This window comes from Aegilops tauschii, chromosome 1 (assembly GCF_002575655.3).
Source record: "Aegilops tauschii subsp. strangulata cultivar AL8/78 chromosome 1, Aet v6.0, whole genome shotgun sequence".
Lineage (NCBI taxonomy): Eukaryota > Viridiplantae > Streptophyta > Magnoliopsida > Poales > Poaceae > Aegilops > Aegilops tauschii.
Window position 1 is genome coordinate 361,262,508 of NC_053035.3, and position 72,089 is coordinate 361,334,596.

Genomic DNA, 72,089 nt, shown 5'->3' on the forward strand with positions numbered 1-72,089 from the left:
TGCTAGTTGAGTAGTTGTGAATTTGAGAAATACTTGTGTTAAAGTTTGTGATTCCCGTAGCATGTACGTATGGTGAACCGTTATGTGATGAAGTCGGAGCATAATTTATTTATTGACTGTCTTCCTTATGAGTGGCGGTCAGGGACGAGCGATGGTCTTTCCCACCGATCTATCCCCCTAGGAGCATGCGCGTAATACTTTGCTTTGATAACTTGTAGATTTTTGCAATAAGTATATGAGTTCTTTATGACTAATGTTGAGTCCATGGATTATACGCACTTTCTTCCTCCCACCATTGCTAGCCTCCCTAATACCGCGCACTTTTCGCCGGTATCATACACCCACCATATACCTTCCTCAAAACAGCCACCATACCTACCTATCATGGCATTTCCATAGCCATTCCGAGATATATTGCCATGCAACTTTCCGCCGTTCCGTTCATTATGACACACTCCATCATTGTCATATTGCTTAGTATGATCATGTAGTTGACATTGTATTTGTGGCAAAGCCACCGTTCATAATTCTTTCATACATGTCACTCTTGATTCATTGCATATCCCGGTACACCGCCGGAGGCATTCATATAGAGTCATATTTTGTTCTAAGTATCGAGTTGTAATTGTTTATTTGTAAGAAAATAAAAGTGTGATGATCTTTATTTTTAAAGCATTGTCCCAAGTGAGGAAAGGATGATGGAGACTATGATTCCCCCACAAGTCAGGATGAGACTCCGGACGAAAAATAAAAAAAGGAGAAAAGAATCCATAAAAATGAGAAAGGCCCAATAAAAAAATGAGAGAAAAAGAGAGAAGGGACAATGTCACTATCCTTTTACCACACTTGTGCTTGAAAGTAGCACCATGATCTTCATTATAGAGAGTCTCTCATTTTGTCACTTTCATATACTAGTGGGAATCTTTCATTATAGAACTTGGCTTGTATATTCCAATGATGGGCTTCCTCAAAATGCCCTAGGTCTTCGTGAGCAAGCGAGTTGGATGCACACCCACTTAGTTTCTTTTGTTGAGCTTTCATATACTTATAGCTCTAGTGCATCCGTTGCATGGCAATCCCTACTCACTCACATTGATATCTATTGATGGGCATCTCCATAGCCCGTTGATACGCCTAGTTTATGTGAGACTATCTTCTCCCTTTTTGTCTTCTCCACTACCACCATTCTATTCCACATATAGTGCTATATCCATGGCTCACGCTCATGTATTGCGTGAAGATTGAAAAAGTTTGAGAATGTTAAAAGTACGAAACTTGGCTTGTCACCGGGGTTGTGCATGATTTAAATTCTTTGTGTGGTGAAGATAGAGCATAGCCAGACTATATGATTTTGTAGGGATAACTTTCTTTTGGCCATGTTATTTTGAGAAGACATGATTGCTTTGTTAGTATGCTTGAAGTATTATTATTTTTATGTCAATACTAAACTTTTGTCTTGAATCTTTCGGATCTGAATATTCATACCACAATTGAGAAGAATTACATTGAAATTATGCCAAGTAGCACTCCGCATCAAAAATTCTATTTTTATCATTTACCTACTCGAGGACGAGCAGGAATTAAGCTTGGGGATGCCTGATACGTCTCCAACGTATCTATAATTTTTGATTGCTCCATGCTATATTATCTACTGTTTTGGACATTATTGGGCTTTATTATTCACTTTTATATTATTTTTGGAACTAACCTATTAACCGGAGGCCCAGCCCAGAATTGTTGTTTTTTGCCTATTTCAGAGTTTCGCAGAAAAGGAATATCAAACGGAGTCCAAACGGAATGAAACCTTCGGGAACGTGATTTTTAGGAAGATTATGATCCAGGAGACTTGGGCCCTACATCAAGAAACAAAGGAGGAGGCCACGAGGTAGGGGGCGCGCCCACCCCCCAGGGCGCACCCTCCATCCTCGTGGGCCCCCTGGTGCTCCACCGACGTATTCCTTCCTCCTATATATACCTACGTACCCCCAAACGATCAGATACGGAGCCAAGAACCTAATTCCACCGCCGCAACCTTCTGTACCCATGAGATCCCATCTTGGGGCCTGTTCCGGAGCTCTGCCGGAGGGGGCATCCATCACGGAGGGCTTCTACATCAACACCATAGCCTCTCCGATGAAGTGTGAGTAGTTTACCTCAGACCTTCGGGTCCATAGTTAGTAGCTAGATGGCTTCTTCTCTCTTTTTGGATATCAATACAATGTTCTCCCCCTCTCTCGTGGAGATCTATTCGATGTAATCTTCTTTTTGCAGTGTGTTTGTTGAGACCGATGAATTGTGGGTTTATGATCAAGATTATCTATGAACAATATTTGAATCTTCTCTAAATTCTTTTATGTATGATTGGTTATCTTTGCAAGTCTCTTCAAATTATCAGTTTGGTTTGGCCTACTAGATTGATCTTTCTTGCAATGGGAGAAGTGCTTAGCTTTGGGTTCAATCTTGCGGTGTCCTTTCCCAGTGACAGTAGGGGCAGCAAGGCATGTATTGTATTGTTGCCATCGAGGATAACAAGATGGTTTTTTTATCATATTGCATGAATTTATCCCTCTACATCATGTCATCTTGCTTAAGGCGTTACTCTGTTTTCACGAACTTAATACTCTAGATGCATGCTGGATAGCGGTCGATGAGTGGAGTAATAGTAGTAGATGCACGCAGGAGTCGGTCTACTTGTCTCGGACGTGATGCCTACATACATGATCATACCTAGATATTCTCATAACTAAGCTCAATTCTATCAATTGCTCAACAGTAATTCGTTCACCCACCGTAAAAAATGTAAAATACTTATGCTCTTGAGAGAAGCCACTAGTGAAACCTATGGCCCCCGGGTCTATCTTCATCATATTAATCTTCCAACACTTAGTTATTTCCTTTGCTTTTTTACTTTGCTTTTATTTTACTTTGCATCTGTATCACAAAAATACCAAAAATATTATCCTATCATATGTATCAGATCTCACTCTCGTAAGTGACCGTGAAGGGATTGACAAACCCTTATCGCGTTGGTTGCGATGAGTTATTTGTTTTGTGTAGGTACGAGGGACTCGCGCGTAGCCTCCTACTGGATGATACCTTGGTTCTCAAAAACTGAGGGAAATACTTACGCTACTTTGCTGCATCACCCTTTCCTCTTCAAGGGAAAACCAACGCAGTGCTCAAGAGGTAGCATCCGTCAGCACGAAGGCGTGATGACGGTGATGATGATGCTACTGACGCAGGGCTTCGCATAAGCACTGCTACGATATGATCGAGGTGGATTATGGTGGAGGGGGGCACCGCACACGGCTATGAGATCAAGAGATCAATTGTTGTTTTTAGAGGTGCCCCCCTGCCCCTGTATATAAAGGAGGGAGGGAGAGGCCGGCCCTAGAGGGGGCGCGCCAAGTGTGGGGAGTCCTACTAGGACTCCCAAGTCCTAGTAGGATTCCCCTTTCCTTTCCGGAGTAGGAGAGAAGGAAAGAGGGGGAGAGGGAGAAGGAAAAGGGGGCTGCACCCCTTGTCCAATTCGGACCAGGGGGGCGCGCGCCTCCTTCCTTTTGGCCTCTCTCCTCTATTCCCGTATGGCCCAATAAGGCCCAATACTTCTCCCGGTGAATTCTCGTAACTCCCCGTTACTCCGAAAATATCCGAATCACTCGGAACCTTTCCGATGTCCGAATATAGTCGTCCAATATATCGATCTTTAAGTCTCGACCATTTCGAGACTCCTCGTCATGTCCCCGATCTCATCCGGGACTCCGAACTACCTTCGATACATCAAAACACATAAACTCATAATACAAATCGTCACAGAACGTTAAGCGTGCGGACCCTACGGGTTCTAGAACTATGTAGACATGACCGAGACACGTCTCCGGTCAATAACCAATAGCGGAACCTGGATGCTCATATTGGCTCCTACATATTCTACGAAGATCTTTGTCGGTCAAATCGCATAACAACATACGTTGTTCCCTTTGTCATCGGTATGTTACTTGCCCGAGATTTGATCGTCAGTATCTCAATACCTAGTTCAATCTTGTTACCGGCAAGTCTCTTTACTCGTTCCGTAATACATCATCTCGCAACTAACTCATTAGTCACAATGCTTGCAAGGCTTATAGTGATGTGCATTGCCGAGAGGGCCCAGAGATACCTCTCCGACAATCGGAGTGACAAATCCTAATCTGAAAATACGCCAACCCAACAAGTACCTTCGAAGACACCTGTAGAGCACCTTTATAATCACCCAGTTACGTTGTGACGTTTGGTAGCACACAAAGTGTTCCTCCGGTAAACGGGAGTTGCATAATCTCATAGTCATAGGAACATGTATAAGTCTTGAAGAAAGCAATAGCAACATACTAAACGATCAAGTGCTAAGCTAACGGAATGGGTCAAGTCAATCACATCATTCTCCTAATGATGTGACCCCGTTAATCAAATGACAACTCATGTCTATGGCTAGGAAACATAACCATCTTTGATCAACGAGCTAGTCAAGTAGAGGCATACTAGTGACTCTGTTTGTCTATGTACTCACACATGTATTATGTTTCCGGTTAATACAATTCTAGCATTAATAATAAACATTTATCATGAAATAAGGAAATAAATAATAACTTTATTATTGCATCTAGGGCATATTTCCTTCACTTGATGCTTGCTATGCTTGTGGCCAAGATGCCAATATGAATTATACTTATGGAGATGAACTTTCTATAGTTCCTTATATTAAGAATGAAATTGTTGCTATTACACCCACACATGATAGTCCTATTATCTTTTTGAATTCTCCCAACTACACTATATCGGAGAAGTTTGCTCTTGTTAAGGATTATATTGGTGGGTTGCCTTTTACCGTTGCACATGATGATTTTGATGAATATAATATGCATGTGCTTGCTTCTCCTACTTGCAATTATTATGAGAGAGGAACTATATCTCCACCTCTCTATGTTTCCAACACGGTAAAATTGCAAGAAACCGCTTATGCTATGTATTGGCCTTTACCTGATGTGCATGAATTGTTCTTGTATGACATGCCAATGCATAGGAAGAGAGTTAGACTTCGTCATTGCTTGATATATGTTTCTTTGTGCTCACTACTAAATTCCAAATCATTGTTAATTCAAATTGGCTTTGATATACCTTGGGATCCGGGTGGGTCCATTACTTGAGCACTTTATGCCTAGCTTAATGGCTTTAAAGAAATCGCTGCCAGGGAGACAACCCGTAAGTTTTAGAGAGTTATTTATTTATGTTGAGTTCTTTTATATAGTTTAAAAACAAAAAATATAGAGAGGAACTTAAACTTCACAAAAAGAAAAGTGAAAGTGAGAAGGATGAGCACCGTGGAAGCGGGAGCATGCCTTGAACTTTGTTCATGCCCATGGAAAATTTGTGAATCTTGAATTGCATAAAAATTTCAACAAAAATAATTATTCCCTTGTACAAATCCATTGTATTATAAAAATAATGTGCCAAGGTTTGCCTTTAGGATGTTTAAACTGCTTCTTGGTTTGTGCAGTGCAAAACAGAAACTTTGGCTGTAGTGCGCGATTTTACATTTTTTACAGGAACGTCAAATGGTACTGAAACTTTTTGCACTGTCTTTCTATACAAATTTTTTATTTTTTCTAATTGTTTCATAATTGTTGGAGTACCAGAAGTATGGTGAATGTTCATATTACTACAGACTGTCCTGTTTAAGACAGATTCTGTTTTTGATGCATTGTTTTGCTCGTTTTGATGAAACTATCGATTTTTATCGGTGGTATAAGCCATGGAAAAGTTATATTACGGTAGATACAATGCAAAAACAAAATATGAATTGGTTTGCAACAGTACTTAGAGTAGTGATTTGCTTTATTATACTAACGGATCTTACCGAACTTTCTGTTGAGTTTTGTGTGGATGAAGTGATCAAAGATCGAGGAGGTTTCGATATGAGGAGAAGGAGGAGAGGCAAGAGCTCAAGCTTGTCGAAGCCCAAGGCACCCCAAGTAAATATTCAAGGAGACTCAAGCGTCTAAGCTTGGGGATGCCCCGGAAGGCATCCCATCTTTCTTCAACAAGTATCGGTATGTTTTCGGTTTCATTTCGTTCACATGATATGTGCAAATCTTGGAGCGTCTTTTGCATTTAGTGTTCAATTTTTTTCTCTTTTGTGCACCATGCTGGTATGAGATAGGCCATGTTTGATTTATAGAATGCTCATTGCACTTCACTTATACCTTTTGAGTATGTTTTTATAGAATGCTTCATGTGCTTCACTTATATCATTTGAAGTTTGGATTGCCTGTTTCTCTTCACATAGAAAACCGTTGTTTGAAGAATAATCTTTTGCTTCACTTATATTTGTTAGAGCATGATATTTTAGAAATAATTATACTCTCATGTTTCACTTATATCTATTTAGAGAGTTAAAAGGAATTGGTGAATTGCATGGTTAGTCATAAAATCCTACATAAAACTTATGGATCACTGAATATGATATGTTTGATTCCTTGCAATAGTTTTGCGATATAGAGATGGTAATATGTGGAAGGTACTAGTGAATGGTTGTGTTTAGTAGGAATATTGGTGTTAAGGTTTGTGATTCCCGAAGCATGCACGTATAGTCTCTCGTTATGCTATGATGTTGGAGCATGATTTATTATTGATTGTCTTCCTTATGAGTGGCGGTCGGGGACGAGCGATGGTCTTTTCCTACCAATCTATCCCCCTAGGGGCATGCGTAGTAGTACTTTGCTTCGAGGGCTAATAAACTTTTGCAATAAGTATATGAGTTCTTTATGACTAATGTGAGTCCACGGATTATACACACTCTTAGCTTTTCGCAATTTGCTAGCCTCTACGGTACCGTGCATTGCCCTTTCTCACATCGAGACATGGTGCAAACTTCGCAGGTGCATCCAAACCCCGTGATATGATACGCTCTATCACACATAAGCCTTATTATATCTTCCTCGAAACAGCCACCATACCTACCTATTATGGGTTTTCCATGGCCATTCCGAGATATATTGCCATGCAACTTCCATCGCTTCCGTTTGATGACTTGAGCATTCATTGTCATATTGCTTTGCATGATCATATAGCTGACATACTAGTTGTGGCTCAGGCATGGTTCATCATTTTTTTCATACATGTTACGCTAGATCATTGCACATCCTGGTACATGCCAGAGGCATTCATATAGAGTCATATTTTGTCATAGGTATCGAGTTGTAATTTTTGTTTCTTTTGAGTTATAAGTAAATAGAAGTGTGATGATCATCATTATTCATTTTAGAGCAGCGCCCCAGTGAGGAAAGGATGATGGAGACTATGAGTCCTCCACAAGTCGGGATGAGACTCCGGACAATGAGAGAGAAAATATAAAAAAAAGAAAAAGGAAAAAAAGAAAGAGAAAAAGAAAAAAGGAAAAAAGGAAAAACAAAATAAATAAATAAACAACGAGAGAAGGGGCATTGTTAGTATCCTTTACCACACTTGTGCTTCAAAGTAGCACCATGTTTTTTATATGGAGAGTCTCCTATGTTGTCACTTTCATATACTAGTGGGAATTTTTCATTATAGGACACACCCACTTAGTTTTCATATTGAGCTTTCATACATTTATAGCTCTTAGTGCATTCGTTGCATGGCAATCCCTACTCCTCACGTTGATATCGATTGATGGGCATCTCCATAGCCCGTTGGTTAGCCGCGTCGATGTGAGACTTTCTTACCTTTTTCTCTTCTCTATATTTACCCATATCATCATACTCTATTCCACCTATAGTGCTATATCCATGGCTTGTGCTTATGTATTGCGTGAGGGTTGAAAAAGCTGAAGTGCGTTAAAAAGTATGAACCAATCGCTCGGCGTCATCGGGGTTGTGCATGATAAATACTTTGTGTTAAGAAGACAGAGCATGACAAGACTATATGATTTTGTAGGGCTAGCTTTCTTTAGCGTTGATATTTTGAAAGACATGATTGTTTATTGGGATGCCTGAGTATTGATGTCTTTATGTCAAATTATAGACTATTGCTTTGAATCACTTATGTCCTAATATTGATGCCATGATTAGATATATGATCAAGTTTATGTTAGGTAGCATTCCACATCAATTTTTTAATCATTTACCTGCTCGAGGACGAGCAGGAATTAATCTTGGGGATGTTGATACGTCTCCATCGTATCTATAATTTTTGATTGTTTCATGCCAATATTATACAACTTTCACATGTTTTTGGCAAAAATTTATATGATTTATTGGACTAATCTATAGATCCAGTGCCTAGTGCCAGTTCCTGTTTTTTTGCATGTTTTTGTATCGCAGAAAATCCCTATCAAACGAAGTCCAAATGCAATAAAATTTCACGGAGAATTATTTTGGAATATATGGGATTTTTGGGAGTGGGAATCACCACAAACGGAGGCCCGTGGTGGGCACAACCCACCAGGGCGCAGTCCTAGAGCCAGGGGTGGCGTGGTGGGTTGTGCCCTCCTCGAACGTCGGTTGGAGCTCTACTTCGGGAGCAAGGAAGCTTATATCCGAAAAAAAATCGTGTTAAAATCTCGGTGCAATCGGAGTTACGGATCTCCGGGAATATAAGAAACGGTTTTCGGCCAGATCTGGGGAATGCGAAACAGAAGAGAACAGAGAGGGAGATCCCATCTCGGAGGGGATCCCGCCCCTCCGCGGCCATGGAGGCCATGGACCAGAGGGGGACTCTCCTCCCATCTAGGGGGAAGGCCAAGGAAGAAGAAGAAGGAAGGGGGCTCTCTCCCCCTCTCTGCTGGTGGCGCCGGAGTGCCGCCGGGGCAACGATCGGGACGGCGATCTACATCAACAATCTTGCTAACGTCAACACCAACTCTCTCCCCCTCTATGCAGTAGTGTAACACCTCTTCACCCCGTTGTAATCTCTACTTAAACATGGTGCTCAACTCCATATATTATTTTCCAATGATCTATGGTTATCTTATGATGTTTGAGTAGATCCGTTTTGTCCTGTGGGTTAATCGTGATCTTGGTTGGTATGATTGTATATTTTATTTATGGTGTTGTCCTACGGTGCCCTCCGTCTCGCGCAAACATGAGGGGGCCTGCTGTAGGGTGTTGCAATATGTTCATGGTTTGCTTATTGTCAGTGTTGAGGGGGATGACAGCAGCCCAAACGCGGATAGGTGGGTTATGGCGTATGGGAGTAAAGAGGACTTGATACTTAATGCTATGGTTGGGTTTCACGACCTTAATGATCTTTAGTAGTTGCGGATGCTTGCTAGGGCTCCAATCATAAGTGCGTATGATCCAAGTAGAGAAAGTATGTTAGCTCATGCCTCTCCCTCATATTAAATTACAAGAATGATTACCGGTACTTGTTATCGATTGCCTAGGAACAAATAACTTTCTTGTTTACAAAGGCTCTCTACTAAAACTAACTTAGTTGTGTATTTATCTAAACAGCCCCTAGATTTTATTTACGTGCTCTTTATTATCATGCAAACCTATCCTATCACACCTACAAAGTACTTCTAGTTTCATAGTTGTTCTAGGTAAAGCGAACGTCAAGCGTGCGTAGAGTTGTATCGGTGGTCGATTGAACTTGAGGGAATATTTGTTCTACCTTTAGCTCCTCGTTGGGTTCGACACTCTTACTTGTCGAAAGAGGCTACAATTGATCCCCTATACTTGTGGGTTATCAGCAGTAGAGAGGGACGGGGTTTGCATTCAGCTACTGTGTAATAAATATTTACATTCTAAAACACTAGCTCATGTGACGGCAGAACCGTCTGACTCTCCTTTTTGGAAGGGGCTTATGAGGACAAAGGTTGCCTTCTTTAATAGGAGCAAATTCATTCTAGGGAATGGTAAGGATACTAGGTTTTGGGAGAACACCTGGTTGGGTGAGATTCCATTAGCCTCCCTTCCTATATAACATTGTACAACGGAAAAAGGTCTTTTCTGTGGGATTCGTTCCTCTGAACATTATGTTTCGATGGTCTTTACTGGGTGATCGATGGGATAGATGGTTCCATCTCGTGCGTAGGTTAATGGAGGTTAACCTTTCTGATGAAGCAGACTCCATACATTGGAAGTTGTCCGCGTTAGGAGTATTCCCGGTTAAATCTATGTATATGGATTTTATTAACACCGGGCTGTCCCAAGGACGATAAACATTTGGAAAGTTAAAGTGCCTTTGAAAATCAAGCTGTTTATGTGGTTTGTGCATAGGGAGTAATTTTGACAAAAGATAACTTGGCCAAGCGTAGTTGGGAAGGAAGCAAAAGATGCTGCTTTTATGATCAGGATGAAACAATAGAACATCTTTTTCTCCAATGCTCACTTGCCTACTTACTGTGAAGAACTATTCACGTTGCTTTTAACATTGTTCCGCCAGTCTCGATCTCGCATTTATTTGGGACCTGGTTAACTGGGATAGAGCCTAAGACTGCGGCGCATATTCGAGTTGGAGTATGTGCATTACTTTGGACCATATGAAATTGTTGAAATGATGTCGCCTTTAACAAACAACCATCACTATTTTTTTGCAGGTTATCTTCAAGGCGTCTACTTGGATCCTATGTGGTCGTTACTCAGCCATGTGGACCACAAGGACCTTACGAATATTGGGTGCAAACGAGGAGAGATGGTTGCACGGGATACTTACTACCGGTTCGGATGGCGGTCCAATAATATGATAGGTGTTTAGTCATCTTTCCCTATTTTTCGCCGGTCATGGCAAATTTATTTTTTGGACTGGTAGTACTACTGTTTAAGACTTTGTTTTGGACCTGGTTTATTCAATAAGATGGTTGTGTGCATCAAGAGAAGCAGAGGCCATGGGTAATCCTCCTTTTCAAATATAAAATAAATGCATAGGTAAAACACTCACTCCGTGTAGTGGTAACCAGAATGTGCTCGTGGTAGATGGAGTATGTGGCATGCGTACTGAATAAGATCAAGCAAGTGACTCTGTAGGTGAGCAGCCATCTGGGAGGACGGTCCGAAGGCAGGGCTTCCAAGCCTCGTCGATGTAGACCAAGCCGGCGAGCCTGTTGTTTCCTTCGGCCGCAGGTGTTGCCTAAGAGGCCCGAGATTCACATTACACCTACATACAAGACCTTGTTAGTGATTGGCATTCACATTAAACGAACATACAAGACCTTGTTAGAGATCATCTTTTCTCCCAATCGTAGAGCTATGTATAGTTCATAGGGGGGCATCGCCCCCCTCCCCAATTTGAAAAAATCCATTCCTATTTTCTGTTTTGCCCCTATGCCATCCTTGGCTACCTCCGTCGCTGGTTTCCCCAAAAGTGTCACTTCTGTTTGGTTGGTAAGTATGTGTCATGGGTAACTTATCTCTTTTCATATGTTCATACAAATACACCGCGAAAGTAATCTCCCATTTTATTTCTTCTGAGGTTGCTATCCTTGTTAGATTTTTACACCATACTCCAATAGAGGTAGTGTTTGCTACGACGAGGTTGATCATCAAGTAATCCCGATTGAACAACATCCGTAATTCTTTGGGAAAATAACATTGAATATACAGATGTTTTGACAACCTCAGTTCTCTAATCATTGAAGCAACACAAAGGATTATGGTCAGTGTCATGTTAGTGTGTCCTAGTTAGTTTCAGAAACTGTGTGCTGGAAGTCTTAGGCAGAAGATTAATTAGTTTCCTAACTAGTATAGTACCCATGCGTTGCGACGGGATCAAAGTACATAGGGACACACTATAAGAAAGATGCATAAGATTGGTCACATAGTTGAGACACTATGAAACAAATTCTTCTTAAATGTGAGACAACTGCGTGAACGCCAATCTATTGTAAGTTGGACATTATGAACGCCAATCGGATTCTATTGGCATCCACCCAACGTGGTTCGACATAGATCAGCATGCAGGATTTGGTGTGCTTGTTAAAAGTGCTCTATGTTTATCTGTACTTTTTGAATGAAATGCTTCTCGTATGCACCGTGTGTGCGGGGAATTACGTGACACGGATTGCACATTCTGTTGTTTACTGAATGTGAGCGTCATGATTTTTACTAAAGTGGGTACGAATTGCGTGACACAGATTGTGCATTGTGTTGTTCAGCCTACCCAGACTACTTTCATGCCGGGACGCCACATTCTCGAGGGAGTGGTCCTCCTACATGAAACCTTGCACGAAATCCATTCAAAGAAACTCGATGGAGTGGTCTTCAAAGTGGACTTTGAAAAGTCTTATGATAAAGTGAAATGGCCATTCTTACAGCAGGCTTTTCGTATGAAAGGTTTCGATCCGAATTGGAGGAAGCAGATTGAACCATTTGTACGGGAAGGCAGCGTTTGAATCAAGGTTAATGACGATATCGGTCATTTCTTCCAGACACAAAAAGGTCTAAGATAGGGAGATCCGACGTCTCTGACCTTATTTAATATTGTTGTTGATATGTTGTGTTCTAAACAACAATGCGAAAGAGGACGGCCAGGTAGGTGGTCTCATCCCACATTTGGTGGATGGGGGGGTATTCATTCTACAATATGCAGGCAACACCATTATTTTCATGGAACATGATCTATCAAAGGAAAGGAACATGAAACTAGTTCTATGCTATTTGAGCAACTGTCCGGACTGAAGATCAACTTTAATAAGAGTGGATTGTTCTGTTTTGGACGCGCCAAAGAAGAACATGATCATTATAAACAATTGTTCAACTATGAACTAGGTTCTTTACCCTTTACTTACTTGGGGATCCCAATTCATCATCACAAACTCACCAATAAAGAGTGAAAGTGTATCAAAGATCAATTTGAAAAGAAATTGAGTTGCTGGAAGGGCAAACTCTTATCTTATGGAGGGAGACTGGCTTAGATAAACTCGGTACGAGTATGCCGATGTTCATCCTTTCCTTCTTTGAAGTACTAGTAGTAGTACGGAAAAGATTGGATTTTTATCGATCTCGCTTCTTTTGGCAAATCGATGAAAACAAAGCTAAATATACGTTGGCCAAAAGGGACATTATCTATAGACCAAAGGTCCAAGGTGGCTTGGGTATTGAAAATCTAGAGGTGAAGAATAAGTGCTTACTTAGCAAATGGCTTTACCGGTTTGTAGTAGAGAGGGACGGGGTTTGGATTCAGCTACTGCGTAATAAATATTTACATTCTAAAAAACTGGCTCATGTGACGGCACAACCGTCCGACTCTCCTTTTTTGAAGGGGCTTATGAGGACAAATGTTGCCTTCTTTAACAGGAGCAAATTCATTGTAGGGAATGGTAAGGGTACTAGGTTTCGGAAGAACACCTGGTTGGGTGAGATTCCATTAGCCTCCCTTCCTATATAACATTGTACAACGAAAAGAGTTTTTTTGTACAATGTTGGGATCCGTTCCTCTAAACATTCAGTTCCGATGGTCTTTACTGGGTGATCGATGGGATAGATGGTTGCATCTCGTGCGTAGGTTAATGGAGGTTAACCTTTCTGATGCAGCAGACTGCATACATTGGAAGTTGTCCGCGCCAGGAGTATTCCCGGTTAAATCTATGTATATGGATTTGATTAACATCGGGCTGTCCCAAGGACGATAAACATTTGGGAAGTTAAAGTGCCTTTGAAAATCAAGGTGTTTATGTGGTTTGTGAATAGGTAGTAATTTTGACAAAAGATAACTTGGCCAAGCGTAGTTGGGAAGGAAGCAAAAGATGTTGCTTTTATGATCAGGATGAAACAGTAGAACATCTTTTTCTCCAATGCTCACTTGCCTAGTTACTGTGAAGAACTATTCATGTTTCTTTTAACATTGTTCCGCCAATCTCGATCTCGCATTTATTTGGGACCTGGTTAACTGGGATAGAGCCTAAGACTGCGGCGCATATTCGAGTTGGAGTATGTGCATTACTTTGGGCCATATGAAATTGGTGAAATGATGTCGCCTTTAACAGACAACCATCACTATTTTTTTGGAGGTTATCTTCAGGGCGTCTACTTGGATCCTATGTGGTCGTCACTCAGCCATGTGGACCACAGGGACCTTATGAATATGGGGTGCAACCGAGGAGAGATGGTTGCTCGGGATACTTACAACCGGTTCGGATGGCGGTCCAATAATTGGATAGGTGTTTAGTCATCTTTCCCTATTTTTCGCCGGTCGTGGCAAATTTATTTTTTGGAGTGCAGTACTACTGTTTAAGACTTTGTTTTGGACTTCGTTTATTCAATAAGATGGCTTTGTGCATCAAGAGAAGCAGAGGCCGGGGGTACTCCTCCTTTTCAAAAATAAAATAAATGCATACGTAAAACACTCACTCCGTGTAGTGGTAACCAGAATGTGCTTGTGGTAGATGGAGTATGTGGCGTGCATACTGAATAAGATCAAGCAAGTGACTCTGTAGGTGAGCAGCCATTTGGGGGGACGGTCCGAAGGCAGGGCCTCCAAGCCTCGTCGGCGTAGACCAAGCCGGTGAGCCTCTTGTTTCCTTCGGCCGCAGGTGTTGCCTAAGAGGCCCGAGATTCACATTACACCAACATGAAAGACCTTGTTAGAGATTGGGATTCACATTACATGAACATACAAGACCTTGTTAGAGATCATCTTTTCTCCCAATCGTAGAGCTATCTGTAGTTCACAGAGGGGCATCGCCCCCCCTCCCCAATTTGAAAAAACCCATTCCTATTTTCTGTTTTGCCCCTATGCCATCTTTGGCTACCTCCGTCGCTGGTTTACCCAAAAGTCTCACTTTAGTTTACTTGGTAACTATGTGTCATGGGTAACTTATCTCTTTTCATGTGTTCATACAAATACATCGCGAAAGTAATCTCCCATTTTATTTCTTTGGAGGTTGCTATCCTTGTTAGCTTGTTACACCATAGTCCAATAGAGGTGGTGTTTGCTATGACGAGGTTGATCATCAAGTAATCCCGATTGAACAACATCCGTTATTCTTTGGGAAAATAACATTGAATATACAGATGTTTGACAACCTCAATTCTCTAATCATTGAAGCAACACAAAGGATTATGGTCAGTGTCATGTTAGTGTGTCCTAGTTAGTTTAAGAAATCCGTGTGCTGGAAGTCTTAGGCAGAAGATTAATTACTTTCCTAACTAGTATAGTACCCATGCGTTGCGACGGGATCAAAGTACATAGCGACACACTATAAGAAAAGATGCATAATATTGGTCACATAGTTGAGACACTATGAAACAAATTCTTCTTAAATGTTGGACAACTGCGTGAAACGCCAATCTATTGTAAGTTGGACATTATCAACATCATATATTTTTAAAGTGAACATTTTTTAAATAAAATTGGATTTTTTATTTATTTTTGAGAACATTTTATGGAAAACACGATTATTTTAAAAATGCTATTAAAAATCATTCGTATTTTATATTTTTGTGAATATTTTGGAAAATGTTCTATATTTTTTTACAAACTTTCAAATGGAAGAAAAAATAAAAATGAGGAAAAAGATAAAGTTAAAAATGCTGAACGAAATATCTAATCAGTAACATTCTAGAAGGTTCCCAAAACCGGGTTCTCTAGTATGAGCTAGCCCAATACATATAGCAACGTAAGTGTTCTATATATGATCTTTTGCAAAAATTTGACGCGGCAAGCGTCAAATAGGAAACGCCAATCTAGACAGACACCACTCCAGGCTCTTGTGCGTATGTGCAACCAAAAAAAAGCCCGGTCGATTTGATGGGCTGGTATTAAAAAAGAAAATATTGGATGGGCTGGTCGAGGAGGCGCTATCGCACGACGCGAAACCGACGTGTAGCGCGCAGGAGCAGTACGCACCGGGTTCCGCCGCTTTAGCCACAAACAAGACCTGTCCGGTCGGCGGATCACCTATTTGTCCTGGTCACATGTTTTGCACGAGCTATAATTATTGGATAGAGATCAGGTCGACCTACAATTGGATTCTACTGCCATCCCCTACGTGGTCTGACAAGGATCAGCATGCATGATTTTGTGTACTGAATAATGCTATGTTTATCTAAAATTTTGTGAATTTTTTTCTAATTTTTTTAAATATGAAATTTTTGAGATTATATATATTTGAAATAAATTGAAATTTTAAAAATGATTTAAAAAAGGAAATGTAATAAAATTTAAATAGTAAAATGAAAAATCTGGTCAGTTCTAGATGGTTCCCATGACCGAGTTCTCTAGTATGGGCTGGCCCAATACATATAGCTACGTAGGTGTTATATATATATCTGAGCTTTTGCGACAATTTGACACGGCAAGCGTCAAATAGGAAATGCCATGCTATACACACACCCACTCCAGGCTCCTATGTGTATGCGCAACCAAGAAAAAGCCCAGTCGATTTGATAGGCGGGTATAAAAAATAAAATATTGGATGGGCTGGTCGAGGAGGCGCTATTGCATGGCGCGACGCCGACGTGTAGCGCGCAGGAGCAGTACGCACCGGGTTCCGACGCTTTCGCCACAAACAAGGCCTGTCCGTCCTGGTCACGTGTTTTGCACGAGCTATAATTATTGGAATGCGGTCAAGAACATCCTGAAATACCTGAAAAGGACTAAGGATATGTTTCTCTTTTATGGAGGTGACAAAGAGCTCATCGTAAATGGTTACGTTGATGATAGCTTTGACACTGATCCGGATGACTCTAAGTCGCAAACCGGATACTTATTTATATTGAATGGTGGAGCTGTCAGTTGGTGCAGTTCCAAACAGAGCAGCGTGGCAGGATCTACGTGTGAAGCGAAGTACATAGCTGCTTCGGAAGGAGCAAATAAAGGAGTCTGGATGAAAGAATTCATATCCGATCTAGGTATAATACCTAGTGCATTGGGTCCAATGAAAATCTTTTATGACAATACTGGAGCAATTTACTTAGCGAAGGAATCCAGATTTCACAAGAGAACCAAACACATGAAGAGACGCTTCAACTCCATCCGCGATCAAGTTAAGGAGGGAGACATGGAGATTTGCAAAATACATATGGATCTGAATGTTGTAGACCCATTAACTAAGCCTCTTCCACGAGCAAAACATGATCAGCACCAAGACTCCATGGATGTTAGAATCATTACAATGTAATCTAGATTATTAACTCTAGTGCAAGTGGGAGACTGAAGGAAATATGCCCTAGAGGCAATAATAAAGTTGTTATTTAGATTTCCTTATATCATTATAAATGTTTATTATTCATGCTAGAATTGTATTAACCGGAAACTTGATATATGTGTGAATACATAGACAAAACAAAGTGTCCCTAGTATGCCTCTACCTGACTAGCTCGTTAATCAAAGACGGTTAAGTTTCCTTACCATAGACATGTGCTGTCATTTGATGAACGGGATCACATCATTAGGAGAATGATGTGATGGACAATACCCATCCGTTAGCTTAGTATAATGATCGTTAAGTTTTATTGCTATTGCTTTCTTCATCACTTGTACATATTCCTTTGACTATGAGATTATGCAACTCCCAAATACCGGAGGAACACCTTGTGTGCTATCAAACGTCACAATGTAACTGGGTGATTATAAAGATGCTCTATAGGTGTCTCCGAAGGTGTTTTTTGGGTTGGCATAGATCGAGATTAGGATACCGACGATTGAATCTCGGGCAAGTAACATACCGATGACAAAGGGAATGACGTATGTTGTTATTGTGGTTTGACCGATAAAGATCTTCGTAGAATATGTAGGAACCAATATGAGCATCCAGGTTCTGCTGTTGGTTATTGATCGGAGATGTGTCTCGATCATGTCTACATAGTTCTCGAACCCGTAGGGTTCGCACGCTTAACGTTCGATGATGATTTGTATTATGAGATATGTGTTTTGGTGACCGAAGATTGTTCGGAGTCCCGGATGAGATCACGAACATGACGATGAGTCTCGAAATGATCGAAAGGTAAAGATTGATATATTGGACGATAGTATTTGGACACCGGAATGGTTTCGGGATGTTTCAGATATTTATCGGACTACTGAGGGGTTACCGGAACCCCCCGGGAAAGTAATGGGCCTACATGGGCCATAGGGGAGAGGGGAGGCAGCCCACAAGGCGTGGCCGCGCGCCCTCCCATAGGGAGTCCGAATTGGACTAGGGGAGGTGGCGTGCCCCCCTTTCCTTCTCCTCTTCCCTCTTCCTTCCCTCTTTTCCCCTCCATGAGAAGGAAAAAAGGGAGCGAATCCTACTAGGACTGGAGTCCTAGTAGGACTCCCCTCTCCTTGGCGCACCCCTGGTGGCCGGCCTCCTCCTCTCCCTCCTTTATATACGTGGGCAGGGCACCCCTTGGAGATACACCAATTGTTCCAAGCCGTGTGCGGTGTCTCCCTCCACAGTTTACTCCTCCGGTCATATTCACGTAGTGCTTAGCCGAACCCCTGCGTGGATCACATCACCATCACCGTCACCACGCCGTCGTGCTGATGAAACTCTCCCTCGGCCCTCTGCTGGATCAAGAGTTCGAGGGACGTCATCGATCTGAATGTGTGCTGAACTCAGAGGTGTCGTACGTTCGGTACTTGATCGGTTGGATCGCGAAGATGTTCGACTACATCAACCGCGTTAACCTAACGCTTATGCTTTCGGTCTACGAGGGTACGTGGACACACTCTCCCCTCTCGTTGCTATGCATCTCCTAGATAGATCTTGCGTGATCGTAGGATCTTTTTTTAAAATTCTATGCTACGTACCCCAACAGTAGCATCCGAGCCAAGTCTATGCGTAGATGATATGCACGAGTAGAACACAAAGAGTTGTGGGTGATAATAGTCATACTGCTTACCACCTGTCGGGGGTGTCGTGCGACATATGCCAACACTACAAAAAATACACTTCCGTGATGATACGTGTTTGTCACAGTAGGTCGCGTTTTTTGTCATGCATGTACATCCATGACGATTTTATGACATAATCAAGATAGTCATACCTATGCTGTCGTAGAAGTGTTCCATGACATTACAAAAATTATCATCAAGGAAGTGTTCACTTCCATGACGATAAATCGCGCGTCACAGAAGTGCTTTTGTCAAGGGTGACCGACACGTGGCATCCACCGTAACGGAACGCTGTTAAGCTATCGGGTCGGGTTTTGGATCCGATAACCCGTTAACAGCCCCGACCAATGGGGATTTTCCACGTGTAAAATCATCATTGGCTGGAGGAAACACGTGTCGGCTCATCGTTGGGACAGATGTCATCCACTCATTGGACAGAAGGCGCCTATGATACGTCGACACGTGGCACGGGCAGAGGCCCATTCCTGTGAAAAGGCCGGCCCGTTTGACTTGGTCAAAAGGTGGCGGGCCGGCCCATGGAAAGCCTGTTAACGGCCTGTTCGCATATAGCCCATTTACAGCCCGCTAACCCAAGGCCCGTTACGCCCTATCTGAATTAGGCCCAGTAGCGCCAACTGGGCCATCCAATATGATTCCAGCCCGTTTTCACTTCTGGCCCATGTATGGCCCATGACGTCTTTCGGCCCATATGAGGCCCTATGTAACTCTTGGCCTATTAACGACCCGTGGTGAAACTGGCCCGTAATGAACAGTGTATCACTTTACACCCATTAACGGCCCGTGGTGAAACTGGCCCGTAATGAACAGTGTATCACTTTATACCCATTAACGGCCCGTTATTCCATTGGGCCTTTTCTAGCCCATGTTATCTTTCGGCCTTCTCAGAGCCCATTTATTCTTGGGCTCATTTCCAGCATTCGTTTACTTACGGCCCGTTACTGTCATTTTCTGCTTGTGGGCCAAATTCAGCCCGTGGTTACAGTCGGCCCGTTTGTGGTCCGTTAATACGTTGGGCCATTTTCATAGCGTCGTCAAATACGGCCTATTAATGATGGCCCGTTATGGTCGGCCCATGAACGGATGATTCCAACTCTAGCCTGTTTACGGCCATAATGCGGCCTGTTATTGGCCCATGTTTGGCCAATCGATCATACGGCCCGTATAAGGCCCATTGATGATACGGCCCATAGAAGGCCCATTGTTTCTATGGCCCGTAGAAGGCCCATTGTTTCTACGGCCCGTAGAAGGCCTACTGTTTCTACGGCCCGTAGAAGGCCCACCGTTTCTACGGCCCGTAGGAGGCCCAGTGTCACTACAGTAAATATTAGCCCATGGTTATTCTGGCCTAGTTTTAAAAAATAGGTTATTGCAGCCACTAGCAAACCACGGAAAAAGAACTGCACTAACTACAAGCAAACAAATAAACAAGACAACAAGGAAATAAATAAGCAAGCAACTTATGCTAGGCTATCACGGCTATTACACATATTACATCCACTGGGCATCAAAGTTTGCCAGCAGTGCAAATATAGGGAACAAAGCAGCATATAAACGCCACAGCAAAACAAGTCCAGAACTGAAACCACTGCAGAAGAGTTCAAGAAACAATATCCTGGGTACCCATAATGCTGGCAAGATGCTTAGCAAGCTTATTAACTTTCTCTTGTTTGGCGCTTAAATCCTCCAGCGCTTGCTGTTGCACAAGAAAGTACGCATCTGAATCCTGCAGGGACTTCCTCAGTCCTTCGGCTTCTTGCCGCAGCACAGCTGACTGATGCCTTTCAGCTTGTAGCTGAGACTGAAGAAGCCGAAGTGATTCAGGCAGCGAGTTCGAAGAGCTTGTGCCAGCGGTGATGGCCAGTAACTCGAACACTACATCAACGCAGGACTGTGGGGTATTCTCACTGTCTACAAGATCGTTTTTATCACCTTTCTTGGAGACCAACAGGGTTGTCTCACTATCTTTAACCTTATCTGCATTACTTTCTCTACCATTGCATAGTGGGGTGCTCTTCTCCAATATTCTGTTTGCATACTACAAGAGAAACAAGCAGACACATCACAGGTTTAGCTTGTAGTATACGAAACTCATTTTGGTAAACCGGTTCAGTAGTAAGGTGGACAGGATAACAACATGAAACAAACATATATCTATGTATTATGGTCACTGTATTGTCCATATCATTCTAGTTTATGTTCCCTAATCAAGATAGAGACACAACTCAACTCATATATTTTTAAGACACAGCAGCATAGACAGAATATAAGTGTGAGAAACTACACAGCATTGGCAGCACTTGTAATGTGCATCACATGAGAACATAACTGTTTATACAACTTAAACTGAAATCAACATAGAGCAAGAAGTTAGAACAGCAATCCAGTTAAAGAAATAGGTTTAAAACATACCTGTTGCGCCATTGGAGTTTCAATTGGATCCTTCAAATTTGAAAGTAGTTGGTATGAGTAAATACAGTGATGCAACAGCAAAGGAGTATGGACCATAGCTACAGAATCTGACCTGAGAACAGTTGCTCTTCTGCTTTAAACGTGGAGTTTGGGTTAGCTGTGGTGGTCTTCGTGCTTTGGGCACTGAAGTAGCTTTACAAACTGCTCGTGTGGGGTACTCTGTGGTGGACATGGTGCTTTGTCAACTATAAGTGGGTTACTATCCGCTGGGGTTGCGGTTAGATGGGTTGTAGCTGGTTCTCTGCCCAACGGTGTAAGTGTGCAATCTGGAAGAGTCTCGATTATGTGTGGTGGGGCTAGTTTGTGGGCCAGTACAACCATGGTTCTATCTGCATCGACGGGTAGCACTGTCTTTTGTGAAGAACGGGTTTTTTCTCCCTTAGATACTGCCATCACCCCCTCCAATTCAAATGGCTGATAAACAAGAAAAGAAATTGAACGTACAGACATTGTATGATAGACAGATGTGGTAATTCACATATATGTTGTCTAACCAAACAGGACAGCATGACACAATTTCACATATATGATGCCTAACTAAACAGGATAGCATGACACAGTTTCAGATATATGATGGATAACTTAACAGGATATAATGGCATAATTCAACATATGATGAGTACCTAAACAGGATGACATGACAAAACTATATGATGTCTTTCTAAAATAGGTTGGGATGAAATAATTCACATACATGTTGTCTAAGTATACAGGATGGCATGATATAATTGACATAATTGATTCATATACTAAGCAGCTGGCACTCGCATGTATGATCTCTAAACTAAGCAGATAGAATTCAATATTGTGCATATGATGTCTAAACTAAGCAATGCAAGATACCATATGCATCATATGAGAAATATAAACATTGCAACTTAGAGCATACACCTCAGGTGGGATATAGGACTGGTCATCTGTCTCTGAATCCTCCTCTGAGGAGCTCCCTATAACCATCGAGATATATGCTTCAACAGGTACCATTGCCTGCTCTGAAGACCTTGTTTTCACTCCAGATTTTTCCATAACCGGCTCAAATGGCTGATACACATGAATAGTAGTTCGATATACACAGATTGTCGACAAATGGAATACGTAATGAAAAAAAGATGGCATGAGATAATTCACATATATGATGCCTGACTCCATGGCGGTGCATAATTCACATATATGATAACTGGCTGAAAAACATGGCATTGCATAATTCACATATCTGATATAGAAAGCAAACAGGAGGCATTGACACAAAGCATGTCTAATCTAAGCAGATGGCATGGCAATGCAAGACACCATATGCATAATATGAGCAATATAACCCAGCCAAGTTAGAGCATGCACCTCGGGGGGGTGGGGGAATACGACTGGTCATCTCTCTCTGAATCCTCCTCTGAGGAGCTATCTGTAACCAGCAAGAAATCTGCATCGACAGGTAGCACTGACTGCTCAGAAGACCTTATTTTCACTCCAGATTTTCCCATGACCGACTCAAATGGCTGATGCACAGGAAGAGTAGATGAATGTATAAACATTGTTGACAAATGGAATACATTATGGAAAAAAATATGGCACAATACAATTCACATATACGATTACTGGCTAAACAGGATGGCATTGCATGATTCACGTATATGATGCCTGGCTAAAGAAGATGGCATTGCATAATTCCCATATACTCCCTCAGTTCCTAAATATTTGTCTTTTTAGAGATTTCAAATGGACTACCACATACAGATGTATATAGACATATTTTAGAGTGTAGATTCACTCATTTTGTTCCGTATGTAGTCACTTGTTGAAATCTCTAAAAAGACAAATATTTAGGAATGGTGGGAGTATGATATAGAAACCAAGCAGGTGGCATTCACACAAAGCAAATCTAAACTAAGCTGATGACATATAAGATGTATAATGTAAGCAATGCAAGGCGCCATATGCATGATATGACCAACATCAGCATGCCTGGTTAGAGCAAACACCTCAGGTGGTAAACAGGCGTGGTCGGCTCCTTCTGAATCTCCATCTGAACAGTTATCTTCCTCTGGAATACAATCTGGAAATGCAGGAGGGGGGGGGCACTTCGCCCACCATGGAGCGGCATCTGCATGACATTATATTCGCACGCAACGGTCTTCTCTTTTTCTCTACATGTTCAGTACGATTGTGTACAATATCTAACATGCATAATAAAAAAAATAGTTAGATTTTGTAAGGCCTAAGGGGTGCTTGCAAAAATCAAGACTGATGGTAGCACACGAGTGGATGGATCCAAAACTAATGATAGCAGGTAGATTATAGCTTCAGTTTAAAAAGATAGAGAATGGATCATCTATTGTTTGTTGCCCACCCAACATGAACCACATAGAAGACCCCCGATGAACCAGATAGTAGACATATACTATTCGTTGCTGGCTCGATATGAGACCCATGGGCAATTCAAAACTCAAGATTGAACGATAAAGTAGCAGGTAATAATAACCGATGTATAACGTAAGCAAACACGAAAGACTGCGACCTCTCTTCCGGAACTGTGTAGTCCTCAGGTTCATCTGCTCAGTCGATGATGGTAATGCAGTTGGCGTGGCTGCCGGCAATGGGGAAGATGATCTGAGGGGGCGAAAGGAAGTCTGCAGGGGGGATCTCTGCTGCAGTGAATGCTTCTATCGATGGTGCACCTCAGGTGGGGTGGATGACGGCACGGCAGGAGCAGGACATAACACACAGAGTTTTCTTTGACGCCTATCTGAAAATGAAGTAAATCTGTAAGGGCTCCTTAGAATTGGAGGATTCTATAAACGCAGGGACAGGAAAAACACAGGAATAGGATAGGAATGCACGTGCAAAACAGAGCATTTGGAAACATAGGATTTCAATCAACCTGGGTGTTTGGCTCACATGAATTGGAAGAACAGAGGAATGGAGAAACAAAGTGATGCGACGAGTGTACAACCTCTTTGGCATAGCCTTGTGGACCTCAGCATCATTGGGTTGGACGTGGAGGATGGTGATGATGCCGGTGTGACTGTCGGAGGCGGGGAAGAAGATCCGAGGCCTCTGGAAACGGCGCCGAGGGTACTGCTCCGCTGTGATGGACGGTTTCGTCATTGGAGCAGCTCCGCTAAGGTGTACGGCGACGAGGCTGAAGCATGACAAGACAGACAACGTTAATATGAAGTGGGACCCTAATATCATCTGCAATAGATGATGTAAAATACATCACCAAAAAGTGCTAGATGTAAAACGCATCATCCGCGCCACGGCCGCTCCGACAGATGCTGTAAGTACTGTTCACTCTGAACTTAACTGAAGAAAATGAACTTCACAGTCGAAACTGAATTTTACTGTCGAAACTGATTGAACTAGTAACAGAGCATTGCAATAGATGTTTAGGGCGTTCGAGCACTAGTAGCAGAGAAGCAGTGATCTAAATCAGCAGATGCTCGAGCAGGGAACACACTAGCAGAGAGCAAGTCGTGCAGTAGCACCACGAGCGAGTGCTAAAGCAGCAACTCATGTAGCTGCCGGAGGTCGTGCAGCAGCAGCAGCGCAAGCGAGAGCAAGAGCAGAGCAGCAGCACGAACGAAAGCAGGAGCAGTGCAGCAGCGCGACCGACAGCAAGAACAGAGCGGCAGCGCGAGCGAGAGCCGGAGCAGCTGCCGCTAGTGCCGTTGTGGAAGTCGCCGCCGAGGAAGCAACGACATGGGGGAGAGATGCCATGGATGATGTGGCCGGCGACGGCGCCGTCGATGGAGACACGCCATGTCTGCTCGGTATCGAGCACCGGCAGCCCCGTGAGATCGAATAAAAGATAAAATGCAGCGATGAGTGCAGAACCTCCTTGGTGGCGCCGAGTTGGCCTCGGCTTCATCGGAGGAATTGGTGAGGGTGCTGCGGTTCCGGTGGGGCAGGTCAAGACGGCGCTGTGGGGATTGAGGTGGCGCGATAGACGAGGCGAACACCGGGGCAGCTCCTTGGAGGTGGAGGACAGGGCGGCTGATCCGGTGGGACGACGAGATCGACAACGGATCCTCATCCGGTGCGGTGGATGAGGGACGACGAGCTGTTGCGGTGGACGACATAGTCGGGGAAGAGTCTCCGGCTGGGCGGCGGTCGGGAGGCCGACGGAGGAGCGTGGGGTTTCGCGGGTTTTGGTGGCCTCGGTGTACGAATGGGGAGGGCGAAGGGGGAGGGGGGAGCCAAGCTTAGGGACGCGCTTGTCCGAAATGTAGGGTAAGTTACCAGCGTACCCCCACCGGTTTTGACACCGCGACGTGGAGCTTCATTTCCGGTTGAGGGGTAGAAGGGGGATTTCGCGTGTCTGGGCTGCGGGAGCGATTTCGGATGAGGAGGGACTTCTCACGCGCGTCTAAATTTCGGGATAACAAGGCGCGGCGCGGGTTGAAGAAGCGGGAGTTTCAAAGCAGGTGAGACAAAAGATACTCGAGCTTGAAAATTTCAGGATAACAACGTGCGGATTCCTTGTTCGGCAGAACAAACTTAACGTGTAAAAAAACAATTCATACAAGACACAAGAGAGTCATGTCCCCTTTTACTATATTGCTATAGATGCCATTGAAAAAACTACAAGAAAAATGTAAAAAAATCGGGAGAACAAGATTACCCTACACAGTACCAAATCGATTCGCACTTCCCTCAACAACAACAAAAAACAAATAAATTCCCACCAAAGAAAGAGTAATGTCCCTTTTTATATGATTACAGATGCCATGATCTCGAATTTCAATTTTTGAATCCACGTTATGTTGAATTCGAACATATCGTTAGCTGACCTTGCGGTTTATAATTGATGTAGTCGTACATTTTGATCTTCCATCATATATGAACATTTTACTCCACCATGTGAACATATATATTGTCGTCTACCATATGGACTAAATTTGAATCAATTTTCCTTATTTGAATACGATTGTTGTCATGTTATACAATAATTTAAATATTATCTTGATAACTAAAAACATACATATAGCAGTAATCATATTTCACTATGAACTACATGTACCATACGCTCTGCAATTCAAATATTTGTATCCATTTTATGTTGAATTCAAATCATAGTACATTATTGGTCTAGGTAGCGAGATGTTTGGGATAATCTAAACCCTGTTTTCATACGTATAATTTTTGGCTGAATTGGGACAAGTTTTGGTATAAGCCTCTTGCAAAACCGGAGATTCTCTCAACAAGCCTCGTGGTCCCGAGAGGGAACGTGTCACCTTTGTGTGCGAAACGATATACGCTGCTTCCCCCCTAATTTCATTTACAGAGGCAACATAGAACTATATGAGTGCCCTGTTAAATTTTGGAATTATTTCAGGTTCATTTGGCCTTTATATACATTAATTGAGTTTCTGGACTTTTAATGTGCATAATCTAAATATGAATTGCATGCACATGCTCCGGTGCACCAAAGTGGGTTGAAAAATCACATGTGTGTCCTTGGTTGAATTTCTAGGTCCCATGGAAGAAATGAGAATGAAATTCAAACATCTGGGCGTCATGACTCGGCCGAGAACATCGAGAAACTTTGATTTTAAATTCATGTAAATCCAAAACTCGCCTGGAAATCATGAAACTTGGCATCGTGTCATGTCATGGCACTAACATGTTGTGGTAAAAAATTGGGCCGATTTGGAAGCTTGTGGTTCTAAGAGGGAACGTGCCACCTTTGAGTGTGAAACGATATACGCTGCCCCCCTTGAGTTTCTTAACAAAGGCAACATAGAACTACATTAGTGCCCTGTTAAATTTTGGAATTATTCTGGGTTCGTTTGTCGTTTTTTATACATTAATTGAGTTTCTGGTCATTTAATGTGCATAAGTCAAATTTGAACTACAAGCACATGCTCTCGTGCACCAAAGTTGGTTGAAAAATCACATTTTTGTCCTCGGGTGAATTTCTAGGTCCCATGCAAGAAATGAGAATAAAATTAAAACATCTGGGCATCGTGGCTCGGCCGAGAACATTGAGAAACTTGGTTTTAAAATTCTTGTAAATCCAAAACACGTCTGAAAATCATGAAACTTGGCATGGATGTCATGTCATGGTACTACCATGTTGTGGTAAAAAAATTGGCTGAATAGGAACAGATTTTGGTATAAGCTTCTTGCAAATCGAAGCTTCTCTCAAGAAGGCTCGTGGTTCTGAGAGGGAACGTGCCACCTTTGAGTGCGAAACGATATATGTTGTCCCCCTTGAGTTTATTTACAAAGGCAACATAGAACTACATGAGTGCCCTGTTAAATTTTGGAATTATTCCGGCTTCGTTTGGCCTTATTTACACATTAATTGAGTTTTTGGTCATTTAATGTGCATAATTCAAATTTGAACTACAAGCACATGCTCCCGTGCACCAAAGTTGGTTGAAAATCACATTTGTGTCCTCGGGTGAATTTCTACTCCCTCCTTCCATCTATATAGGTCCTAATGCGTTTTTCGAGGCTAACTTTGACCAAACGTTAGAGCAATAATATATGACATGCAACTTACACAAAGCATACCTTCAAATTTGTATGTCAAAGGAGCTTCCAATAATATAATTTTCATAGTATACATCTCATGTGCTATTAATCTTGACAATAGTCAAAGGCTGTCTTGAAAAACACATTAAGCCCTATATAGATGGAAGGAGGGAGTAGGTCCCATGCAAAAAATGAGAATAAAATTCAAACATCTGGGCATCGTGGCTCAGTCGAGAACATTGATAAACTTGGTTTTAAAATCATGAAACTTGGCATGGTGTCATGTCATGGTAGTACCATGCTGTGGTAAAAATATTAGGCCGAATAGGAACAAATTTTGGTATAAGCTTCTTGCAAATCGGAGCTTCTCTCAAGAAGGCTCGTGGTTCTGGGAGGGAACGTGTCACCTTTGTGTGCATAATTCAAATTTGAAATACAAGCACATGTTCCAGTGCACCAAAGTTGGTTGAAAAATCACAGTGTGTCCTCGGGTAAATTTCTAGGTTCCATGCAAGAAATGGGAATGAAATTCAAAATTCTGGGCGTCGTGGCTGGGTTGGAAACATTGAGAAACTTAGTTTTTTAATTCCTGTAAATCCAAAACACGCATGAAAATAATGAAACTTGGCTTGGTGCCATGACATGGCACCAACATGCTGTGGTAAATTTGCAGTCCGATTTGTGAAGGCGCACACATTAACAATCAAAAAAGTCATTTTGGAACAAGTGCTGTCACGTTACAATTGGAAACACAAGTATTATTGAAACCGTGGGTGTTCTACTTACTAGTACCATTTACGTGCCGCCACGCGTCCCCATTTTTTATTAGCTAGGAGGCGCCGTGCAGGGTAGCTATTTGAGTACGAGAGGCGTGCGATCAGACCCCTGCGCGTGCTTATCGGGAGGAGAGCCCTTTGACCTCCATCTGCCGTCCACCTCTCTCCCAAGGTCTCCTTTAATGGCGCTCGAGCCTCTGTTTAATGGCGTGGCTATGTCTCACTCGACTGAGATTTAAGAGAGAAAAAAGAAAATCTGAAAGCACGGATCTTGATGTAAGATCCGACGGACCTATATAGCATCTACTGCGACTTATAGCAAGACTGATGAATATATAAGGACGCGGCAGTCCGCGCAGGCCAGGTGCCCTCCCTTGCACTTGAGAAATCAATCGAACAACACATCAATTCGAACCTCATACACTGGAGGCGTCAAGGGGCGCAGGCACAAGGGGCAGTGGAGCACGGTGAGGTCCATCGAGACCTTAGAGAGCTCCATCGTCAGGTCCTGTTCGGTCTGCATGATCTCGCCCTCCTCGTGCACAACCATCTCTCGACTTGGGCCGGGGTATTACAAAGCTTTACCGTCACATATTTTATACTACTTCAAGGTGCATTAAATCAACACATGCAAGTATCAAAAGGAGAGTCACGGCATGCATGCATGAGTTGTAATTAATGCATCGGTAAACACAAATTATTGAAATATATCGAGTGCAGTGCTTTGATGTGTCGCGTCAACTCGTACATCAAGGAGAAGTTTGATTATCCTCTCCGTCGCGGACTTAACTGCACCTGCCTTTGGCTGTATGACAGGTTGGCCACACACCTGTCGGGCCCACCTGTCATACACGCAAATGCAGGAGCGTCCCTCCCTCACCCATGAGCGTGGTGGCTGGCAAGACTAGGAGAAGCTTTCGCTACACGCTCTCCCTCCCGCACGCGGTGGACATGCAGCAGTTCAATCGGTGTCAGATGGCCAGAAACGTACTGTAGTACTCCTCCAGTGCAGTAGTACTCCATCATTGTTCGACTTCCCGAAGAGGCGAAGAGCCAAGCGCAGTCTAGGATAGCGTGTACCATGCCTGTAAGCTTAAAATCGTTGGGGTCGGCTCCATACTATGTGGCCGTGTCACACCCAATATGCGATACTATCCTAAAGAGACTCGAAGGTCCCACTAAGGATAGAACCGCATATTGAAACGCTTTTGCATGGTGGATATCATTACATCAACATTACATAATAGATGGGGATACATACAAGGCATACAAATGCCGCAAAAATACATCAATACATACAAGAGATCAACATCCGACTACGGATGAAACACAAACAGAAGCTCAAACGACATCCACCCTGCTAGCCCAGGCTGCCGACCTCGAACCTATCCCCTAATCGAAGAAGAAGCAGAAGAAGAAGTCCAACACAAGTAACATCGCTCTCGCGTCATGATCATCGCAAAACCTGTACCTGCAACTGGTGTTGTAGTAAACTGTGAGCCACGAGGACTCAGCAATCCCATTACCATGGGTATCAAGACTAGCAAAGCTTAATGGGTAAGGAAGGGGGCAAAGTGGTGAGGTTGCAACAGCGACTAAGCAATGATATGGTGGCTAACTTACGCAAATAAGAGCGAGAAGAGAAGCAATGGAACGGTCGTGAAACTAGCAATGATCAAGAAGTGGTCCTGAACTCCTACTTACGTCAAACATAACCCATAAACCATGTTCACTTCCCGGACTCCGCCGAGAAGAGACCATCACGGCTACACACGCGGTTGATGCGTTTTAGAAGAGACAAGTGTCAAGTTCTCTACAACCGGACATTAACAGATTCCCATCTGCCACATAACCGCGGGCACGGCTCTCGAAAGTTTATACCCTGCAAGAGTGGAACAAAACACCAGGCATAAGGCCGAGCCTTCCACCCTTTACCAAGTATATAGATGCATTAATTAAATAAGAGAATATTGTGATATCCCAACATAAACATAATCCAACATGGAGCAATCTTCATCTTCACCTGCAACTAGCAACGCTATAAGAGGGGCTGAGCAAAGCGGTAACATAGCCAAACAACGGTTTGCTAGGAAGGGTGACAAAGGTTAGAGGTTCATGGCAATTTGGGAGGCTTGAAGAGCAAGTGATAGGTAGCGCATCATAGCGATAGAACGAAACAACTAGCATAGCAATGATAGTAGTGAGATCCAGGGTAACGGTCATCTTGCCTGAAATCCCGCTAGGGAGAAGAACGAGTCCATGAAGAAGATGAAGCCACGAAGACGAACGAATCCTCACGATCGCAACGACACGGGAACTATCGAGAAGAAGCACACAACATGGTAAACACACCACACATGAACAAGGCATGATGCTCAACCAAGTATGATGCATGACAAAGGCTATATGAAGCTACTCATGGCATGAGATGATGCATACAAGAACAACACATCAAAGCAAGTTTAAATGAGGCCGGAAACAACATATAACAAATCCGGTAAGTCCTCATATGCAAATTTCAAAATTGATACAGATCTGAATAAACCTTATGTTCAAGTTGTTAAACAGCAAGTTAAGATGCACCAAGATGATCTAGACAAAAATTCTAGTCAAGTTACATATAAAGTTCATTTAATTCGGAGCTACGGTCTAGAAGATATGAGCAAAACAAGTTAAACATGGCATTGATGCAAAATGCATACAAACATCAAGCAAACACCTCAAAACAAGGATGCAACAAGGTAACATGAAACTACATGCAAAACTAAGCAAGTTTCATATAGAGCATGCTCAAAACGGAGCAACGGTGCAACACATACACTCCAAACAAGATATAGCAACAAACTGTCCAAAACAGCAACTAGACATATTGCAAGCATCATAAAAATATGCTACAGCACTTCAACATAAAAACAAAATGCATGGACATGATTTACAGGTAAAGCACAACAAAACATGAACACTGAGCTATCTCCAGAAACCAGTAGAACATGCTCAAAAGAACATGGCAAGATTGCAAATAATAACAGTTTCACAGACTTGGCAGAAATCACTGGACATGGCAGAAATAACATCAGGTTGCAAAGTTTAAAGCTATCAAACAACATGCTACAGGAACATATAATAGCAAACAAAGACATGTCATGAATCTACTAATTGCATAGAACAAAAGTCCCTTACTGGACACGAGCCAAAAAGGCACAGAAAATATGATGGCAACCATGTAAACATAGCAAGTTTCATGACAGATTCAGACTTGGAAGAAAAACAAAGCATGGCAGAAACAACGATAAGTAGGCATGTTGGTGAGCTTGAAACACTCGCCACAGAGCAATACATGGCATGACAAGGTAACCAACAGTAAGATGGCACAAATATGAAGCTAATCATGGCAATATCATAGTCATAGGGTGCATGGATCACTAGCAAAACACATGGCAAAAACTGGACTTAATGTTAACAGGCTGACAGCAACATTATTTAGCAAGTTTGGAGCAAGATTGCAACAAGCTACACAGGCTATAAATGCAAGCAAGTGCATGGACGGATATAGCATAACATTAACAACAGAACATCCTTAGTGAAGATCTCCAGATTATGCATAGAATGACTTGTAGAAGCAGGTTTACATAGCAACAAAATATAACAGACTCAGACTTAGCAGAAATGACCAAGTCACAGAAATCAGCAACATCACGGAGGCTACTTTGCATGCATGTGCTAGTCACCACAGAGATCCTAAAAATACCAGACTAGCACCACTGTAAAGATGGCATGATGCACTTCAAAACACATGTAGAGCTCATGCTCATAGGATGCACACACAAAATGCAATGAAAAAGACAAATCACCAAGTTATGATAACAGACAGCAGTTAACATCATATATCACTCTTGCAACGACGATTAGGGCATCAAGATGAACTCTAACAAGCATGGCACAATGGAAAAAATGAAGAGCATCTCATGATGAACATTTAGATATATTATATGCATTAATCGAAGCACCGGGTACGAAGTTATCAGATGATGAACAGGGAAACAAAATATGCGAAGTCCGGGACTTAGAGAAAAATCTACCTCGCGAAAAACGGGACGACGGGAAGCGGGACGGCGCGGTACAGGACGGGGACTAGGGCGTTTGGATCGGGGACGGGTGGATCTCATCCCACCCGTCCGGATCCGGCGACGGGGCGGCCGGCGTCGGGGAGCGCACCGGCGCGGCGGCGGCGAAGCTCGCCGGCGTGGTCGGGGAAGGAGAGGCACGGCGAGGCGCGGGCGCCATGGCGGCGGCGGCGACCGGCGTCGGAGACGGGCGGCGGGGCGGAGCTCGGTGGGCGGAGCAAAGGGGCGGAGGGCGCGGCGGCTCCGGCGAGGGGCGCGCGGGGTCGGCGGCGACCGGAGCGATGGGCGGCGGGGTCGGAGGACGGTGGCGGAGCGCGGGCTCCCTCGGGCCCGGCGCTGTCCGGGGCAGACGGGGCTCGGCACCCACGGGAGGCGGCAGCATGGCGACCCGGGCCGGGAGGGCCGGCGATGGGCCTCGCGGGCCCGCAGCGACGGGAGGCAGCTGGAGAGGCGCGGGACGACACTTGGCAGGCGCTGGTTGGACGGGAGCGACGGTGTGGCTGAGGTGGTGGCCTCTGATTGGCCGGAGTGAGGTGGCTGGGGAGGGCGGACATGTCCGGCGCGGCGGAGACGCGTCCGGCGGCGCGGAGGAAGAGGAGACTAGGGTTTGCACTGCGAATTTCGGGGGAGGCACACATATATATAGATAGAGGGAGCTAGGAGAGTCCAAACGGGGTGCGGTTTTCGCCCACACGATCGTGATCGAACGGCCGAGAGCATGGAGGGGGTTTGGATGGGCTAGGTGGGCTGTGAGAAGAGGTGCTGGGCTGCAAAGAGAAGGGGGCTTTCGGGGTACGCGGTTAACTGTTGGGGCATCAACGACATCCAAATGAAATGAAATTTGACGGGCGGTCTGTCGGTGCTATACCAAGGCCACTCGGCAAATCTTGACCCATTCCGAGAACATTTTTCTCCCGCTCACGAAACAAGGTCTGAGAGGGGCGACGGGTGCGTGCGAGAGTGTCGGATCGCGAAACGGACAACGGGGAAAAGGACCGGATGCAAGTTTTGGAAAACATGCAGATGCAATGCAGATGATGACATGGCAAAAAACAACACGCAAGCAGATGACATGGCAAGGACGGCGAATAACTGGTAGACACCTGGTGCATCGGATCCGGGGCGTTACAACCTCCACTAACAAGAGATCTCGTCCCGAGATCTTAGGACCGAGACGGAAGGAAAAATGGATGAGGTGAAATACGAATGCAAGAGGAGATCAAATAATCGAGAGCACTCGAGAAGAAGAGAGGAACGACGAGAATGACGAGAATCCAATGCTCACGGAATCAGATAGACTCTGAAACCACTCCGGCTAGAACGAGATAAAAAACGAATAAGACTGAAAGGATTTAAGCGGCACTCCGGTTGAAACATGGAGGAATAGAACACGAGCTTGAGAGGATGGAATGATACTTGATGAAGACACGACACAAAACATCCGGAAAGAATTGAAAGAGTTGAATGAAAAGAACGGAGAAGAAAATGACAACTTGTGCCACGAATGAAAATGAAAGCATCTTTAGAAGGAAGGTTTAAGCGGAGTTGTTGAGAAAATCAACAGCGAAAAGAATAAGCTTGTTGTGGACTTATGGGTAACATCTCAAGATCATAAGGTGATAACCGGCCACAAACAGAAATGATTGGGTAGCTGAGAAGAACAAAGAAATGCAAAACTCCACTTCAAAAGAATACGGAGAATTAATTGCACTTCGAAAAGCACAAAGGAAAGATACTAGAACTCCTTCAACAAGAATCTTGATGAACACTTGAAGAATGAATTAAATCATGACGAGCCACCGTGATGAACTCCGGTAACAAAAGAATGATGAGATAAAATTGAAGGATGAAAGGGATAAGATTAAATTCTTGCGATGATTTGGATGGAGGTTCGCGACGAAATCGGCGAGAAGCTTGGAACTCCGGAAAAGAAAAGGTGAAAACACTTTGAACCGAGAATAGAGATAAAACCACTTGAAGAAAGAAAATAAGGATTACGTTATACTTATCCTCCACCAATTAAATTGATGAGAAACAATGGATTGCATACGACTTATTCACATTGGGAAAAGATTAAGGGGGGATATAGCGCAAAACTTGAGAAAGTCTTCATGAACCACCGGTAGGGCTGGAAAGAACGAATGAATTGATACGATAACAACAGAAAGAATCTTGAACGATCCACTCTAGGAATTGAAATGAATGACGAAAAGAGAATGAATCACCGGAAAGAATTAGAAAAGCGCAAAGATACTCGAGGGAATCTAAAGACAGGAGAACGAAGAGATCGCAAGCTGATTAAAGAGCAAAACACCGGAAGAATATGGAGACTAACGAAAAGGCATGAATATAGAATAATCGGAAAACGGATTTGAAAACTTAGAACGAAGAAATATTCTGAAATGGAGGCCTCCGGATAATTGAGACGAAAAACAACTCCTGAAATACTCCGGATGGATGAAAAGAATTGCACGACTAGAAACAATATGAGCGGATAGCATCAAGCTAGCGACATGAATCTTCGAGAGAACGGACAAGATTTAAGAGAAACTCTTCTTCGGTCTTCAAATGTTGGAAGTGACGACGAGAAATAACGCCAAAATTGTTGAGATACTCCGAAAGAATGAAAAGCGAAGAGGTAGAGTAAACAATGAAATTGATTTGAAATTGATCTTGGAAAAACGTCTGATTGATGAAATTCATACTTACGTCCACTTCGAAAAGGATTTCAGAATAACTCCGGGAAAATTAGAAGAGTCAGGTAAGATCCTGGGAAAGACCTGTGGGTTAGGGCCCACTGAAAAGAAACACCGTTGGAAAGGATTGTTGAATGAGAAATGATGCACCGGAACGATTGAAATATTTGAATGAGGTGATAACCTCGAATTTAATGGATGCAAACACGAATCTTCTGAGATGTCTTCAACACTCTGGGATAATAGAATGGCGAAAGGGGGAACGAGCAAGGGGAAAACACTTCGGTCAAGGAAAAGAATACGATCAACACTGAAAACTTGAATTGGATCCACCGGAAAAGGAAATGAGACGAACAATGATTAACTAGGCAAGAATTTACCGGTTGATACAACTGAGGAAAGACTGAAGATACTTCGCACGAATGAAATTGATGCTCGAAAGAGACTCAAGCTCCGGGAATAAAAAGGGTGGGAGGGCGGGAAAAAAACACAGGCAACTTGAACGAGGAATCGACGAATATCTTGAAGAGAAAAGCACCGGTTGAAATAATTGAGGAGAGAATGCAAAGATTTCGCACGAGTAGAATGGATACTTGATTACGGACTCCGGTTCCGAGAAGAAAAAGGGTGGGCGGGTGGGAAAAATAAAACAACTGACGGCAGAGAAACAACTTCGGAAGAGAAATAACTAAGGACTAATCTCGCAAAAGATGACGAGGATCGAAAACACTCGAAGCGAAATGCGCCGGATTGAATAGGGGATGGACAACGAACGAAAACTAACCGCGAGATCCCTAAAAAAAATTGAAGGGGGAGAGGAATAGTTCAAAACACCTACGTCAAGATTTCTCACCAGAGCGACGAAGGGGCAGAGGAGTAAAAAGAATTCCTACTCTCCGATATAACTAGACTCCGAAAAAGTTTTCTTCTAGACTCAACAACGGCCAAACTACACGGTCAAACAAGGGGGGCTCCTAGGGTCGGTCGAGGCTCTGATACCAACTTGTCACGCCCAATATGCGATACTATCCTAAAGAGACTCGAAGGTCCCACCAAGGATAGAACCGCATATTGAAACGCTTTTGCAAGGTGGATATCATTACATCAACATTACATAATAGATGGGGATACATACAAGGCATACAAACGCCGCAAAAATACATCAATACATACAAGAGATCAACATCCGACTACGGATGAAACACAAACAGAAGCTCAAACGACATCCACCCTGCTAGCCCAGGCTGCCGACCTGGAACCTATCCCCTGATCGAAGAAGAAGCAGAAGAAGAAGTCCAACACAAGTAACATCGCTCTTGCGTCATGATCATCGCAAAACCTGTACCTGCAACTGGTGTTGTAGTAAACTGTGAGCCACGAGGACTCAGCAATCCCATTACCATGGGTATCAAGACTAGAAAAGCTTAATGGGTAAGGAAGGGGGCAAAGTGGTGAGGTTGCAGCAGCGACTAAGCAATGATATGGTGGCTAACTTACGGAAATAAGAGCGAGAAGAGAAGCAACGGAACGGTCGTGAAACTAGCAATGATCAAGAAGTGGTCCTGAACTCCTACTTACGTCAAACATAACCCATAAACCGTGTTCACTTTCCGGACTCCGCCGAGAAGAGACCATCACGGCTACACACGCGGTTGATCCATTTTAGAAGAGTCAAGTGTCAAGTTCTCTACAACCGGACATTAACAGATTCCCATCTGCCACATAACCGCGGGCACGGCTCTCGAAAGTTTATACCCTGCAGGGGTGTCCCAACTTAGCCCATTATAGGCTCTCACGGTCAACGAAGGATGTTCCTTCTCCCGAGAAGACCCGATCAGTCTCGGAATCCCGGTTACAAGACATTTCGACAATGGTAAAACAAGACCAGCAAAGCCGCTCGAATGTGCCCACAAATCCCGATAGGAGCTGCACATATCTCGTTCTCGGGGCACACCGGATGAGCAGTCCGTACAACTAAAACCAACCCTCAAGTTTCCCCGAGGTGGCGCTGCAAAGGGCTCTAGTTTGGACCAACACTCGGAGGAGCACTGGACCGGGGGGGTAAAATAAAGATGACCCTCGGGAGCGCAACTCTCAAGGGAAAAGGCTTAGGTAGGCAAATGGAAAACCAAGGTTGGGCCTTGCTGGACGAGTTTTATTCAAAGCAAACTGTCAAGGGGGTCCCATAAATCACCCAACCGCGTAAGGGACGCAAAATCAAGGAACATAACACCGGTATGACGGGAACTAGGGCGGCAAGAGTGGAACAAAACACCAGGCATAAGGCCGAGCCTTCCACCCTTTTAGCAAGTATATAGATGCATTAATTAAATAAGAGAATATTGTGATATCCCAACATAAACATAATCCAACATGGAGCAATCTTCATCTTCACCTGCAACTAGCAACGCTATAAGAGGGGCTGAGCAAAGCGGTAACATAGCCAAACAACGGTTTGCTAGGAAGGGTGACAAAGGTTAGAGGTTCATGGCAATTTGGGAGGCTTGAAGAGCAAGTGATAGGTAGCGCATCATAGCGATAGAATGAAACAACTAGCATAGCAATGATAGTAGTGAGATCCAGGGTAATGGTCATCTTGCCTGAAATCCCGCTAGGAAGAAGAACGAGTCCATGAAGAAGATGAAGCCACGGAGACGAACGAATCCTCACGATCGCAACGACACGGGAACTATCGAGAAGAAGCACACAACATGGTAAACACACCACACATGAACAAGGCATGATGCTCAACCAAGTATGATGCATGATAAAGGCTATATGAAGCTACTCATGGCATGAGATGATGCATACAAGAACAATACAGCAAAGCAAGTTTAAGAGTCCGGAAACAACATATAACAAATCCGGTAAGTCCTCATATGCAAATTTCGAAATTGGTACAGATCTTAATAAACATTATGTTCAAGTTGTTAAACAGCAAGTTAAGATGCACCAAGATGATCTAGACGAAAATTCTAGTCAAGTTACATATAAAGTTCATTTAATTCGGAACTACGGTCTAGAAGATATAAGCAAAACAAGTTAAACATGGCATTGATGCAAAATGCATACAAACATCAAGCAAACACCTCAAAACAAGGATGCAACAAGGTAACATGAAACTACATGCAAAACTAAGCAAGTTTCATATAGAGCATGCTCAAAACGGAGCAACGGTGCAACACATACACTCCAAACAAGATATAGCAACGAATTGTCCAAAACAGCAACTAGACATATTGCAAGCATCATAAAAATATGCTACAACACCTCAACATGAAAACAAAAGGCACGGACATGATTTACAGATAAAGCACAACAAAACATGAACACTGAGCTATCTCCAGAAACCAGTAGAACATGCTCAAAAGAACATGGCAAGATTGCAAATAATAACAGTTTCACAGACTTGGCAGAAATCACTGGACATGGCAGAAATAACATCAGGTTGTAAAGTTTAGAGCTATCAAACAACATGCTAAAAGAATATATCATAGCAAAAAAAGGCATGACATGAATCTATTAATTGCATAAAACAAAAGTCCCTTACTTGACACGAGCCAAAAAGGCACATAAAATATGATGGCAACCATGTAAACATAGCAAGGTTCATGACAGATTCAGACTTGGAAGAAAAACAAAGCATGGTAGAAACAACGATAAGTAGGCATGTTGGTGAGCTTGAACCACTCGCCACAGAGCAATACATGGCATGAAAAGGTAACCAACAGTAAGATGGCGCAAACATGAAGCTAAGCATGGCAATATCATAGTCATAGGGTGCATGGATCACTAGCAAAACACATGGCAAAAACTGGACTTAATGTTAACAGGCTGACAACAACATTATTTAGCAAGTTTGGAGCAAGATTGCAACAAGCTACACAGGCTATAAATGCAAGCAAGTGCATGGACGGATATAGCATAACATTAACAACAGAACATCCTTAGTGAAGATCTCCAGATTATGCATAGAATGACTTGTAGAAGCAGGTTTACATAGCAACAAAATATAACAGACTCAGACTTAGCAGAAATGACCAAGTCACAGAAATCAGCAACATCACGGAGGCTACTTTGCATGCATGTGCTAGTCACCACAGAGATCCTAAAAATACCAGACTAGCACCACTGTAAAGATGGCATGATGCACTTCAAAACACATGTAGAGCTCATGCTCATAGGATGCACACACAAAATGCAATGAAAAAGACAAATCACCAAGTTATGATAACAGACAGCAGTTAACATCATATATCACTCTTGCAACGACGATTAGGGCATCAAGATGAACTCTAACAAGCATGGCACAATGGAAAAAATGAAGAGCATCTCATGATGAACATTTCGATATATTGTATGCATTAATCGAAGCACCGGGCACGAAGTTATCAGATGATGAACAGGGAAACAAAATATGCGAAGTCCGTGACTTAGAGAAAAATCTACCTCGCGAAAAACGGGACGACGGGAAGCGGGACAGCGCGGTACAGGACGGGGACGAGGGCGTTTGGATCCGGGACGGGTGGATCTCATCCCACCCGTCCGGATCCGGCGACGGGGCGGCCGGCGTCGGGGAGCGCACCGGCGCGGCGGCGGCAAAGCTCGCCGGCGTCGTCGGGGAAGGAGAGGCGCGGCGAGGCGCGGGCGCCATGGCGGTGGCGGCGACCGGCGTCGGAGACGGGCGGCGGGGCGGAGCTCGGCGGGCGGAGCAGAGGGGCGGAGGGCGCGGCGGCTCCGGCGAGGGGCGCGCGGGGGCGCGGGGTCGGCGGCGGGGCCGGAGGACGGCGGCGGAGAGCGGGCTCCCTCGGGCCCGGTGCGGTCCGGGGCGGACGGGGCTCGGGCGCCCGCGGGAGGCGGCGGCGCGGCGACCCGAGCCGGGGATGGGCCTCGTGGGCCCGCGGCGGCTGGAGGCGGTTGGAGAGGTGCGGGACGACACTTGGCAGGCGCTGGTTGGACGGGATCGATGGCGTGGCTGAGGTGGCGGCCTCTGATATGCCGAAGTGAGGTGGCTGGGGAGGGCGGACATGTCCGGCGCGGCGGAGACGCGTCCGGTGGCGCGGAGGAAGAGGAGACTAGGGTTTGCACCACGAATTTCGGGGGAGGCACACATATATATAGATAGAGGGAGCTAGGAGAGTCCAAACGGGGTGCGGTTTTCGCCCACACGATCGTGATCAAACGACCGAGAGCATGGAGGGGGTTTGGATGGGTTAGGTGGGCTGTGAGCAGAGGTGCTGGGCTGCAAAGAGAAGGGGGCTTTCGGGGTACGCGGTTAACCGTTGGGGCATCAAACGACCTCCAAATGGAACGAAATTTGACGGGCGGTCTGTCGGTGCTATACCAAGGCCACTCGGCAAATCTCGACCCATTCCGAGAACTTTTTCTCCCGCTCACGAAACAAGGTCTGAGAGGGGCAACGGATGCGTGCGAGAGTGTCGGATCGCGAAACGGACAACGGGGAAAAGGACCGGATGCAAGTTTTGGAAAACATGTAGATGCAATGCAGATGATGACATGGCAAAAAGCAACACGCAAGCAGATGACATGGCAAGGACGGCGAATAACTGGCAGACACCTGGCGCATCGGATCCGGGGCGTTACAGGCCGTCTCGAAGTTTTTTTTTAAATTAAAATAGTCTTCTGGCCCTACCTGACACCCTGGTGATTGTAGTTTGCACGCTCATCTGGTCAAGACAGGAATATATATTTTAATTTGTTTTTTTTCGAAAAGGGGGGACTCCCCGGCCTCTGCATCAGAACGATGCATACGACCATATATATTTTAATTTGTGGTGGGTAAATGTTAGAGGTTGCAGCAAATATATTGTACACTGCGGGTCTTTCAGCCAAGTTTAGAGGCAAGCATGTGGGGCCAGTGCTATGATGTGTCGCGTCAGCTCGTACAACGAGGAGAAGCTTGATTTTACTACATGCATTTTCCCTCACCCATGCGCGTGGTTGCTCGCAAACGAGGACATGCTTTTGCTTAGTAGTACTTCTACAACAAGCTATCCGTCCCGCTCGCGGTGGACGGACATGCAGCAGTGGACGGACATACATGCTTTTGCTTAGTAGTAACATCATTGTTCGTCTTCTCGAAGAGGCGAAGAGCCAAGCGCAAACCGAATGTTGCAGTTGCGAACATTGGAGCACGCATATAGCCAGGCTCTTGCATGAGACAAAATTGCTATGTGAGCCCACTATTGTACTAGTACGTACAACTACTTGCTAGTATAGCCCTGTAAACCAGAAAGGAGTATTTGCCCTTCTAGAGATTTCAACAAGTGACTAGACTACACCGAGACGGAGTACATATGGAGCAAAATGAGTGAATCTGCACCGTAAATAAATACGTAGTAGTTCTATCGTTTTCCTCTTTGAGGTGCACAATATTGAGTATACTGACTAGTCTCTTTTTGACACGCATTTACGTTTTTTTTACACAGTACAGACGCAAGCGCTCATATACACGCGCATACACTCACCCCTATGAACGCACACACGCATGACACTATCGTCTTGAAGTTTACGAAGTCACCATAGGCACCTCATCGTCGACGGGTCCATAGGTGCTTGAATGCCAAGGAGGGAGAGGGTAGCGGTTCCCGAGACTTTGAACGGTCAACGATGCATCCTCAATTACATGCAGAGGGAATTAATTGGAGAAGCAGAATAGAGCCAGCACGATGTGAATGCAACTGAGTTTGGACTCTCATATAATAAAGGCGCCCCACCACTCCAATCCATCTACTCCCAAGCCTCTGCGCAACACTGCTCACTCCAATCCAAGACCAAGTGACCAGAAGCCACAAGCACCTATGGAGGCGATGCACGCGAGCGGCAGTCGGTTGTGCCAAATCATCCAAGGCGCCGGCCTGCGGCCCCGCACCACGCAGCGTTTCCAGACGGTGCTGGCGACCGCATGCATCGTAGCCCTCGCCGACGCCGGCTTCGCCTCTCGCATGGACGACATGATGGTCAACTCCATCCGCAAGTTCACCGCCGTCAAGAAGCGCGCGGACGACCTTGCCGTACTGCTCCAGCCCGCGCGCCCAGGCTCCTCATTGCCTGCCACCCTCATCAGCCTCCATGGTGACGAACTCTTTCAAGCCCTGGTGGCCCTGCAGGTGCCGGAGGTCGCGACGAAGAATGTGCACTTCGAGGCCGCGCTCGCCACGCAGCGCCTCGCCATGCAAGAAACCGTCGACCTGCACATCCACGTCTACGCCTCGACGGTGTAGAGTGCCCTGAGGTTGAGCACACAGATGATCTACGTATGTTCAAATACGATCAACCGTGCGACAGCAGTTCCAAATCGAGAGGGAAAGGCGAAGAGTCGGTGGACGGTTGCCAGTTTGCCACGGTACACGAAGAGGCGCCCCGGCCTACACGTCCTTTCGGAAATTGTACAAAAGGACTCGCCGTCTTCTCACTGACATGCTGGAACGGGACCACATGTCAACGAAACATGGTGTGTAATTTCTCATGCAAACTGCGATCTGGCCGCGTTGGCCTGAGGTGCCGCATTAGTTATCGACCTTTATTTTTTAACATACAATCTAAGTGGATAGCTCCTGTGGTCATCACACGTGAGCGGATATATAGGTGGGCTAGGTGGGCAGGCGACAACAATCTAAGTGCTAAAAGAGTTGATCTGGAAAAAAGAGTTGATCCAATGCTTGGTTTTCTTCGGATTTTCCAACTATGACCATTGGATAGAGTGGATCAATGTCTTACGTTCAAAGTTATTCTCATTCTATAGAATGGTATAGGAACGTGGACAGATTTGGTTGATTTTATATCGCTGGATAATATAAAATATTATGAGTGCACACGCTCCACCCCGAGGTTTGTAGCTCCTTCTCGGCCATTGGGAATCTATGTTCTTCCACTCTTTCATTTAAGACATGAGCTTTGTTCATCCTGTTGCCGACACGCGGGACATCTATATGCCTCCATTTTACAAAATCATACTATATGCCTCCATGACACGCGGGACATCTAGCATCAAGGTGGCGTGTCATCCAAGAAAATGGAGATATGCAGTGCGTAAGTGAGTCGTGCACTTCGATGGCACCTAGTACTACGCAATATTTTTTCTCCTCGATGGCACGTGAATAGTGCACGTACTCAATGACAGAGCGACGAGAGAACGACGAGAAGCTTGCTTACTACGCCTTCTCCCTCGCCAACGCGTGCACGGTGGCTCGCAGCACGAGGAGAAACTTTTGCTTACAAGCGGTGGACGTGCAGCAGTTCATTTGGTGTCAGATTGCCAAAAGTATTACTGTAGTACCATAATTATTGTTCAACTTTCGGAAGAGGAGAAGAGCCAAGTGCAAGGTCACCTACTAACCTAGTACAGTACTACTATAGCCAAAGCTGGTCCACCTTTTTAGAGCATGGTTAATTAATATAGGCGGCTCTTGCAGCGGCACATCATTTAGAGCAAGTACTCTCTTCGTAGGAACAAAGGAAGTGAAACAAAAGTTGGAGTGGATGCTAGATTGCCAATTAAAACATGATTACATAGGAAAAAATCCTATGGCATTCTATCCTATGAATCAAACGACCAATGTAGAAAAATTATGAGGGGGGTCTCTCCAACAGTGTTCCTTGGCTCGCACCTAGCATCACGGTGGTCGAACTTGGAGTCATTCATCTGGTACACGTGGCATCTCAGATCTGGACACAAGGTGACGCGACCTCTCACTTCCTCCGCCATTTGAAGCGGTGCGCCGGTGGAGGGCTAGCATACTCCAATATTAGGTTGGCTCTATGTGATGTGGCAACTTCATATACTAACCGGATGCTGGCTATACTCCCTCTATAAATAAATACACGACGTATTGTTTTATTCCTATCAGCGAGGTAACTTAATGTCTTTTTGCTACTTAATAGGATTACATGCAATGAACTAACCACCGCATGTGATGTTTGGTAGTCTCAAGTCATTGAAAGCATGCACGGGCACGGAGGGGGACGTAGCTTCATCGACTTACTGCACCTGCCTTTGGGTGTATGACACGTGGGTCCAACGGGTGGCTGGCCAACCTGTCATACAGCCAAAGGCAGGTGCAGTAGAGGGGCGAGGAGTAGATGGCCAACACGCACGTGAATTCAACGCAGTCTGCACTTCTCATATAAAGGCTCCCGCCAGTCCAATCTACGAAATCCTACGCACCTACGCACCTAAGGGCAAGAGTGATCACTCCAATCGCAAGATTAGTTGACTAGAAGCTAGACCCATGGAGGCCATGAGCGCGAGCATCAGCCGGCTGTGCCAGATGGTCCACGACGCCGGCCTGCATCCTGGCACCGAGGAATGTCTCCAGGTAGTGCTTGAGGCCGCCAGGGCGAGGGGCCGCTTGGAAGACAACTTCGTCTCCTTGTTCGACGAGGTCCTCGTCGGCTTCCTCGACAAGTTCACCATCGTCAAGAAGCTCGCGGACGACCTTGACGTACGCCTCCAGCCGACGCGCCCAGGCTCTGTGATGCCTGACACCCTCAACAGCCTCTATGGTGACAACCTCTTCGACGCACTGGTGGCCCTGCGACTGCCCGCCGTCGTGCCGGAGAATGTCCACCTCGAGGTCGCGCTCGCCGCGCAGTGCCTCGCGCAGCAAGACACCATCAACATAATCACCCACGTCTACGCGCAAATCGTCCACAAGGACTACTACATGCAAGAGGAGGACGATAGGACGCTGGCCTTCTTGGACCGCAGGGCAACCTTGGACGGCATTGTTTAGAAGCACGTTGAGCTTGCCGCCAACGCCGCTGCTCCTCACACGTCGGTTGGTGACCCGGTGCACTAGGGCGTGAGGATGTCGTTGATGGATCCGTATGTATCTTTATCTTTCCGTCAAATCCATGTAGTAGTATATGGTACTACTAGTAATTATCTTACCTTTCACATCAACTTCATAATTTTCCTACGTACTCCACGCATGAACCGTGCCAGAACCAAACTTCTCATTACTCTAGGGAAAATCGTTATTTCTATCTATCGGTCGCCCCATGGAGCAGAACCAAATTTTACAAGTTACAAGTTCAAAAGGAAAAGCCTGCCGTGTTCGCGTCGCACCCCCACATGGTTTGTCCGGCACACCGCTCAATGGGGAATGCGTGCTGTGTTGCATTTTCACTTACAAGTGGGACTGCAGTTGAGCAAACCGACTATCGGCAAACCCCCACCCCGCCCACCGCACGATGGCTGAGAAAACAGGAGGGAGAAGAGATGGCTGTAGCTAGCACGAACTCCAAGAAAATTGGTGTCGGATGGGACTCGTGTGGGTGGCGTGTGCCGTACTGCTAGACATGAATGCTAGTTATGGCCCATGCCACCCCACTATATCGAGGTGCTAGTTACTCCACTATATCGAGTATGTAGAACAAATTTCCTGGAGTCCGTGCTCGGCCCTCCTCTATCTCTCTTCTCAGCCAGCCAGCAGACGTGCGGAGCCCATCGTCTGTTTGCTCATATGCGATCCCACATGTCAGTGAAAACACAAGAGGACCTACTGAACCTGCACATCTTTCACCTCAACGTGCTGGTGATAAAAAACAAATCCAATAAAGATCTTCGGTGGCCGCTTTTGGAGTTACTCAAGAGTAGTAAGATTCTATTTACAGTTTAACCCAAGATGCACATCACGTGGCTTCACCTACCACTCTATTTTCTTGCATGACACGACATGGATGCTGGATGTCCCACGTGTCGGCAAAAGGAGGAAGAACTCGACCAAATCTTCGGTTGTGCTCTCGGATTAGACTAGTTGTGCTAACTTAAAATTTTATTGTGTAGAATGGATGCAAGTTTTGGTATTGGGAAGAAGAGTACAATGATATATTGATAGAGCACAATTTAGTAGATGTTCTAGCACTTTTAGCTAGCATAGAGGCTAGAGATGAGACTAGTGCACTTGTTGATAGAATAGAGGCTAGACACGTCTACTTCTTTACACTCGAAGAAGAAAGAAGCACGAAAGATCGAGCCTCCACAGATCAACAATGAATGCATCGAGAAGGCACTAATCCAACTTATAGGAGCAGTTATGGAAGTTGGATATCTTCTAAAATGTATTCTTGTGGTTCTTGTTTTCTTTGGTCTTGCTTTTCTAGTCAAAATTTTGGTGATGTATTTCCATGTACCAAAAAATCAATGATGAAAAAAAGATATGTGTTTGCAAAGAAAAATGTATGCGGCCGGGATGCGGTCGCGCGTTCGGCGCACGACCACCGCATCCGAGCAATGGCCCGGACACGACCCCATTGCCCTACCCAAACGGACGGAATCCGGGCAAAACAGAGGTCCGTTTGGGGTCGTGCGTTGGAGTTGGCCTTACAAGTGGGACCGCAGTTGAGGAAACCGACTATTGGCAAACCCCCACCTCGCCCGCCGCGCGATGGCTGAGTTAGAGAAACGACTAGGTTAAAGAGATTGCTGTAGCACGGACTCCAAGAAATATGGTGTCAGATGGAAGTCGTGCTGGTGGTGTGTGCCATACTCCTGGACGTGAATGCTTGTTCTGGCCCATGCCACCCTACTACTCCTAGTACTACTTATAGTAGTAGTATCGAGGATTCGAGGTGCTGGTTACGTACAGCGAACACATTAACATATGGCCCACCTCACACTGTGGCCAAATTTCCTGGAGTCTGTGCTAGGTTAAAAAGTGTTCTTTGTGAGGATGGGTGGCTGGTCTCAAGTTTAAAAATTGTTGTATTACGTACGTAGACGTAGAGATAGTGCAACATGTGAAGCTAGTACAAATAGTGTACTATTGTTGATTGGCCTCATCCGATAACCTGTTACAATGCACGTACAATTATGTATTCGGAAAATATTTTTTTGCCTCGTCGCAGCACCCACTCAGAGAAGCGACTCGATAGCCATTCATAAATTTAGTAAGTTTATCACAGGCATATCATTTTATTACATAGAACAGGTCATCAACCCACAACAACAATGAGGATAGATTATAAATACTAAAGTTTTCATCACACAACAAATAACAAGCAATGAAATGAACTTCAACTCAACCAATCCTCGGCGTTGGAAACGCTTGCTTTGAACCACAAGTATTCTCTGGGAAGGGCAAGCTATTGTAAATCTCGAGGCCAACGCAGGACTGATCATCTAGGCTGAAGCGGCCTACTATATCACGACCAGGGTAGGTAACCACCGAAATGTCCGACGTATAGATACAGTTGCTTCTCATAAATGGTAGTAACGTTGTGTCAACAGCAGCTGGATCGGCTTTCACCATCATTGGATAGTTTTGTCCAAGGAAGAGCGAGTTTACTCCAAGAGCCATGTTAATGAACATTGGATAGAGTGAATCAATGGCTTACGTTCAAAGTTATTCTGATACTATAGAATGGTATATGAACTTGGAGAGATTTGGTTGATTTTATATCGCTGAATAATATAAAAAATTATGAGTGCAGACGCTCCACCCCGAGGTTTTTTGCTCCTTCTCGGTCGTCGGGAATCTATGTTCTTCCACTCTTTCGTTTAAGACATGAGCTTTGTTCATCCTTTTGCCGACACGCGGGACATCTATATGCCTCCATTTTACAAAATCATACTATATGCCTCCATGACACGCGGGAAATCTAGCATCAAGGTGGCGTGTCATGCAAGAAAATGGAGATATGCAGTGCGTAAGTGAGTCGTGCACATCGATGGCACCTAGTACTACGCAATTTTTTTCTCCTCGATGGCACGTGAATAGTGCACGTACTCAATGACAGAGCACGGGATGGTAGCCATGGACATGGTCGGCCCTTTTTGAAGAGAGTACTAAGCTTGCTTACTACGCCTTCTCCCTCGCCAACGCGTGCGCGGTGGCTCGCAGCACGAGGAGAAACTTTTGCTTACAAGCGGTGGACGTGCAGCAGTTCATTTGGTGTCAGATTGCCAGAAGTACTACTGTAGTACCATCATTATTGTTCGACTTCCGGAAGAGGAGAAGAGCCAAGCGCAAGGTCACCTACTAACCTAGTACAGTACTACTATAGCCAAAGTTGGTCCACCTTATTAGAGCATGGTTAATAAATATAGGCGGCTCTTGCAGCGGCACATCATTTAGAGCAAGTACTCTCTTCGTAGGAACAAAGGAAGTGAAACAAAAGTTGGAGTGGATGCTAGATTGCCAATTAAAAGATGATTACATAGGGAAAAAATCCTATAGCATTCTATCCTATGAATCAAATGACCAATGTAGGAAAATTATGAGGGGGGGTCTCTCCAACAGTGTTCCTGGGCTCGCACCTAACATCACGGTGGTCGAACTTGGAGTCATTCATCTGGTACACGTGGCATCTCAGATCTGGACACAAGGTGACGCGACCTCTCACTTCCTCCGCCATTTGAAGCGGCGCGCCGGTGGAGGGCTAGCATACTCCAATATTAGGTTGGCTCTATGTGATGTGGCAACTTCATATACTAACCGGATGTTGGCTATACTACTACGGTACTCACACTGCAAGAAGTGACTCGAAAACCATTCATAAATTGAGTCTATGACATGCATTCGCAACTGAAATGTACCATTCATTAAATACAACAAGTCATCAACACACAACGACAACGAGGATACATGTTGGATTATAGATTATTTCCAACAAAACATTCTAGCAAATACTGAAGTTTTCATCACACAACAAATAACAAGTAATGAAATGAACTTCAACTCAACCAATCCTCAGCGTTGGAAACGCTTGTTTTGAACCATAGGTGCTCTGGGAAGGGCCAGCTATTGTCAATATCGAGAGCAACGCAGGACTGATCATCCAGGCTGAAGCGGCATATATCAGGACCAGGGTAGGGAACCACCGAAATGTCTGAGGTATAGATACAATTGCTTCTCATAAATGGTAGTAACGTTGTGTCAACAGCAGCTGGATCGCCTTTCACCATCATTGGATAGTTTGGTCCAAGGAAGAGCGAGTTTGTTCCAAGACTATCAATACTGAACCAGGGAGAAGGTGTTTGCGCTAGCACACTAGTATCCATCCTGAATACCATGCAACGAGTGTTGGATTAGGTCAGGAGGGGGCGACCATGGGAGACAACACCTACTTCCTCAGTAGTAACAGTCTGAGTGCACTGTATACAAACAAGAAGAGGTGGTCCATCGGAATTAGTTGCCAGGCGCCACTGAGTATATAAGTTCTGCTCCTCCTCATGCTCGTGATCATCACCATCGTCATATCCCCCTTGCTTATAAATTTTTTCAAGTATAGGTGGTGGAATGTTCACAGGACCTTGGAAACACAAGAAGAAGGTTAATTAGTAAAGGGAAACTTGCTAACCCGCATGCATGTGGATGAAACAATTATAATTACGGTGGAAGACAAACGTATCGAAACTACGAGGATCCCATGCAAAAACAGTGCCACAAGTGGTGGCACCAAACACAAGATCCTCGTATTCAATTGCATCACAGTACACATCCGTGTATAGAAACTGATTTTTGAGCAATATCCATCCAGTCGAACCACGAAGGACGGCAACAAGCTTGTCGAAGATAGCAACAACTTGATAGTTCTTTTAATTCCAAGAGCGGTTGGGAACTCGACAAATTGCTATCTTCAGTAGACGACAGTCCACCATGATCGTATTTGAACGTACGTAGATCATCTGTGTGCTCAACCTCAGGGCACTCGGAGATTTTTGGAAGTGGAATCCGCTGACGTGTGTACACATTCACAAGTTCCCACTCGCAATTGTACCCAATATAAACAACCCAATCTCCATTTGTGCCAGCCCAGGACTTACCCTTGAGCGATGGCAACTTGACATCACATGTATCATTATCAAGCAGCATCAACTTGCACAAGGCGAGGCCTCCGTCGTCCGCGCCCATGCGAACATGCTTATAGCGAAGAAGATAAGGAAGATCAAACCGCTCTTGGACCCTTGGTTTCCTTGTAATGATGTTATTAGTTGAGTCGAGAATGGGCTTGAACGAACCTGCCATGCTAGCCGAGGTGATGACGTCGCACCGATCAATGAGTTCCCCCACCACGTCATCTTTCAGATCGGGGCAAGAATAACGGGGTCGTTTCCGGCTTGTTCCCTCCATGGAGAAGACGATCGAACAATGGCAGAAGGAAGGGTGAAGGCAAATGGAGGAGGGAGGAAGAGCGTGCGACAGCAGTTCCAAATCAAGAGGGAAAGGCGAAGAGTCAGTGGACGGTTGCCAGTTGCCACGGTACACGAAGAGGCGCCCCGGCCTACACGTCCTTTCGGAAATTGTACAAAAGGACTCGCCGTCTTCTCACTGACATGCTGGAACGGGACCACATGTCAACGAAACATGGTGTGTAATTTCTCATGCAAAATGCGATCTGGCCGCGTTGGCCTGAGGTGCCGCATTAGTTATCGACCTTTATTTTTTAACATACAATCTAAGTGGATAGCTCCTGTGGTCATCACACGTGAGAGGATATATAGGTGGGCTAGGTGGGCAGGCGACAACAATCTAAGTGCTAAAAGAGTTGATCTGGAAAAAAGAGTTGATCCAATGCTTGGTTTTGTTCGGATTTTCCAACTATGACCATTGGATAGAGTGGATCAATGTCTTACGTTCAAAGTTATTCTCATTCTATAGAATGGTATAGGAACGTGGACAGATTTGGTTGATTTTATATCGCTGGATAATATAAAATATTATGAGTGCGGGGCCTTGCGCTTGTTGTCGTTCTGCTACTGGCGCCGACTGTTGTCACCAGCCGGCGTCCGAGGAGCCGAGGGGAGCACTTTCCCGAACGCGTCCACTTGGAGCTCCGACTTCATGGAGGAGTCGGAAGTGGCGTACTTGTCTGCTATGATCAGCAGTTCGTCGAGTGTGGCCGGCTCGTCGCAGAGGAGCCGGTGCTTGAGGAGGGTGCCTTCTCTGCACCCGGCGGTGAAGTACTCTATGGCTTGCACCTCGTGCACCCCTTCACAAGAGTTGCATGCGCAGTTCGGCCCATCGCGTCAAGTAGTCGCGGGTGGACTCGGTGGGGCCTTGGACGCACAGAGAAAGCTGACGAGGCCTGGGCGGCCGCTTGTAGGTGCTGGTGAAATTGCGGATGAAGACTTCAGTAAAATCTATCCAGCTGTTGACGTTGTACGGCTTGAGGCTGTTCAGCCATGTCCGGGCCGTGCCCTGAAGCATGAGGGGCACGTACTTCACGGCAACGCGCTTGTTGCCGTTTGCTATGTTGACAGTGGTGGAGTAGTCAATCAGCCAATCTTCCGGCTTCACGGAGCTATTGTACTTGGGCGTATCTCGCGGGACCGAGAATTCTTTGGGAAAGGGCTCGTCACGAATGCAGGGGCCGAAACAAGGCGGGCCGATCGCATCTTCTTCTTCTAGTGTAACACCCCGGATGTAACTGTCCATATTTGTAACTCCGACTCTTGCCATTTTCGGCTATGTGCTATGATATTCCCTTCGTGTTCGGGGTTTTTTTTTCATTTTGCTTTTTTTTTCATGTCATGCATCTCATATCATGTCATCATGTGCATTGCATTTGCATACGTGTTCGTCTCATGCATCCGAGCATTTTCCCCGTTGTCCATTTTGCAATCCGGCACTCCCACCTCCTCCGGCGCACCCCTCTTGTTTCTTTTTGTGAGCGGGTGTTGAACGTTCTCGGAATGGACCGAGGCTTGTCAAGTGGCCTTGGTATACCACCGGTAGACCACCTGTCAAGTTTCGTTCCATTTGGAGGTCGTTTGATGCTCCAACGGTTAACCGGGTAACCGAAAAGTCCTTTTGTCTGTTGCAGCAAACCCCCCCCCTTCAAACAGCCCACAAACCCATCTAAGTCACTTCCATGCTCTAGGTCGTTCGATCACGATCGTGTGGGCGAAAACCATGCTCCATTTGGAGTCTCCTAGCTCCCTCTACCTATAAAACACCTTCCCCCCTCCGAAATTCCGGATCCCCGAAACCCTAGCCCGCTCCTCCGCGCCGCCGGACGTGTCCACCCGGCGCCGGACAAAAACCCGCCACCGCGCCCGGCCTCTCACAGCGCGCCACGTGGCCGCTGTACACCGCGCCGCCGCGCGAGCCCGCGAGGCCCACGCCGGGCCTTCCCCGGCCCGGCTCCGCCCGCGCGCCCCGCCGGCTCTTCGTCTTCGCCTCCGTCCGCCGCTGCCTCAGGCCTCGCCGCCGACGCCGTCCGCCGCCTCGTCGTCCCGCCCGTCGCCACCGGCGCGCCGCCGCCCGCGCCCGAGGACGACGCCGCCGCCCGCGGTCCCGTGCCCATCTCCCCAAGCTCCTCCCGCGGCTCCTCTCCTCCGCCTCCTCCCGAGGTCCTCCGACACCGGCCGCCGCGCCGTCCCTTTCTCCGGCGAGCTCGAGCTGGACCCGATCCCGATCTAGATCCACCACGGTTGACTCCTTCCTCCCCCGAAATCTTCCAAGTCCTAAGATTTTTGCAACATGTGCTCTTATTTATTACATCATAACTCTCTGCATATCGCTCCGTTTCGTGCGTGTAATATATAGAAATGTTCTTTACGAGATGCTCTTCATTTTGTTCCATTGTGCCATGTTCATTTGAGTCCATCTTGATACCCAAATCTCTGGTGCAAGAGGGCTATATGTTGTTAACTGCTGTTACTTATCAGATCTTAGGGTTTTGTTATTTTTGTTGCATTTAATCTATGCATCTTATGGGCATGATCTCTACATGTGTTTTGATGTATGTCATGCCATGTTTACAGAGGTGTATGCCATGTATTTATCTGGTCTATGTGGTGACTAGCACAAGCATGCAAACTAGGCTTCGTGATGTTTCTGATTTCACGGACTTGGTAATTTTGCCGTCTGTGACTGCTGTTATTTTGTTGCTATGTATCCATGTGGCTACAGAGAGATCCATGCTTATTTTGAGTATGTTCAGTAAGGAAGTTTTGTAGATATAGTTGTGATCTATCCATCCATGCCCCTGTTTGCAATTATGGAGTACCATAGCATCTCTTAATCTTGCTCTACTTTTGCTATAAAATATTTCTAGCAGATTGTTTACGTGTTATTCGATTTTGCCAAGGTTGTTATAGTTTATCCATTCATGCTATGTACTTTCTCTTGACATGGATAGCTTCTTAAACATGCCATCTTGCTGTAGGTATGCTTTTTTTGTCATGCATTGCTTTGTGGTGAGTGCATCAAGCTCACCAAGATGCCTTCATATTACTGTTTCTGCCATGCTCTGTTTTCTGCCAAGTCCGAAACCTGTTAACGAAACTTGCTATGTTTACATGGTTGCCATCATATCGTCTGGCCCTTTTTGGCTTATGGTCATTAAGGGACTTTTGTTCTATGCATTTAGTAGATTCATTCCGTGCCTTGTTTTGCTATGTTAAGTTCTGCAGCATGTTGATTTTTTGCTCTGAACATTGCTACCTGATACTGTTTTCTGCCATGTCCAGTAATTTCACCAAGTCTGTGAACCTGATATCTTTTGCACTTTTGCCATGCTTGTTGGAACCTGTTATGTTGTGATCTAGCCGTAGCTCAGTGTTCATCTTTTGTCAAGCATCTCCTGTAGATTACTTTCATATGCTTTGTTGTCATGTTGGAGTGTTGTAGCATAGTTACTTGATGTATTTTGAGTGCTATCTTGCTGTTAATCACATATTCGTGTCATTCTTGTTTTGCTTGCCATTTGCAAACCGTGCATCCGCTTCCGGTGATCTTTATATCGATTTCAACCGAAATCATCTCACATTTCCAGTGGCATACTTGGTTTGAAAGGTTACTGCCTTGTTCATCATTTTTCTTCCGGAGCACGCATATGCATCGCATATCATATCTTGCATATCATTCATGTTTTGCATCATGTTGCTTCTGCATTTCCCGTGATTGATTGTGGTTCCGTTGCTTGTGTTCTTGTTGTGGGTAGAGCCGGGAGACGAGTTCATAAACGAGGAACCTGTTGAGTACGCTTACGAGGATCAAGCTTTCGACAACTCTGAGAACCTTGCAGGCAAGATGACCATACCCTCGAAATCACTTCTATCTTTGCTTTGCTAGTTGTTCGTTCTATTGCTATGCTGCGCTACCTACCACTTGCTATATCATGCCTCCCATATTGCCATGTCAAGCCTCTAACCATCCTTTCCTAGCAAACCGTTGTTTGGCTAAGTTACCGCTTTTGCTCATCCCTTCTTATAGCGTTGCTAGTTGCAGGTGAAGTTGAAGTTGGTTCCATGTTGGAACACGGATATTTTGGAATATCACAATATCTCTTATTTAATTAATGCATCTATATATTTGGTAAAGGGTGGAAGGCTCGGCCTTATGCCTGGTGTTTTGTTCCACTCTTGCCACCCTAGTTTCCGTCATACCGGTATTATGTTCCTTGAGTTTGCGTTCCTTGCGCGGTTGGGTGATTTATGGGACCCCCTTGACAGTTCGCCTTGAATAAAACTCCTCCAGCAAGGCCCAACCTTGGTTTTACCATTTGCCACCTAAGCCTTTTTCCCTTGGGTTTTCGCGAGCCTGAGGGTCATCTTTATTTAAACCCCCGGGCCAGTGTTCCTCTGAGTGCTGGTCCAAACTAGAGCACCGTGCGGGACCGTCCCTTGGCAACTTGGGTTATGTTGGTACCTGTATGCTTCGCTTATCCGGTGTGCCCTGAGAACGAGATATGTGCGGCTCCTATCGGGATTTGTCGGCACATTCGGGCGGCTTTGCTGGTCTTGTTTTACCATTGTCGAAATGTCTTGTAAACCGGGATTCCGAGACTGATCGGGTCTTTCCGGGAGAAAGTTTATCCTTCGTTGACCGTGAGAGCTTATAATGGGCTAAGTTGGGACACCCCTGCAGGGTATTATCTTTCGAAAGCCGTGCCCGCGGTTATGAGGCAGATGGGAATTTGTTAATGTCCGGTTGTAGAGAACTTGTCACTTGACTTAATTAAAATACATCAACCGTGTGTGTAGCCGTGATGGTCTCTTCTCGGCGGAGTCCGGGAAGTGAACACGGTTTGTGTTATGCAAGAATGTAAGTAGTTTCAGGATCACTTCTTGATCATTTCTAGCTTCGCGACCGTTGCGTTGCTTCTCTTCTCGCTCTCACTTGCGTATGTTAGCCATCATATATGCTTAGTGCCTGCTGCAGCTCCACCTCATTACACCATCCTTTTCCTGTAAGCTTAAAGAGTCTTGATCTCGCGGGTGTGAGATTGCTGAGTCCTCGTGACTCACAGATTCTACCAAAACAGTTGCAAGTGCCGATGATGCTAGTGCAGATGACGCAACCGAGCTCAAGTGGGAGTTCGATGAGGAACGTGGTCGTTACTATATTTCTTTTCTTGATGATCAGTAGTGGAGCCCAGTTGGGACGATCGGGGATCCAGCATTTGGGGTTATCTTATTTTATTTTATGTTTTGACTGGGAACTGTAGGGGAAACCCCCACAGCATATCAAAACTTTATTGAAAAAAAGAGAGCCAGTACAAGCATAACAGGGGATTACAAGAGGTAATCAAAGTAAGCTAGGGGAAGAAGGAGAACTAACTAGTTAAGAGATACAGACTATTGGCCTCAAGGTGGCAGAAATGAAATCCAGCGGAGGAGATCATCCTTGTAGGCAGCTTTCACTCTATATTGCATTAAGCTGATGTCATGGATGAATGCACTTCTCCATTTATTGAATCTAGCTCTCTCATGCCTGAAGACCTTAGCGTTCCTGATGATCCAGATATTCCAGCAAGCAATGAACACCACTTCGGTGAAGAAGGGCTTCCTAAAACTCCTGCTAGCATTGATAACCAAATGAGCCATGGAGTCACCAGATGACCAATCAATTTGCAGATAGTTCCAAACTCTGACACTAAAGTTGCAATTAAAGAACAGATGATCCCTTGTTTCCCTAGTCTGCAAAGGACAAAGGACACAGTGTACTCCATCCTCCAAATGCCAATGCCTCCTATCCACCATGTCCTTGGTGTTCAACCTGTCCATAATAAGCATCCAAGCAAAAACTTTGATTTTCATTGTACAGGAGGACTTCCAGATCCAAGCTATCAAAGGGTTGAAGGATTCTGATGCAAAAGTATGTGAGTAAAACAACTTTGGTGAGTATCCCTTGGCAGTGCCCTTCCAAAACCAATTATCCTTGGACCCAGGTGTTCTATTGAGGCCACCCAGCATGTACTGGAGAGTAGTCAGATCATCAAAAGCCTGGCTGGACAAAGGAAGGTGGAAGTGCTGGAACATATTCTGAGAGTCCAAGAACTCATGAATAGTGATCCAGGGGTCCTTAACATAGGAATAGAGCCTGGGAAATCTGAGTTGAAAGCTAGCCACCTGACCATCAAGCTGCAAGTTATCTGACCACATGAGGGCAGTGTCCCCTCCATTAATCTGAACCCAAGCACACTCCCTAAAATGGTGCATGACCTTACAAATATCCTTCCACCAGAAAGAGCCACAATCAGAAGTTCCTTGGGGGTCCCTATTATGATAGTAGGTATCCCAAATTAAAGACACCCAAGGGAGATCCTTTTTATTAAGAAAGTTATTCGCATGTTTGATCAGAAGTGCAACATTCTGAGAACCAAGGTTAAGAATACCAAGGCCTCCCCTGTTTTTTGGCCTGCAAATAAGGTCCCACGCAGCTAGTGAGGGGGCAGGCTGACCCCTATTCCTCCTCCAGAGGCATTGTCTCTGGATTCTCTCCAATTGCTTTAGAATTCCAGCAGGGACAGCCAAACTGCAAAGGAAGAAAATGGGCATAGAGGACAGGGCAGAGTTAAGAAACTGCAGCCTTTCCCCCTGATTTAAAAAAGATGAACTAGCTGTCATTCTCCTCTCCATGCAATCAACCAATGGCATAAAATCCACCATTTTAGGCCTTGTAGTTCCTACTGGTAACCCAAGGTAGGTAAAAGGCATTTTCCCAATCTGGCATCCAAATGCAGAAGCTAATTCAGTCATGACAGCAGTGTCCACATTGATGGGAATAATAAAGGATTTGTGATAGTTCACATCCCGACCAGTGGACACAGAGAAGACCCTGAGCATATCCTTCAGAGCTATAAGATGGTCCTTGTCCGCAGGCAAGATAATAAGAGTGTCATCAGCATACTGAATCACAGGGTAATCCTGATCATGACAAGGTATAGGTAAGTGAAGAATGCCCCTTCTGAACATGTCATTGATTACAGTCTGCAGGAGATCAGCAGCTAGGACAAAAAGGAGGGGAGAGACTGGATCACCATGTCTGACACCCTTTTTACATCTAAACTTCCTACCAGGAACTCCATTAAGCAGAATAGATAAGGTACCTGTGGATAGAAGTTGCTTCATCCAAAGAATCCACTTCTCATTAAAGCCCTTATATCTCAATATTTGCACAATGGCCTCATGCTCAAGGGAGTCAAAAGCCTTTTCAAAATCCAACTTTAGAATCACAATAGGTCTCTTGGACTGGTGGCACTGGTGTAAATACTCAAAGGCCCACCCAATACAATCTTGAATTGTTCTGCTTTTTATGAAACCATACTGGTTCTTGTGGACACACTGCATAATCACCTCTTGAAACCTATTGGATTCCATCTTAGACAAGAACTTAAGACCCATTCCTGTTAAAGAGATAGGTCTGAAGTCACCCACCTCTTCAGGGGAGGGCTTCTTAGTCACCAGAGTTATGTATGAGTCATTGATATTTTCCAGATGAGCAGTACCCTCAAAGAAAGCCTGGGCCAGTTCATAAAAATCCTGGGAAATTATGTGCCAGCACCTTTTGAAGAAGAGACCATTAAAACCATCTGGACCTGGAGCTTTATCAACTGGCATATGCTTGACAATCATGTCCATTTCCTCCTTCTCAAAAGGCTTAGTGAGAATATCTAAACCCACAACTGGTTCAATGAGGGAAGAAAGATCAAAACCCATGTTAATTCCCCTGGAAGAACCCATTCTGTTTTTAAAACAATTCCAGATAATACCCTCCATTTGTGAGTGATCAGTCACCAAAGTACCATCAGGCAATTTTAAGCTAGCAATAGAATTCCTTCGATACCTCTCCGTGGCCATAGCATGAAAGAACTTGGTGTTCTCACCACCCACTTTTATGTATCTGATAGTACATCTTTTCCTCCAATAGAGACATTGAAGGTGGAGCAATTTCTCTACATGGTTTTTAACCACTATCCTGAAATTGGATTCATGTCTGTAGAGCGCTCTATATTCCTCAAGCTCATCCAAGAGCAGGATAACATTATTGCATTTACAAATTAGAGTTTTCAGTTTGGAAATGTTCTTCTGCCATCTCTTGAGACACATTCTCAGGGACTTAAATTTGTCAGCTATCCTAGAAGTAATATGGCCCTTCCTGGATTGTTTCTTCCATGAGGAATCAACACAATCCATAAAACCCTCCAACTCCAACCAATAATTCTCAAACCTAAAGAGATTAGACTTGGGAATAGAAGTTTTGATTGTAACCATACAAGGCACATGGTCAGAAGCAGTTCTAGCAAGAGGGAGCACCTCAGTCATGGAATAGTCAGATATCCAATCAACAGAAGTGAAGAACTAGTCTAGCTGCTCAAGGAGTGGAGTATCCTGCATATTGGACCAAGTGTAGGATCTGCCTTTGATGGGCAATTCCAAAAGGCCGAGGTGTCCAATAATCTCATTAAAGATGAACATGTCATTCAAATCGCCACTAGGTAGATTTCTGTTATCCACAGAACGTAAGAAATTAAAATCCCCCAGTATCAGCCAATTCTCATCCACAGGAATGTTCAGGTGATACATCCAGGTTACAAAATTATCCCTAGCTTCCCCCTGACAAGGACCATAAACCACCACAAGTGTCCACCTCTCATTGTTTTGCCTAGAAACAAACTCAATCACCACTGCAAATTGTTGGACTTGCAATAAAGTCCCATCAAATATAGACGAGTTCCAAACAACTAGAATTCCACCAGAGGCCCCCAAAGAAGGAGAGAAAGCAAAGCTGTCAAATCTCTTGGGGCAAAAGCTTTTAATCATTCTGGAATCAAATGAAGCACATTTTGTTTCTTGCAGACAAGCAATAGCATAGTGAGTTTCGTCAATCTTTTGTCTAACAGCTCTTTGCCTAGCCTCAGAGTTTAAACCCCTGACATTCCAGCACAGGACATTCCAGTTTCTACAGTGAGTATTCATAAATAAATATCATAAACAAGTCCCCAATCCACATGACACACAATGTCATATGCCCAAAAGCACATAATAGTTTTGAACCAACATTATTACATATCCAAGGATCTGAAAATGAAAACCAAACGCAGAAAGCAGATTTATGGGCTTGCCAAACCTAGCAGAAGAAGAGCACACTATTCATTGGAAGCTTGATTTGCAGCAGCAGCAGGGTCCACCATAAGTGCATCCTCCGTGAGCAGAGTTGCATCAATCTCCAGCTCCTTGGCAATAGCTTGCAGATGACTTATGGGAGTAGGTGGAGGAGCATCTCCAAATGCAGGGTCATCAGATATCTCTGCAGAAAGGGGCTTGGCCTTGGGCTTCTTCTTCTTGGGCTGCAAAACCAGCTCATGGAAAGTGGGCTTAAACCCATCACGCTGGGCGAACTTCTGGTACATCTTCGAACAGATGTTTCAACGAGAGGCGTTGGCGCCAGAGTTTTGCGCGGCCTCCTCGTAGGTACACGCGCAGGAGGAGAAGGGACAACAAGCGCAGCCCTCTCAGCATCATCCACAAATAACGCTCTAGCCACAGGTCGGGCAGGTTCCGGCTCCTTCCATGTCAACAGAGGAAGATCATCTTGCTGGAAAGCAAAGTCCCAGTTTCTCTTGGTCAAAATGACCGGCGACAGGAGTTTAGGCAGCAGAGGTTTTGGCACCTCAAACACCACTGGAGCATTCGGCAGGTTTTCAAACGATCGCCTCCATATCATTTCAGGGGGCAGAGGGGGACCAAAGGGGATCTTAACCGCAGGCTGATCCAAAGCTTGGACATCAATGACAGGAGGTTGATAGACCACAATTGCCCAGTTTCTAGCATCCTCCAGGTCCGGTGCAATCTCCATCAGATCATTTAGGTTCACAGTTGGAGCCTCATCAATAAGAATGATAGGTGCAGGGGGCACCTGTAGTTGTACATCAGAACTTTGTTGAACCGAACTTGGTTGAGCCGAGGCATTCAACACCATGGATTCTTGATCCTCAACAGCAGGCTCCGTAGCAGGTTCCTCCCAGTTTCCCCAATTGTCCTCATGCACCTCATTATGTGCAGGTTCAGGCGGAGGTGGCGGCACATCGTTCCACCCCAGAGCTGGGAATGGAGGCAGAATAAAAGGTGGCATCTCCGGGAAGGGCACACCAGGCAGGCGATTAGGATTGCCATTGATGGGCATCCAGTCTTCATCTTGTGGCATCTGTTCAGCAAAATTGGCCCCCAGTCCTTCACGGCGCCCAGCCGGTCACCGAGAGTTGGGTGCTCAACAGGCGGCGGGGAGGCACGCCTCTCCCTGGAAGGAGGAGGAGGAGGCGGGCGATCGCCCCGTCGTTCGACCGCTCATGGGCGACCGTCTTGGTCGCGCTCGATGGTGAGACGCGTCCGGCTGCGGCTAGCAGCCGGCTCTCAGTCTCTCTGGTTGCGGGAGCCGCCTGTCGGCGTCCGGGAGGTCGCGCCTTGATCTCGGCGGGGGGGAGGAGGATTCTCAGCATGCGCGCCAGGCTCTGGCACGCGGCGGCTGGCTTCTTGCTGCGCGGCAGCCGCGTCGATGAGCTGCTGAACACGCTCCGTCATGCAGCGACGCTCGTCACCTTCCAGGTGGTCCAGCTCGTCTGCTGCCGCCTGGGCAACACGTATGATCTCCCCGGGCGTGGCGTAGACCGGGCGGTCTACTCCGAACATGCTGGCGATGGCGGCTCCGCGTTACCGGACGGTGCCCATGCGGCTAGGCTCACCAGCAGCCGGCATGCCGCCAATGGCGCGGTCGACTTCGCACTGATAGGCCTCGGAGAGGCGTCTCATGGTAGCCAACTTCTTGGCTCTTTCGACGAGTGCGATGCGGTGGGCTTCTAAGGTCTCGGCGTCAGTGCCTGCCGCGATTGGCGCGGACAAGTCTCCTAATGCTGCTTGCAGCGGATCCTGGCAGGCACCGTCGGAAGCCGCGCCGTGGCTGATGACGAGCACCTCCGTGACGGTGCTGCCGCTGTTGTCCTCTCGAGGGAGCGGGCCGTCAATGACCACCACGTTGGTGGGGAAGGCGTCGAGGGATGTCGTGTCGGAGTCGACAAGCATCAGATCGGTGGAGCTGATCGACTCTAAGTCGGAGGCCGGCTCGTTGGCGATGTGGAGCTTGCCAAGGAGGTCGATGAGGCAGCTCTCGGAGCTGGCTGCTCCCGCGTCAGGCGCGGGCTCGTTGGTGAGGTGGATCTCGCTGACGGGATCAGCGAGGCAGCTAGCTGCGCAGGCGACTTTCGCGCCATGCAGCGCATCGACACAAACGCCATCAAGCGTGCCAGGCTGGCTGTGCTCGCCAGGGAGGAAGAGGGTTCCCGTCCAGAACATATCTCCGGACGACAGTGCACCTAGCCCCACGGTGGGCGCCAAATGTCGGGGGTGTCGTGCAACATATGCCAAAGGATGGCTTATCATGGTGGGGATTGTAAGACGTCGCCGGTGCCTGAAAACGGGATAAGGCGTAAACACGAACACCGACGCACTTTACCCAGGTTCGAGGCTCTCCTAGGAGATAACACCCCTAGTCTTGCTCTGCAGGGTCTCCGCATGATCACTATCTCAACAAGTGGCTACAAGTTGCTCCTTGAGCTGTTTAGCTGGAGGAGGAAGAAGGGCAAGGCTAGCTCTTCTCCTCTCTCTATGTGTGTGTGTGTAGTCTGAGAAGCTGAACCCTTTGCATGGGTGCCCTCGGGGGTTTATATAGGCCTACCCCCAGGGCTACAATGGTAATCTGGTCGGGTGTAGGACCCAGCTATCAGTGTCTCTGGTGGCCGACTTCTCCGCCGGCAGCTGGGGCCCGCCGCCTGGTGGGTCCCGCCGGCTGTTTCGTACTTGGCCGATAGGCCGCGCCCGCCGCTTGCGGGTCTTGCCAGCTGCTTAGTACTGTGGCAATGCCTATGATGATGTGTGCTTTTTCGGGGAGAGCGTGGCTACAGTCCCGCCGCCTGGTGGGCGTTCACTGTAGCCACTCCCCGTCTCTTCTGGTTAATGGCGCACGGACTCCGAGGGAGGGGGAGGGCCACCTGGTTAGGAGTCGGCCTCCCCATAAGCCGGCTGGTCAGGGCTCACCGCCTTCGGGCCTCTCACGGACATGTAGGGCCCGCCGCCTGCGGGCCATACCGACAGTCCGTCATGGGAGCATGGCCTTCTCTGCCATGGATGATGTCATGGGCTGCATGGTGATAACCCACAAGTATAGGGGATCAATTGCAGCCTCTTTCGATAAGTTAGAGTGTCGAACCCAACGAGGAGCTAAAGGTAGAACAAATATTCCCTCAAGTTCTATCGACCATCGATACAACTCTACGCACGCTTAACGTTCGCTTTACATAGAACAAGTATGAAACTAGAAGTGCGTTGAAGGTGTTTTTGGAAAGGTTTGCAAGATAATAAAGAGCGCGTAAATAAAAAGTATGGGCTGTTTAGATAAAGACACAACTAAGTTAGTTTTAGTAGAGAGCTTTTTGTCACGAGAAAGTTATTTGTCCCTAGGCAATCGATAACTAGACTGGTAATCATTATTGCAATTTTATTTGAGGGAGAGGCATAAGCTAACATACTTTCTCTACTTGGATCATATGCACTTATGATTGGAACTCTAGCAAGCATCCGCAACTACTAAAGATCATTAAGGTAAAGCCCAGCCATAGCATTAAAGTATCAAGTCCCCTTTGTCCCATACGCAAACAACCTACTTACTCGGGTTTGTGCTTTTGTCACTCACGCCACCCACCATAAGCAAATCATGAACATATTGCAACACCGTACAATGGGGATCCCTCACGCTTGCGCGACACGGAGAGCACCATAGGACAGCACCAATAATAAAACATGCAACTCAAACCAATCACGGTCATCAAATAACTCATAGGACAAAACGGATCTACTCAAACATCATAGGATAGCCATACATCATTGGGAAATAATATATAGCGTTGAGCACCATGTTTAAGTAGAGATTACAGCAGGTAAGAGAGAGGTTACACCGCTGCATAGAGGGGGGAAGAGTTGGTGATGATGGCGGTGAAGTTGTTGGTGAAGATTGCGGTGATGATGATGGCCACGGCGGCGTTCCGGCGCCACCGGAAGAGAAGGGGAGAGGGGGGCCCTTCGTTTTCTTCTTCCTTGACCTCCTCCCTAGATGGGAGAAGGGTTTCCCCTCTGGTCCTTGGCTTCCATGGCGTGGGAGGGGTGAGAGCCCCTCCGAGATTGGATCTGTCTCACTGTCTCTCTCTGTTTCTGCGCTCTCGTCTGCTGCCCTTTCACCGTTTCGTATATATATGGAGATCCGTAACTCCGATTGGATTGAAACATTCGCCCAGATTTTTCTCCGAAAATTAGTTTTCTTGCGTCCAAAGTAGAGCAGCAACTGCCTTACGGGGGGCCCACGAGGGTCAGGGGCGCGCCCAGGGGGTGGGGCGCGCCCCCTGCCTCGTGCCCCCCTCGGGCACCGTCTCGCGTTGATTCTTCTTCCGGAATTCTCCAAATATTCCAAAAATATTCTCCGTCCGTTTTTATTCCGTTTGGATTCCGTTTGATATGGGGTTTCTGCGAAACATAAAACATGCAACAAACAGGAACTGGGCACTGGATCAATATGTTAGTCCCAAAAATAGTATAAAAAGTTGCCAAAAAGTATATGAAATTTGTATAATATTGGCATGGAACAATCAAAAATTATAGATACGATGGAGACGTATCACATGGCAACAGTGTCGTGCCAGGCGAGGGATGTCTGCCCAGTACATTGCACTGTGGCCACGCTCCGTCCTGGATTCGGGGGTGCTAACTTCGAGGGCATGAGGGGCCACCTGCTAGGAGCCGGCCCACTCCGTGGCCGTCTTCTGGATTCTGCCGCCTCCTGGCAGCCGGCCGTTTGGACCAGCGGGCCCCAAGAAGGCAGTCTTCTGCCTTTGATTCTTGAGGGGCGCAGCCGGCCCGATGTCTTGAAATACCAAGGGAGCCTGATGAGGCTACCCGTGGTCATGTACACCAACACCACCAATGTCTTATTTTGATTCGGCGGTATTGTTGGATGAAGCGGCCCGGGCCAACCTTACATGACCACGTTCATGAGACCGGTTTCACCGACAGACATGCAACTTGTTTTGCATAAAGGTGGTTGGCGGGTGTCTGTTTCTCCAACTTTAGTTGAAGCGAATTTGACTACGGCCGGTCCTTGTTGACGGTTAAAACAGCATACTTGACAAAAAATCGTTGTGGTTTTGATGCGTAGGTAAGAATGGTTCTTGCTAGAAGCCCGTAGCAGCCACGTAAAACTTGCAACAACAAAGTAGAGGACGTCTAATTTGTTTTTGCAGGGCATGTTGTGATGTGATATGGTCAAGACATGATGTGATATAAGTTATTGTATGAGATGATCATGTTTTGTAAAAGTTATCGGCAACTGGCAGGAGCCTTATGGTTGTCGCTTTATTGTATGACATGCAATCGCCATGTAATTGCTTTACTTTATCACTATGCGGTAGCGATAGTTGTAGAAGCAATAGTTGGCGAGACGACAATGACGCTACGATGGAGATCAAGGTGTCATGCCGGTGACGACGGAGATCATGACGGTGCTTTGGAGATGGAGGTCAAATGCACAAGATGATGATGGCCATATCATGTCACATATTTTGTTTGCATGTGATGTTTATCTTTTATGCATCTTATTTTGCTTAGTATGGCAGTAGCATTATAAGATGATCCCTCGCTAAATTTCAAGGTATAAGTGTTCTCCCTGAGTATGCACCGTTGCTACAGTTCGTCGTGCCGAGACACCACGTGATGATCGGGTGCGATAAGCTCTACTTTCACATACAACGGGTGTAAGACAGTTTTGCACATGCAGAATACTCAGGTTAAACTTGACGAGCCTAGCATATACAGATATGGCCTCGGAACACTAAGACCGAAAGGTCGAACGTGAATCATATAGTAGATATGATCAACATAGAGATGTTCACCATTGAAAACTACTCCATCTCACGTGATGATCGGACATGGTTTAGTTGATATGGATCACGTGATCATTTAGATGACTAGAGGGATGTCTATCTAAGTGGGAGTTCTTAAGTAATATGATTAATTGAACTTTAATTTATCATGAACTTAGTCCTGATATTTTTTTGCATATCTATGTTGTTGTAGATCAATGGCCCGTGCTACCGTTCCCTTGAATTTTAATGCGTTCCTGGAGAAAGCTAAGTTGAAAGATGATGGTAGAAACTACATGGACTGGGTCCGTAACTTGAGGATTATCCTCATTGTTGCACAGAAGAATTACGTCCTGGAAGTACCACTAGGTGCAAGGCCTGCTACAGGAGCAGTTCCGGACGTTATGAACGTCTGGCAATCTAAATCTGATGACTACCCGATAGTTCAATGTGCCATGCTTTACGGCTTAGAATCGGGACTTCAAAGACGTTTTGAACATCATGGAGCATATGAGATGCTCCAAGAGTTGCAGTTAATATTTCAAGCAAATGCCCGAGTTGAGAGATATGAAGTCTCCAACAAGTTCTATAGCTGCAAGATGGAGGAGAACAGTTCTGTCAGTGAACGCATACTCAGAATGTCTGGGTACCATAACCACTTGACTCAGCTGGGAGTTAATCTTCCAGATGATAGTGTCATTGACAGAGTTTTTCAATCACTGCCACCAAGCTATAAAGGCTTTGTGATGAACTATAATATGCAAGGGATGGAAAAGACAATTCCCGAGCTCTTTGCAATGCTTAAGGCTGCGGAGGTAGAAATCAAGAAGGAGCATCAAGTGTTGATGGTTAACAAGACCACTAGTTTCAAGAAAAAGGACAAAGGGAAGAAGGGGAACTTCAAGAAGAATAGCAAGCAAGTTGCTACTCCCGGGAAGAAGCCCAAGTCTGGACCTAAGCCTAAAACTGAGTGCTTCTACTACAAAGGGACTGGTCACTGGAAGCGGAACTGCCCCAAGTATTTGGCGGATAAGAACGATGGCAAAGTGAAAGGTATATTTGATATACATGCTATTGATGTGTACCTTACTAATGCTCGTAGTAGCGCTTGGGTATTTGATATTGGTTCTTTTGCTCATATTTGCAACTCGAAACACGGGCTACAGATTAAACGAAGATTGGCTAAGGACGAGGTGACGATGCGCGTCGGAAATGGTTCCAAGGTCGATGTGATCGCCGTCGGCACTCTACCTCTACAACTACCTTTGGGATTAGTTTTAGACCTGAATAATTGTTATTTGGTGCTAGCGTTGAGCATGAACATTATATTTGGATCTTGTTTGATGCGAGACGGTTATTCATTTAAATCAGAGAATAATGGTTATTCTACTTATATGAGTAATATCTTTTATGGTCATGCACCCTTGATGAGTGGTCTATTTTTGTTGAATCTCGATCGTAGTGATACACATATTCATAATATTGAAGCCAAAAGATGCAAAGTTAATAATGATAGTGCAACTTATTTGTGGCATTGCCGTTTAGGTCATATTGGTGTAAAGCGCATGAAGAAACTCCATGCTGATGGGCTTTTGGAATCACTTGATTATGAATCACTTGATGCTTGCGAACCATGCCTCATGGGCAACATGACTAAGACTCCGTTCTTCGGAACAATGGAGCGAGACACTGACTTATTGGAAATAATACATACTAATGTATGCAGTCCGATGAGTGTTGAGGCTCGCGGCGGGTATCGTTATTTTCCTGACCTTCACAGATGATTTGAGCAAATATGGGTATATCTACTTAATGAAATATAAGTCTGAAACATTTGAAAAGTTCAAAGATTTTCAGAGTGAAGTGGAAAATCATCGTAACAAGAAAATAAAGTTTCTACGATCTGATCGCGGAGGCGAATATTTGAGTTACGAGTCTGGTCTTCATTTGAAACAATGTGGAATAGTTTCGCAACTCACGCCACCTGGAACACCACAGCGTAATGGTGTGTCCAAACGTCGTAACCGTACTTTATTAGATATGGTGCGATCTATGATGTCTCTAACCGATTTACCACTATCGTTTTGGGGTTATGCTTTAGAGATGGCTGCATTCATGTTAAATAGGGCACCATCTAAATCCGTTGAGACGACACCATATGAACTATGGTTTAGCAAGAAACCTAAGTTGTCGTTTCTTAAAGTTTGGGGTTGCGATGCTTATGTGAAAAAGCTTCAACCTGATAAGCTCGAACCCAAATCAAAAAAGTGCGTCTTCATAGGATACCCAAAAGAAACTGTTGGGTACACCTTCTATCACAGATCCGAAGGCAAGATATTTGTTGCTAAGAATGGATCCTTTCTAGAGAAGGAGTTTCTCTCGAAATAAGTGAGTGGGAGGAAAGTAGAACTTGATGAGGTAGATGTACCTTCTCTCGAATTGGAAAGTGGTGCATCACAGAAAACCGTTCCAGTGATGCCTACACCAACTAAAGAGGAAGCAAATGATCATGATCATGAAACTTCAAATCAAGTTGCTACTGAACCTCGTAGGTCAGCCAGAGCACGATCCGCACAAGAGTGGTATGGTAATCATGTTCTGGAAGTCATGTTACTAGACCATGACGAACCTACGAACTATGAGGAAGCGATGATGAGCTCAGATTCCGGGAAATGGCTAGAGGCCATGAAATCTGAGATGGGATCCATGTATGAGAACAAAGTATGGAATTAGGTTGACTTGCCCGATGATCGGCAAGCCATAGAAACTAAATGGATATTCAAGAAGAAGACTGACACTGATGGTAATGTTACTGTCTACAAAGCTCGACTTGTTGCGAAAGGTTTTCGACAAGTTCAAGGAGTTGACTATGATGAGACCTTCTCACCTGTAGCGATGCTTAAGTCTGTCTGAATCATGTTAGCAATTGCCGCATTTTATGATTATGAAATTTGGCAAATGGATGTCAAAACTGCATTCCTTGATGGATTTCTTAAAATAGAGTTGTATATGATGCAACCAGAAGGTTTTGTCAATCCTAAAGGTGTTAACAAAGTGTGCAAGCTCCAGCGATCCATTTATGGACTGGTGCAATCCTCTCGGAGTTGGAATATACGCTTTGATAGTGTGATCAAAGCATATGGTTTTATACAGACTTTTGGAGAAGCCTGCATTTACAAGAAAGTGAGTGGGAGCTCTGTAGCATTTCTAATATTATATGTGGATGACATATTGTTGATTGGAAATGATATAGAATTTCTGGATAGCATAAAAGGATACTTGAATAAGAATTTTTCAATCAAAGACCTCGGTGAAGTTGCTTATATATTGGGCATCAGGATCTATAGAGATAGATCAAGACGCTTAATTGGACTTTCAAAAGGCACATACCTTGATAAAGTTTTGAATAAGTTCAAAATGGATCAGTCAAAGAAAGGGTTCTTGCCTGTGTTACAAGGTGTGAAGTTGAGTCAGACTCAATGCCCGACCACTGCAGAAGATAGAGAGAAAATGAAAGTCATTCCCTATGCCTCAGCCATAGGTTCTATCATGTATGCAATGTTGTGTACCAGACCTGATGTGTGCCTTGCTATAAGTTTAACAGGGAGGTACCAAAGTAATCCAGGAGTGGATTACTGGACAGCGGTCAAGAACATCCTGAAATACCTGAAAAGGACTAAGGATATGTTTCTTGTTTATGGAGGTGACAAAGAGCTAATCATAAATGGTTCCGTTGATGCTAGGTTTGACACTGATCCGGATGAATCTAAGTCGCAAACCGGATACATATTTATACTGAATGGTGGAGCTGTCAGTTGGTGCAGTTCCAAGCAGAGCGTCGTGGCAGGATCTACGTGTGAAGCGGAGTACATAGCTGCTTCGGAAGCAGCAAATGAAGGAGTCTGGATGAAGGAGTTCATATCCGATCTAGGTGTAATACCTAGTGCATCGGGTCCAATGAAAATCTTTTGTGACAATACTGGAGCAATTGCCTTAGCGAAGGAATCCAGATTTCACAAGAGAACCAAATACATCAAGAGACGCTTCAACTCCATCCGCGATCAAGTCAAGGAGGGAGACATAGAGATTTGCAAAATACATACGAATCTGAATGTTGCAGACCCGTTGACTAAGCCTCTTCCACGGGCAAAACATGATCAGCACCAAGACTCCATGGATGTTAGAATCATTACAATGTAACCTATATTATTGACTCTAGTGCAAGTGGGACACTGAAGGAAATATGCCCTAGAGGCAATAATAAAGTTGTTATTTATATTTCCTTATATCATGATAAATGTTTATTATTCATGTTAGAATTGTATTAACCAGAAACTTGATACATGTGCGAATACATAGACAAAACAAAGTGTCCCTAGTATGCCTCTACTTGACTAGCTCGTTAATCAAAGATGGTTAAGTTTCCTAACCATAGACATGTGTTGTCATTTGATGAACGAGATCACATCATTAGGAGAATGATGTGATGGACAAGACCCATCCGTTAGCTTAGTATAATGATCGTTAAGTTTTATTGCTATTGCTTTCTTCATGACTTATACATATTCCTTTAACGATGAGATTATGAACTCCCGAATACCGGAGGAACACCTTGTGTGCTATCAAACGTCACAGGGTAACTGGGTGATTATAAAGATGCTATACAGGTGTCTCCGAAGGTGTTTGTTGGGTTGGCATAGATTGAGATTAGGATTTGTCACTCCGAGTATCGGAGAGGTATCTCTGGGCCCTCTCGGTAATGCACATCATGATAAGCCTTGCAAGCAATGTGACTAATGAGTTAGCTACGGGATGATGCATTACGAAACGAGTAAAGAGACTTACCGGTAACGAGACTGAACTAGGTATGAGGATACCGACGATCGAATCTCGGGCAAGTAACATACTGATGACAAAGGGAATGATGCATGGTGTTATTTAGGTTTGAACGATAAAGATCTTCGTAGAATATGTAGGGACCAATATGAGCATCCGGGTTCCACTGTTGGTTATTGATCGGAGATGTGTCTCGGTCATGTCTACATAGTTCTCGAACCCGTAGGGTCCGCACACTTAACGTTCGATGACGATTTGTATTATGAGTTATGTGTTTTGGGGACCGAAGATTGTTCGGAGTCCCGGATGATATCACGAACATGACGAGGAGTCTCGAAATGGTCGAGAGGTAAAGATTGATATATTGGACGATATTATTTGGACACCGGAATGGTTTCGGGACGTTTCGGATATTTATCAGAGTACCGGGGGGTTACGGAACCCCCCGGGGAAAGTAATGGGCCTACATGGGCCATAGGGGAGAGGGGAGGCATCCCACAAGGGGTGGTCGCGCCCCCCTCCCATAGGGAGTCTGAATTGGACTAGGGAAGGGGGCGCCCCCCCTTTCCTTCTCCTCTTCCCTCTCCCTTACCTCTTTCCCCCTCCATGAGAAGGAAAATAAGGGGGGGCGAATCCTACTAGGACTGGAGTCCTGGTAGGACTCCCCTCTCCTTGGCGCGCCCCTGGTGGCCGGCCTCCTCCTCTCCCTCCTTTATATATGTGGGCAGGTCACCCCTTAGAGATACACCAATTGTTCCAAGCCGTGTGCGGCGTCTCCCTCCACGGTTTACTCCTCCGGTCATATTCATGTAGTGCTTAGGTGAAGCCCTGCGCGGATCACATCACCATCACCGTCACCACGCCGTCGTGCTGAAGAAACTCTCCCTCGACCCTCTGCTGGATCAAGAGTTCGAGGGACTTCATCGAGCTGAATGTGTGCTGAACTCGGAGGTGTCGTACGTTCGGTACTTGATCAGTTGGATTGCGAAGACGTTCTACTACATCAGCCGCGTTAACCTAACGCTTCCGCTTTCGGTCTACGAGGGTATGTGGACACACTCTCCCCCTCTCGTTGCTATGCATCTCCTAGATAGATCTTGCGTGATCGTAGTATTTTTTTTGAAATTGTATGCTACGTTCCCCAACAGATTGAACCATTCGTACGTGAAGGCATCGTTTGAATCAAGGTTAATGACTATATCGGTCATTTCTTCCAGACACAAAAAGGTCTAAGATAGGGAGATCCGATGTCTCTGATCTTATTTAATACTATTGTTGATATGTTGCGTTCTAATCGACAATGCGAAAGAGGACGGCCAGGTAGGTGGTCTCATCCCACATTTGGTGGATGGGGGTATCCATTCTACAATATGCAGACAACATCATTATTTTCATGGAACATGATCTAGCTAAGGAAAGGAACATGAAACTAGTTCTATGCCTATTTGAGCAACTGTCTGGATAGAAGATCAACTTTAATAAGAGTGAATTGTTCTGTTTTGGACGCGCCAAAGAAGAACATGATCGTTATAAACAGTTGTTCAACTATGAACTAGGTTCTTTACCTTTTACTTACTTGGGGATCCCAATTCATCATCGCAAACTCACCAATAAAGAATGGAAGTGTATCAAAGATCAGTTTGAAAAGAAATTGAGTTGCTGGAAGGGCAAACTCTTATCTTATGGAGGGAGACTGGTTCTGATAAACTCGGTGCGAGTATGCCGATGTTCATCCTTTCCTTCTTTGAAGTACTAGTAGTAGT